We start from the raw sequence: 56,013 nt of genomic DNA on the forward strand, positions 1-56,013 counted from the left end.
TCAGAGACTTATTTTATTTATTTATTTATTTATTCATTAATCCGAACCAAGATATTTCATGCCTTAGATCTCAGCCAACATCTTTATCTTAACTAGGAAACATGTCCCAGTAGATCTCTACTTTAGCTATGTTTCTTACCTAAAGCCTGCCTGAAGTGGAGGAAAAGTGAATGCATATGCTTCGGTTTCTTTTTTTTCCCAGCCATTTTTGTTTTGTTCTTTTTGTTTACACAGGCTAATGATAAATTAATGGGATAAACCAAAGGCCTTGCTGGAACAGCTGTAAACTCAAAGCAGGAAGTCATTCAAAGCCTCCGAAACCTGGCTGTGTAATGCTGGAGGAGTTAATGATGAAGAACCAAACCCTCAGCTGGCACAAACTGGCATAGCTTGCTTGAAACACATGAATTTCACTGATTTACAGTAGTTCAGGATGTGGCCTGAAATGTCTCACTATTCTGCTTTGTTTGCATTTTAAAGTGATCTCTGCTGGTTTCTTAATGGTTTTGTCGCCTATTGATGAATTTGCGGGATGCCAGTAACCGAGCTGGTCTCCAGCAAGCGCAGATGGTAGAGCATGGAAAAGCACTAGCTCAGTTTCCTGGGAAAATCTTTTTCTAAAAATTTAGGAATAGCAGTGAGGCCCCTGCAAAGGTTTCTATGGGCAAACAGCTGGTGCAACCATAAGATCTAGTATCTGAGGTTTATCTCTGCTCTCCTAAACATGAGGCAATTTAATTTTGGAGTGGCTCAAAGATGGTCTTAAATTATAGAGGATATTTAGATTAGCTTTCTAACACTATGGAGAGCGAAATGCAGAGAACGCTGTCTGGGAACAACACCAGCAGGGATGATCCTCCCATGGACAGGTAGGATTGACTCAAAATGTTGACTGTGTTCTTTTGCAGTCATACATTTGCTAACACTAAATTTAACCCTGCTTAAAGGACTGCTAAATTTAACAAGATAAAGAGTGAATAAGAAACGAGCTATACATTCACTCTGGCAGAACCAGAGCTTTATCAGGCAGCCTAACCAAGAACTAGTCTTTTTTTTCTGGTGATGATATCACCTGATGATCCCAGCATCACCTGGATCTCCAGTCTGTGAGCAAAAAAATATTGTGTTTTTTAGCAGTAGCAAAGAATCATTTCATAAGACTTGCTATAAAGTGTTTTTACTGGAAAACACATGAACATTGAGCTCTGTGCTTGCCTGAAAATGAAGGACTTAAAAATTGGAGGAAACAAACCTTGTTGCAATTAAGTGTAGGCAAAATTGCCCGCAGTTATTTGCAGCTACAAAACTGGAGGCCACACTCTGAAAGCTGGGCTATCAGACAGAGCCGCTGCTTCCATTTATATCCTACTGGAGGGGACTCCAGCGCTGCCAAGATTCATAGAGGAAATCCATCCAGAAAAATTGTGACAAACTTCTCCCCATGGAAAAAAAAAGCTGCCTTATTGAGTCTGAACATTTCTTGGAAGTAAGCCAATTGCAAAAATATTTCCATAAGGAAGATTTATGAGATCCAAAGAGGAATTTCAAAAAGCAGGAGAGAAAGAGAGACATACAAACAAATAAATAAACAAACAGAGGACAATTTTAGAAACAGATGGTCAGCAAATAGACCTGGGGCACAGAGATCAAAGCTGAAGATCCAGCCCCAGAGAAGGAGCCTGAAGCTGGGGATCCCTTCTCCAAAACAGCTCTGGGCAATGCTGAAAGGTGTCAGTTTTGCTTCAAATAAGAACTTTTTTTTTTTCCAATTTATTTTCTGTTTTTGGTTTTGTTTAGATGGTAATTCAAAAAAAGGAGGGAACACAAAATTTCCAGAGTTTTAGGTTGTGCGATCTGTGACCAGAAATTGCTGTTTCTAAATTTTTTGGTTCAAAGAGAGTTTTGATCTAAAAAATTGAATTTCTGCATGAATATATTGTAAAAGCTTATACAAGGATGGTAGGAAGCAAGAAGTCAATAAGGGAAAGAAAAGAGAAATCATGGCAACAGATTGCTTTGTACAACGAGTTCTGACTTTTTCCCCAAAATTATTGGTTCACACTGCCCTTAGCATTCAGATATTCATCTAGGAAAACAATGAGAGGAAAACAACATTAGACATCTTATAAATGCTTACATAGAAATGTTTCCCATCTGCTTACAAATGCACCAAGCCTGCTTTCTGCTCTGGACCTTGCACTTCTCAATGCTTAAATGAAACTGAACCCACTCCTTTGGCAGAATGGGCAGGATACAAGGAGGAAAAGTGAATATTTCTCGGTGCTGGTGATTCTGTTACGAAGTGCCAAGCTCTGAAAATATTCTGAAACTTCCACTGCAGGTGACTTTCTTATGGAAAGGTCCCTTCAATCAAGACCAAGAATCAAGTAATCCAAAACCATTGAGATCCCACACACTCATTTGGTTTCTGTGCATAAAAAGAATTATTATTCACATTTTTGTGAACCCATCTAATTCCATTCCTTTACCATACAACGTAAGAATGTCTTTCTTATCCTTCAGTGCCGTGGTGCTTTGCTGTACATTGTTAAGTGTGGGTTGCCTCCATCCCAGGATTGCTGCCTTCTAGCTGTAGGTAGGAAGCACCATGTTTTTTGCATTCTCCCTGACACTGAAGTTTTGCTGGGCATCTTCAGTTGGTGTTTTTGACCCACTTTGAAACACCCAGATGTGTAGGGCTTTGCTCTGCCCTCTTCTCTATAGGTAACCCCAGCCAAAATCCAGCAGTGCTATCCAAGCATTCAAAACTTGCCCAGTTCTCTGCTTGCACAAATCTCATCCGTCTCCTTCCCTTTTGATTCGGCTGCCTTCGAAAGGTTTGTGCATTTTGCAGACAGCATGGAGGCGGAGGGCGGGGGAGGCAGGGAAGATAAAGAACTTGGTGATATACTGAGTATATAGAACAGTGTATAATATACTGAGTGATGCAACAGCGAGAGAGCTAAGTGAATGCCACTGCCTTGTGATTTACTGCTTGCAAATGGCTTCTCTTCTTCTGAAATACTGTTAATTTAATAGACAAACATCCTAGGATAAAGGCTCGCCAGAGACGCAACTGATGGGATAAACATCGAGAGATTAAAGACCTGTAGGGAAAGTGTATAATTCTGTTATTAAAATCCCAAAGTGCTCCCTTAAAATTAGACACTAGCAGAGGAAGAGGAGTGGAAAACCTATGCTTAAAAGGGGGAGTTATTGTGTTGAGCACTTCAGAATCATTTGCTAAGCAAAGTTAAAAGGAATAATAGTGCCAAGCTGGGTCTTCTGCTTGTTTCCTCCTGCTGTCCGTAACTATCAAAGTGGTATAAAAGAAACCTACTTATTAGCTATGTGTTGAGAACATTTTCCAAAGGCAGTCAGAAAGCCATCAGTGACAGCATTTCTGTGACCTCCTAATTGCACCCCACACAATGTGGATGCTGTTAGGCCAGAAGACAGATGCATTTGCAAAGCGTGTCCCATGTCATTACATCCCAGCTCATGGGAGAGCTTGCCATGCCGAATGGTGACTGTTAGGGTTTATTTTTGCAATATCTAGTGATTCAAACTGAGATCAAGCTGTCAGTGGACTGACTGCTGCCCAGGCTGTGTCACAGCCTGCAGCTAAGAAAGCACAGTCTCAACGGGGACCAAAAAAAGGTGTTATCACCAAAAAAAGGACCGGCGGAGGAAGCTGAGGCACTCTGATCCATTGGATAGCCCTGCTCTGAACAAACCGGACTCTTCCTTGTGTTTATATACATCATTGACCCATTTCACTGCACATCGCCTAAACAACAGACCAAGAAGGATGGCTCAGGCTTCCTTGGTACTGAACCCCCCTCTCTGAGTGCTTCCCATGCATCCAGAGGGGTGCTGGGTGACTCTTTGCTGATGTTCAAGTCATGGACAGAGCTGGTTTGATTTCCTTGGACAAGAGAAGATCCTGATCCAAGAGGAAGAAAATGCTGAAATAATTGCAATGACAAGTAGGAGGGATTTGAGGAAGACCACCATAAAGCAAGAGAGATCTGCGCTCCCCTGCCAGCACTCACATGAGCTAGAGGGACATTGCTTCCGCTGGATGCCAACGAGCCCACAGATTGGCACTGGGACGTGAGCATTAGGTTGCCAAAAACACAGGCAAGGAGAGCTGTAGTACTGCTCTGCTTTCGGCCTGAGTGCCAGATGTTCTGATTGCTTGTGGTAGATGAGTACTGCTGGTGATATCCGGGTACCGTGGGTAAATGATCAATGAGGGCTTAGTAGCTCATTGCCCCAGGTAGAGCAGTTGAGTACAGGAGAGTTCTTCTGACAGGGAGTTTTTTTCTGGATATGGCTACTGATTACCTGGTCCTTTTACTCTGAAGAATTTTTTTAATACTCTGGTCAAAACATTGGAATTTCTATTTTAATGCACATTCAGACATTCAGAAGAAAATAATTTTTTACAAATCACCAACGATTCCCTGCCTACCCCTCCTCTCCCCACAAACACACACTTTTTTTTTCTTTCTGTACACAAAAATGATAACATATCTTTAGGGGAAGGATTGTTCTTTAACATTGAAAAAAAAAAATCTGTTACCACAGACATAACAGCTGTCTTCAAATGAAATTTTACTGAAACTAGTGTTTGTTCCTGTAGCATGTTTTGATTTTGACAAATTGATGTTTTCCAGTGGGAGAACATCCCATCAAGATGCCAGCTACTTCTGTGATCGGTGGAAATGAAGCTCGTTTTCCATGAATATGTATCCTGTGGTTGAATTCCTGGGTGTGTAGTTAATTAGGAACTCAGATGGAATTAACTTTTTCATGAAACTTGTGAGAACTTAATGTATTTGAGGTTGCTAGCTCTAAATCACATTTGACTATGACTGGTCAATTAGATCAAATGTTATTAGATGGGATGTTGTAGTGAAATAAGGAGATACAGATGTTCTCATATCTGAACATGGGGCATGATTTTGATGGGAAACCAGTCCAATAGTGCAGGTTTGAAAGTTTAATTTTATCTGTGCTTTGACTGAGGTGTGTCATGTTATCCAGCTGGACACTAGAGATATGAATGGCACTGCTCTTCACTCTAGAAATCCCCCTTAGTCCCCAGATGCTTCCAGTGAGGCTGGTGTCACTCTGGAAACCAGTACCAACCCCATACTGTGGGTCTCTCCATGAGGGGAATGCTCCACTCCTTGCTTTATACAAGGACATTATACAAGGACACCACCATAGCAAGGCTCCCTCCAGACACATCTTATGGAGCTGCATTAGGAGAGAGGGGAACAGAACCCCCAGATTAACAATTGCCAATGACAAATTGCTCTGAAATCAACTGATCGTGACAAGATGCACTTTACTATGTATTAGTCACATATCACTGATAGCAATATTAGAGTCCATAAACATGCTTTTAATGATCAAATATTATTTAATGTATGCCGAATCTCACAGTAAGTGGAAATTAAATGGACAATTTAGTGTATCATCTCTATGCATTGGCTCAGAAGCATTTCTCCAGTGGATAAACATTGACAATAAAGCTGTTGTTCAACAGAATACTACAGCTGCCAGATGTTAAAGGTTTTGGCCTTTGAAAGTGTTGTCCCACAGAAAAAGGTTGACATTTGCTGTCACACTGGCATATATTTTGTACTGAGAAAAAAAGAAATAGCAGTTCTCTTCTGCCTGCAAAAAGGGCTGGTGAGAAAAGGAGGCATCCTAAAAGAACCGAAAGATCCCTGTTTCCAGGGTGGCAGTTGGTCAATTTTGTGGCTATGTCCTGTTCATCTGATCTCCTTTTTTCACCACCCTTGTCTTCTGTGCAACAGCTTGGGCTCCTATCCATCTGATGTAAAAGCCTTGACCCCCAGACCGAGTTGCAGTAAGGAGAAGAACAATTTATTTAACTTCCTTGGCATGATTCCGCCCATCAGCAGTCATATGAAACCCTTTGCCATCTCAGAAAAAAAAAAAAAAAAGTTTCTATCAGTTTGCTGGTTCCAACTTGTATTAGTGATGCAAAGCAACACAGCAATAAAAAGTATTAAATGAATTTGGCATGCAAGATGGAGAGCACCTGTTAACTCCCTGGTACCATACTGTGTTTGCAGAGGTGGCTGTTAAGAAAACAAATTTCTTTTTTGATTTGTAGACTGAACAAATTTAAACTGGAGTCCTTGAACACAGTCACTGAACCTCATTGTGCTTTTTGTTTAAAGACCAAAAAAGAAAGCTCTCTTCTCAAGAAAATATTTTAAATACAGTGAACTCTGCAGTTCTACAGTTCCATCAGACACAAGTATATCTCAAAAATACTGTTAAATTCACATAGTCCCGCTGTATTGCAGATTGAGGAGTCAGGTCTTGGTATACTTGTTCACTTCAAGGTAAGCCAAGGGAAAAGAAAAAAAAGATGGGGAGGGGAATGAAAAGCAGACACAGATGATGGTGCCAGGAATGTCCTGAGACACCCCATATGCACATCAGGGTTCCTTCCCCTTCAGTGGTTTGGATGGGGATTTGCATTTAAAACTAAACCAAACTAAGGACCTTCAGGTCTCCTGTATTAATGGTAATTGCAGTCCCCAATACCTTCCATGTCTGTTCTGTGATCCCAAGGTATTATCATAACTAGAGCTTCCAGTGGAATAAATATTGCAAAAATATATATATATATATTCCTGCAGATGCAGTAAGCAAGGTATTTTCCTTGGGGGTGTGTTTACAACCCCAAATCAAAACAACTGGCTTGCACCATAGAACTCCCCAAGCCCCAGCTTCACCTTCAACCCTGCAAATGTTAGAGGTGGCACACACATGCATTTCCTGCTCTACCAATTTCAGATAATCCATTTAAGATTCTTTGAATAAAAGTCCAAAGAGAGGACATGTGAGCTCCGCTTAACTCCTTGTGGACTGTGATGCCACCTGCATCACAAAACAGCCTTAACCCAGTCATGATCATGAGCATCTGATTATATTCTCCTGATAAACTGCTCTGAAATAAACTCCAAAAAGCCTTCTCCTATTTGCCCAGACTCTCATACACAAATCCCCAGTTTATCCATAAAATCACAATGACGAGCTGCTGAAAAAAAAAAAAAAAAAAAGAGAGAAAGAATTTTTGTGCCTCCCATCTTAATATTTCAGTTTGTCCCTTTGCACAGACTTGTCTTCACGCAGAGGAGCCATAAATCTGGCCTGTCACTTTTATGATTATTAGTGGTTAGACCTGATGAATATTGATATGTGGCAAGCGCTCTTTCGACATTAAATACATTTGCCAATTTTCCTCCTGCAAACTCCACCCGTTAATGCTTCATCCAATATGAATCAATATTGGTTTAATAATTAACATGTTTAAACATTTTTTAATGTATATTTCATGACGAGAAGATCTATGTTTATTTTATGATGATAAAATATTTAGGGCCCAGGAAATTTTACTGTGCTGTCATCACAGCGTTAGTTGGGCCCTTTTCATTCTGCCTGAGGGGCATCTCTCTGTCTCTTCTAGGCAAAGCCAAGGCAGGAGAGGTTTCATCCACTTGCACAGAAGGGCTGTTTATGTGTATCTGAAGTTATCTGAAATATGTGGCGGGGCTGGAACGGGACTGACAGCGCGTTTGTTGCAGAGAGACAGTCCCCACTGTCAGCAGGGCAAGCTCAAAACAAGAGCAAGAAATGGACCAGGATCTGACCTGGAGAGGTACAACAGGTTCAGCTTCAAAAACAATTCAGGCTAGAAGCTCAGAGTCTTGGAAAACACACAAATGTGAGCAAGGGAAGAGAGAGACTGGCTCTGGCACTGGGGAGGTTTTAAAGAGCCCATACTGCTTGATACATAAATGGGGGTTTGTTCTTCCTCTTGAAGCCAGCAGGCTTGACTTTCCACAGCTGTTTCTGTGGATGTAGGTGCTAAGATAAGTTTTGTGGAGCAGAAAGGTTTGGTGGGAGTTGAAAACCCCATACGTAAGTGAATGGTTTTTTTCTTAGTGCCTGTGTAACAAGCAGAGGGTCTTGACAGCCAGAGAGGGGAGAAAAATCCCTGTAGGGTGGAAAAGGGTTAAGAAACACAGATTTGGTGCTCTGTGGCCTTTGCCGATCCTCAGATCCTACACGACCTCACCATCACAACACCTCACAAAGGACAGGAGCTCAATCTGCAGAACCATGTAAAAGGCACTGGCCTCGTGCTGGCTTTTACATGAGGGAGAATTTTGCTCTGTCTGCCCAGGGCCAACTGAGAATCAGAGAACATGAACAAATTGGCTCTGAATTCATTGAAGCCCAGGTGAGGGCTTCCTGTGGGACTGCGATTAACGTGATAAAGATGATTATGTTTATTTCCATGCATTTGTTGAGCATTACTCAACTGGTCACAGTCCAGCAGCTCCTGATGTTCCACTTCTGGGCAGCAGGACAAATACCTCGTAGTACATCTGATCTGTCTCTAATCAGGTACCAGCACTGACAACAGCCCTCTGGGGATGGGCTGGAGGAGCACTGCGAGCTATTTTCAGTGGGGCTGCTGATTGCAGGGAAACACTTTTCTTGCAAAGCTTGTTGTGGAACATGTTTATTCCAGAAATGAAGCAAACAAACGAAACAAACAAACAAAGAAAACAAAAACTGCATATCAATTTCATGAGGTCTCCTGAGAAGAGTATTTCTTGTCAAGGTGTGTTTGTTTGCTAGCACATCCAGAGAGGGAAACGTGGTGCGGTTTCACACTTTGCTTTCAGAACCCACGTAAACTTCTGGCATTCACAGCAAACAGAGTTCTACAGCTCATCTATGCCTTTTGTGAAGCTATTAGATCCTTCACAGAAGTAAAAATCCATCACAGGCATTAAACCCAAAGATAACACCTCTGGCTCAGGGTGTTCCTAATCTTCTGATCGCTGGAGGCTGAGAAAGAGCATGAGGGAAATACGGCTACATACTTACCATGTGCTTACCCTACTAGTGACAATTTTTGCCCACTGTTAAATATAAGATTTTGGGATAGGTGGATTTTTTCTTAGATTTGACAAAATTCTTCATTTATTCTTATGGAATGAACTGTGAAACAGAGCTGGGGAAAGGTCAGTTAGAGCTTTCCAATGAACTTTTATTATTTATTTATTTTTTGACTTGGTCATAAAAAACTGTCTAAAAATTAGGGAGGAGAAGGGGAATGCTTGCACATCCTGTTTGATATCAGAGGACTTCCTGCAACATATGCACAGACTTAAAAAAAAGTGCAAAAAATCCCTGACAGGTTTCAAAGGTTTTATTTAACTTCATTGTGATTATTTTCTGCAGTTGTGGTTAGGAGTAGCAATTATATTAATCCTTCTCCTCCAGGTTGTTAATCCTAGTAAAGCAACCTGTAGCTTGGAAGATTGTATGTTGTTAAGGAGCACCCTGAGAACATTTATTCATGCTTGGGGAGCACGTTCCTAATACATGCACTTTTCATTTAGGCTGAAATTCACCCCTAGGAGGGGGGGGATGTGCTCAAAGCCTAGGTATCACTTAATTCCCACTTAAACCCTTCAAATCAGAGAATAAAATGAAAACCAATGGAAAACTCCACTGATGTGGTTAGGAAACCTCAGCACAGAAATCAGTGGGGCTTGGGGTGAGAAAGGGAAGATTGCTGAAATTGAAATCACTTCCTCGGAATTTGATGCATCTGGACCGGTGCGAGAGATGGGAAACAGAAAAAAAGATGCTTGCATAGTTATATGAGCTTGTATATTTATGCTCCAAACCTGAGCGCATAGTGTAAATCGGATAAGACAAGTAAATTGCACCCAACAAGCAGTGAAAGCAGGCAACCGCATTCATGTGGAATCTCAATTTACACCACAGCTGGGGTCCGGAGGAGCTTCACTGTGAAAGCAGGGGTCTGAATTGCAATCTGATTTTTTTTTTCTCTCTCTCTGTTTTTTCCCCAGTTATACAGCATAGTGGGCTTGCTTCAGTGAGACTGGCAAGACAGCACTACGAGGCTGTGAACCAGTCACCTGATGCCTGCAAAGAAGTGTCCCACATCCGAGGACGCATTCCACATACTGCTAATAGCCTAAGAAAGATTTGCATGGGCACCGTGCTCTGACATGGATTGCTGTCATTTCCATGTTAATATGCTGCTGTTCACCAGCCAGCAACCTTTGTCCTTGTAAAATGCTCCCATGGCTTTGTCACAGCAGAGTGGCTCAGGGGGCGAGCCAAGCAGCCTTGCTGCCTAATGCTAATGGTGAGATTTTCCCTGACTTTTTCTTTTAAATCCATCAGGGCAAATTCTAAATTTTGTTGCAGTGGACTCGTTTAAAATTCCTCATAAGCTGGCTGTTTCCGAGCCCCTTGCAGCCCTTTCTATCACCTGCTTCCCATGAGATGTGTGCCCTACTGCTGCTCCGGGGGCATCACTGCCCCTTGTGCCTTAGCCGAGGGTTGCTGAGGTTGTGGAGCCAGCAATGGTCTCAGGGGGCTGTGGGCAGATGCTGTGGGATGGCCCATCTGCATGCTAGGGCTGGGGTTCACCTCTTCTCACTTTCAGCAGCTCCAGCACAACCATCCTCAGCCAAGTGAGTTGTCTGGACTCCCCTTGTAGTAGGGAAAGAGAAATAAGCAATTCCACAGCACAATTCATCTGACTTGTTTCAGACGCCTGCCTTAGAAGGAGATGAATTGGGCCCTGGAAGTGACAGCTTCTCTGCCTTGATCGTAAAGGGAGGCTCGCCAGCCCGCAGGGATGCAGACCTGTAGGCTCCAGATGTCTGTACTCAGCCAGATAAATCCCAGCATCAACGACTCGCATCGATGTAGCCCAGGGACCCTCCGCTGTGGGGTGCCAAGGATCTCCCCTGGCTGTGCCCTCTCCTGGAAGGAGAGCTCCTCTACCCCCAAAAAAAGTGTGAGGTCCCAGATCAGAGGCTCAGTGCCTCATTTCTCTTGATCACAGTGGTTTGCTATGACAGATATTCTGATCTGTCCCTGTATAAATCTCTTCTGAAAAGCTGTCAGGCCATGTAAGGAAGAAAGATGGAGCTCCTTCTCGCAATGTGCTGACAGGGTGCTGCCATCACACTGGCACATCAGGGCACCGTGCACGAGCAGCCCACGTCTCTCATCCCCTTGCTCAGCTCCTCCAGTCCCCAGCTGAAGCACGAGAAAGGCCTTTTGCTCTTTCGTTTTTCATTCCTACAATAAAATACAATTATTATTTTTTTTTCCCCTGCCAGGTTTCGTACCATATTTAAATCAGTGTTTGATTCAGTTCTGTTCTTGCCAGGTGTTTGTTTACAAAGCTACTGTTGCTCACAAATATTTCCAGGGGAGATTTTATTCGTATGACAACAGACATCTTCCCCTGGTGTGCGCTGATCCAGACACAGAGTGACGACTGTCCTCCTGCATTTGGGAGAGTTTCAGGCCAGTTCTCTACAACCTACTGCTCTGAAGGTTCTCCAGCAAGCTCCACTCCCTGTGTCTGCTGCAGCTCTTCCCAGGATCTTTCCCTTTCTCCCCCGCTGCCCAGCATCACCCACGCTGCCCCCTTTATCCCTTGTCTGACATCTGGCACCATCCCCTGGCAGGAAGAGGCAGGAGAAGCCCAGGAAGAGAGAAGACCTTTTCAAACCTTCTTTGGTAGTGGAGCACTTTCTATGCAGAAAGGTGTGCTCACCAAGGGCACAAAGGTATAAAAGAAAAGGTGAAATTGTGGAATCACAGTGTTTGAATGCTGCTGACCTCAAGGTAATGAAAATGTTCGAGTCACCTTCCTCCCACGGGCTCCTGTGTGCACTCACTGAGAGGGGTGAAGCACATCTTTTCTCGCAGGTGCCTGTTTCTGACAGGAGGAATTGGCCAACACCAGGTATTTTTGTCAGCAGCCATACAGCTCAGCTCCTGACGGCGACCCACAGGTTGTGTGCGGTAAGCGACGGTGTGCATGCACCCAGAGAACCTCCCCTGAGCAGGCGGTCATCTGCTTTTTGCCACTCATGCTCTCTGCAGGCACATTCCCTTCAAAAACTGGCATGGTCTGTGCATGCCAGACACGTCCTGCTGTACCTGCTGCACCAACCACACAGTTCTCCAAGAAGTGTGCACACATCAAACACGCACACATAGCATGGAGGCACACAAAAATGGGGACAGTCCTATATACACACTAGTACAGATGCAAAGAGACTCTCAGAGCAACCATACTGTATTTATTTACTGGAAAATAGTCACCTAAAGGTCTACAGTAATCCTCACCATGCAATGTCACCGTACACAGATGTGCATGCTCAAACTCTTTCCCCTGGATTTTTGTGCCTCGCAGTCTCTGGGGTGGCTGAATGTGCCTGGTCTGTCTCCCAGATCTATCACATTCCAGGACTTTATCCAGACCCTTTCAATGAGGTTTCAAATGTTTCTGTGCATGTTTCAATCAGTTCGGGCATGTCAGACAAGTAAGTGCTGTGGAGGTACCTGCAAATTACACCATCTGGCTGCCTCGGTGAGCCAGATGAGAGGCAGACAGCAGGGAGAGGGAGAATCCAGACCTTCAAGGAGAGAGAGGAGAGTAAAAATAATCATTTGCAGAGGAGGGACATCTAAAAATTACCCCAGATAATCCTGCAGTAAAGGTTTACCTCTTTCATTTTCTTAACCAGATCTGGTAGGTGTGAAAGGATTTCCTTTGGAATGAACTTAGTCCACTGCAAGATCATTTCCAAAATAACCATCCTGTTTTGAGTAATGCCAGGAAATGTCCCATTCAGCAGAATCTGCAGTTCCCAGGTCTGGGCCTGTGGGGTAAGAAGTGATTCATAATGAGATGCCAGTGGGTTCAGTACAACTGTCAGCAACAGATAGCTCCATGGGTAGATAGAGCTGACAGAGCCTTTTGTTTCCAAATGAGTTTTAAAAGGCTATGTGTAAATTTTCGTGCATGAGTCTGCATGAAATCATGTCATTTCCATCTGAAGAATGGGCTGGTCAGGCTTTTTGTCCTGCATAGAGCATCTCAAGTTCTCATTAAAGACAAAACCCCTCACACCACCTTTGCAGGTGGCTTTAAATCAAAACTGTGAGGTTATTATGGGGGAGGGATATTTTCAGGGGAAATCAATTCTGTTCAGACAAAGTAGGCCTCCTCTTTCAGAAAGTTTTAAAGGAGTGTGAAAAATAAAACCTGTTTTTTACCAGAAAAAAAAAAAGAAAGAAAACCAGATAAGCAGGCTTAGACCGGGTTCTCAGACTGGGATGGATGGATTACGCCGATCAGGTGTGAGTGCTCCAAGGCAGGTTTGCTTGCCCAGCTTGAGGGACAGGAACAGGGACCAACACAGCAGCCTGTACCACCAGGACACCGCCTGTACCTATTTCAGAACTAAATCAAATGTTCTCATCTCTTGCAATGTTGATCCGGCAATTTCACTTAGAACAAACCTCCTAGCGCGAAAAACAAGAAGGAGGAATAAAAGCATTTATTTGTTGAGAGGGAAGCATGTTTTTGTTGACTCAACCTTCGTTAAATGGCTCTCATTATTGCTGCAGTGTGAGCTGTTGGCACAAGCCTCTGCTCTGTCTCCAAACCCTAATGCCATCTGGAAAAAAGAGGAGAAGCGAGGCAGGAGCAGGGAAGCCAGAGCCATCCCCGGTCCAATGTCCCATCCCCGCGCCTGCCCCGATCCCATGCAGAGGTGTGGGGCTGGGAGGTGCCGGGAGCCCCGTGGCAGAGCTATAAATCTCACTCAGTCCGAGAGGAAGATTTATATTCCTGACTTGGAAATGACGCCCGTAGCATGCATACACACACATGCACACACGCACATTCCCGCCTGGCAAAAAAAAAAAAGAAAAAAAAAGCACAGCGGCATCGCCAGAAGTGAGCCTCGAGACAAGGTGCAGTCCCAGGCACAGCTAAATTGCTTTCATGACGTTCCAGCAGCGTTTGGAAGACAAATTGGGGGCTCGTGCTTTAAACGTATCCCCAATTTGCATTTTGATTGGCGAACAGGTCATGTAAATTCCCTGCTAAGGTATTGATCTGTCAAAGGCATCTGACAGTTTTCAACAATTACTGAAATGGCTTTAAAACAGACCAGTGAGAGCTGGGGAGGAAAAAAAAAAAAAAAAGTAAGTAAGAAAACTCTGCCTGATGAGTGAGTTCTTTCATCTGCTAAAAGCTCTGTAAGCCCACAAGCCTGGGGCTGACTTTAAATAGAGTCAATGGAGAAATATCTTCTAGACAGGGGAATGACGAAACTCTCCAACAGCCTCTCTCCCCTTCAGTTGCACACTTTCTCTCCCACATGTATTTACCTCTCCTCTCTCCCAAAAACTCCTATCCAGGCTGGTGCTGGGTACCCTCTGGAGGTCAGAGAGGTGTCTGCCATAAAGCATCTCATGGGGTTGAACTTCAGGATGGTCCTGCAGGGACAGGGACAGGCGATGTTCTCCAGATGGGGCTCTGAGGTACTTTTACTCTGAGGCAAAGGGATTCTTCTGTTTATGTGATCCTTAAATGAGTCACAAGAAGTTTTGCTGCTGGGCTGCCAATCAGACACAACCTGTTTCGGGATTCAACCAAGAGACAAAGCATTTCCTGAGGATATGTCATAGGGAGACATTGAAGTAACCTGAAATACAGCGTGGCGGTGTGAAATGAAGCTCTTTGCTTGCTCCTGTGGTGGTGACCACATAAACGCCTTCACCAGAGCAAAAGAGGGTTTGAGAGGCAGCTGGAAAGAGCCCGTAAGGACCTTTCACCAGTTTGTCACAATGCACTGGGGAGATTGCAGACACCAGAGAGAGCCTCACATTGTCAAGGGTTGCACAGCTGTGCTGGGTTACCTGTCTGCAAACATTTTTGTAAGTTTGAAAAATGGTCATATCCTGAAGCAAGCTGCAAAGCCAAAACTTCAGGTCCTCTGCAAAGTCAAAATAAGTAACATAAACATATAAACCCCATCGCCTTTAGTCAAGTGAAACATACTCTTTTAACAGGGTACCAACCTTTCTCTTTCATTTTGTCATGTATTGACAAAACAAAAAGCCTTTCGAGCCCGTAATTTGCTAAGCTACAAAATGAGAAAAGACACTGAAAACTAAGAAACTATCATTTTCTATTTTGCACAGGAGATAGGTTTTGGAGTGTTTCCAACCCCCTCACCCCTTACCCCCCAATTTTTGAGTGAAGAAGATATTGAAACTGGCCATATCTTCATTTTAAAAATGGGTTTTCAATGAATTTTCAGTTATGGTTGAGAGAGTCCTGAGAGAGTCATATCAAACAGATCCTGAGAAGCAGTTAGAAAAATGACGGATGCTGAAAACTGCAGTTTCAGGCTACCAGGACTCCAAACTGCTTCTGACTCTGGCGATTTACAGATCTCACCCACTCCTTTTCGGTGCAGAAAAAAACAGCTGATCTTCAGGCGCCTTTTTGTGGATCAGCTCGCTGGCTTCTGCAGGGCCCTTAGGCCATCCCTATGCACAGTGACATAATAATGATGGATAAGAATCATTTACAGCTTTTGGGGAGAGGCAGAGCAAAAACAACGTTTCCCAGGCCTGCCCCAAACCGTGGAGCCCAGCTCTGCACCGACCTGCCCCCTTTCCCAGAGCAGTGTGCAGCCTCTCAGCACATTCCTCTCCCTACCCTACAGCTCAATGCTGATACCCCCACAGCTCGTATACTTTTGACCTCATGAGCATTGTGCAATCTGCCCATAAGCCTGTTCTTCCTTTTGCTACAGGGATGCAGCATCAGCCCAGAAGTAAACTGTGTAGAAATGACCATGCCCACAGGCTGGAAACCCTCCGAGATACACTTGCAGGTTCCATCACCTCCTCCTTGGTCCTTTTCCCCTTCCCAGTTCCTAAAGTGATGCTTTCCTTCTGCACATAATCTGCTAGAAGCTGCTCTGTGTCAGAAGGTGATCAAAAAATTAATCATAATATGGTGGGATGAGGAATGAAGGTTGGCACTGAACTGGTGTGGGCTGGGAGAGATCAGGAGAGATACCTTTGTATTAGCTATGTGGAGAAAGAAAATAAGTGATGTATTTGGGGTACACACCTGTGTGTGAATTTCAGGTCTGGGGGGGCAACACACTGTAGCATGGTGCAGTCCCCAGGTGCTCAGGCTGTGGGACGTATGAGGCCCTTGGGGACAATCAGTGCTCTCTCCGTGCCTGTTCCAGGTGAGATGATGCCACCAGGATGAGGAGACAACAGAGTCTGGTGGGGGGGTGCAGAGGAGGGGGATCTGCACTGAAGGGGCTCCGTCCCCAAACCGATGTCCCTGAAGCTCCTGACTATGACCCAGCTCTGCACAATGATGTATGACTTTCCCAGCTTGCATTAGCCTTGCATTAGCAATGACTGATGAATCTCTGCATCACTTGTCTTTGCATGCTCTGGATGAGGCCTCAGCAAATTACCTCAGTCATCAGCTTCTCCACACAGCTCTGCCCGGCTGTGTCTCTGTAGTCCACTTTTCCCCTGTTCTCTGCAACATTCACCCCTACTCTTTCCTCTCTGGCTCCCTCCTCTTGTGTTCCCTGCCTATTTAACCCAAACACATCAGTGATTTGGTCATCTATATCCTCCTTAGATAAGGCCAGTGGAGTTGTAGCCTTGAGAGAGGAAAGAGCACGCGAGGTATTTTACTCTATTTTCCCTCCTTCCCCAGGCCATGCCCTAGCCAGATTTCCCTTTGGCCTTAGCTAATCAGAAGATCCAGCTCAGAGAGCAGGGACAGCTGTCTCATGGCAAAGTTCAAGCCTTTTTCTCCTCAGCAGCTTCTTTGTGGCCATTCCCATTGAACCTTTAACAGCAGGTACTTTGTTATTAATTTCCCACCTCCATCAGGTGGATGGGGCCTGTGGGTCATTGGTTTTGCAGCTCATTGAAGTTTTCCACTTGGGAATCTGGAATGTTTTGTGGAACGCTTTTTTTTTTTTTTTTTCTTAAATGAGTTTCCCCTGGCACAGACTGGACATCTTGATGGGTCAAACAAAGACAAGGAGGAGGTTGTAAGAAAAAGATATCATGACTCCCGTGTATAACTCAGCAATTAGAACTGGGCTGCTCTTTTCTTCCCCATTCTCCCCTTGTCCCTTGTAATGGTCATTGGTAGCAATTTGTGTCACGTCATCCTGGGCTCAGAGATTCTGCAAATCCATTCATTACGGCCCCCAGGAGCAAATCCCATCAAATCACCAGTTTATAAACTGCATTTCAGATATGTTACATGAGCACTGATTGCAAATCTGAAGACATTTCCATTTTGCCTGAGGCCAAGATTTTTAATTTAGGAAAAAAAAAAAAAAAAGAACAACCTGTCAGGGTCTGTGCAAGGGCTCTTTAGATATTCCAACCAGCACAGTTTATTTAAAAATTCAATAAGGCAATTTTCATGGCAGTAAGGAAAAAGAAGTGCTGGTGTCTGCACACTCAGTAAGGAGGAAGAAGCAGCCAGGATCACATCTCCCAAACCCTCTCATGCCAGACTTTGCCACTGCCTCTTTTCAGCTCTTACCAGCATATGGCCCAAAAGCTGAGGTACCTTTTTTATTTGTCTGTTTCACTGTCTCCAGCAGTGGAAGGAGAATTTTGGAGTTGGGAGCAGAAGTGGCCTTTTTAGAACAACCTGTTGCCCCAGGAGTCACATTATGTAACACACAGCAAGTGTAATTGCACAAACCTACTTCTGGACTTCCTGAGCCTGATGACAACGGTTAAAGGAAGGGAGTGGTTAGCTTTGCATGATATAGTCATAAAAAATGATGAAAAGGTAAATAGGATGAATATTCAAAGTGGTTATTCTTTGTGTTCTATGAACCATAAGGAGCTCTGGGGGGATCAAAGAGAAAAAATGAGTTATTCTATTTAGACTAGTGGTCAATGAACAGCCATGCCTGCTCTAAACATGGAGCAAAATATTTTCTCCTAGCACATAGCCATTGCTATCCTGCTACCTATTCCTCAGCTAGGCATAAACAGCCTAGACATTCCCTACACTTTGTGTGACATCAGCACACATCTAAGCCCAGTCTTTGGAGGTTTGAGAAGTTCCTATCCCTTGAAGAAAGAAGTAGCCAGAAATTAGCACAGCTTACATAGAACAGCAGTTGAAAAGACCTCTGTCATCCCTCCCCACAAGACTTTAGTCCGCGTATCCACACCACCAGAATGGAGGCACCTGTGTGACACCCCACATGATGAGCATTCAGGGCTCAGCATGCTGGTAGAGGTGCTGAAGGACTTTCTAATCTTGCTGCTAATGAGATCATTAAGATAAACAAAACGATTACGTGAACCTTTCCAGTCAGAAGGATGAGGTGGGGTTTTAATTAAGGTAATGATACTCAGTTGGAAAGGCTATTTACAAAGGCATTTAAAGCCTCTAGGAAGGTGCTATATTGGTAGTCTGGGTTTAAAGGTAGTGCTACAGATAGAGCCTGAGGCAAGGGGGAACCTACATCCCCATGGGCCACTAGACTTAAGCTACTGGCAGTGCTGGTGTTTGCTTGAGAAAACTGATGCTATCTATGCAAGAGGAGTAGACAAAGTCTTGCAAATAGAGTTGCAGAGGATGAGTTTGTGCTGAAGTGTGCTCAGTGCTGGAGAGAGCACTGCTTGCCTAGCTCAGGGGAGTTTTCAGATCATCACCACTTCTTTTCTCCAAAAGGGAAAAGGACTTTGAAGCATTCCCAGGTCAGTAATTTGCAGGGAGGGGGCAATATCTATATTAGGTCACCTGGCATTTTGTGTTTGTAGCTGAATCTTTTTTTTCTCCTTAAAACTTTTTTTTTTCATTTTAGGGTAGTGATCTATAGTTTCTATATGAAAAGCTATTTCAGTTTGAAATTGAGAACATGGCTTTCTGATAATTCAGAACTTCTATGAATTGCACAAGATGGGTCAGAATTGACCCTGGCCTGCAAGAACCTGAGCTTTTGACAAATCAATATTTCCCTGTGTAAGTTTCCATGGAAAACTTCTAATCAGCTCCTGTTGTGTCCACTTTAATCCTCCCTCCCTTCCCTTTTCTGACTAAAAGCTATTCACAAACCCATCACCCCTTGTTAGAGACCTGTCCTTCACTTTCTTTGTAACAGCTCTGCTGAGTGCTGGGGGTCCACGGGAAGGACATCTCATTGTTTTCTTATCTGCAAGAAAGAGCAGATCAACGTGACTTACACTTCACCCTTTCCCATTCAGTGCTGCCTCTTATTTTGTTCTGCTTTTAATATAATCTTTATTGCAAGGCTGTTCTAATGCTGCCTGTTTATTTATGGCTATTACCGAGACGATGCTTTAATTGTCGGATCAGCGCCTCCAGTCCATCAGCAAAGGAGCAAGCAGTTCTTTATAAACATCGTTTTTATTTAGCTATGCCACATGCACATACAGCGTGCACACAATTAGGAACAACAATAGTGTTATTCCCAAAGAACCCTTGTGCAGGTCTTTGTAATTTTACCCCCCTCTTGAAAAGGACAGCTTTTGCGTCTGTTTACTGTTCTTTCTGCACTGAGCATTTTGCCTTGCAGATCTGGAAAAAGGAAATTTAATTAGAGTAGTATTCAGGATGTTTTTTTATATATATTTTCTACCAATTAGCATTTCATTAAGTCAGTTAAATTGCATTTGCTAGAGACAGACACAACCCATTGCAGAGTATTATTTTAAGATCTCATTTCTTTCTCATCTTGCAAGCTGAAAATGAAATCAGGTAGTGATTGATTAATTATTAATTCATTACAGTGATTGGGTTGGGTTGGAGCTGGTCAGGAGCGTGAGAGAAAGTGCTAAGACACAATCGTGTTTTACTTCTTTGGACAGCTCTGCAGGAGCTGCCTGAGATGGGCAGGCTCATCCTAAAGCCGGGCACAGATGCCAGGTGCCTTGAATGCCTGGCTCTGCATGCTTCTGAATGTTTCCTTCGTGTAGGATGGAGATGGGAGACTGTAGTAATGTTTCAGTATTATTTCTAAGGTCTCTGGGGCAAGAACAATCCCACCTCTTGGTCAACCCCTTTCTCATGAGGCAGCCCCATCAGTGGGATGATCACACTGCTGCTCTTTCTGGAGGGCTGCTGAAGCAGGATGTGTGCCCATGTGCAGCATGCTTCCTTGGCTGACACCATGTAACCACGTTGTGTCTCTGCTTTGCTCTAGAAGAGGACCAAGCTTTGCCTTCCCTCTCGCTTCTGCGTGCTCCCAAGGCTCCTCTCATCCCTCCCTCAGTTTGCAGTGCGGCTTTGTCTCTCTTCATTGCTCTCAAGGTCATCATTGATCAGATTGCGAGTGCTTTACAGCTGCAGCCTTGGATGGGCAGAAAGAGAAATTGATTGCAGTCAATTCAGCAGCAGATTGAACTGTATTGACTTGTCCCCTATTCATGCAGACGAGGAGCTTTGCTACCTTTTAATTACCACAGCTATCCCTTCTTGGCATCAGTGGGATGGTTGCACAGGAGTGGAGGAGTTTATAGGGTCTTGAGGAGATGCTTTATGGTGTGCTGGGCTTTTTTGTGATTCATCAGGACCGTATGAGAGAGCCTCTGGCTGGTGAGGGAATCCCAGCGATCCAGTCTTCTTGCCTGTGTACAGTGCCTATCCCTGGAGGAGTCTGCCACTGGGAGTGACTTTTATTTTCCACTGTGGAAGCCAGCCATTTTCAAGAAAGTGGCACTCTGCTGAAGAAACAGCAGCCGCAGGTGGTGTAAGGGTTATTCCTTTGAGCTGGGCACACTTGGCAGGAAAGGCAGGGGATCATTTGGCAGAAGTCACATTGAGAAATGTTGCTCCCACTCTCCCTGCCTTTGTCTCAGCACACAGAGGAGTGATGTGCAGCTGCAAGCTTTCTCTAACAGCTGGATGAACCAATCTCCTGATTAGCAAGTCCTTGGGCCAAATCATGAATTCTTGGCTTGAGGGAGAAGATCTGGTTTTGTGGCTTTTGCTTGCATCTAGGGATCAGGAGAGACTGGAATGCATTCAGCTGACCCCTGCAGAAAACAAGATGTACATGAGTGATTTCCATGGAGCCACTCGGGCTTCTCACCCTGGGTTCTGCTTCTGGCTCTGTCCACGGGCTTGCAGGCTCTGTTGGCTCTAGCACAGTAATTTGTTGCTATCATAGAAAGTGCACTTGGCATTTCTGAAAGGTGCAGGATTGGCAGCTTCAGAAGACTGAAATCCTCTGTTCATCTGCTGAATTGATGCCAATAGCACCAGCATGAAGAATGAGAGAAGAGCAGTGATTCCAGCAGGGCTGGTGAATAACCTTTTTGTTGTTGTAAAATGCAAAAGTTTTTTTTAAAAAAAGCAGAACAACAAAATGATGTTCATCTGGGGCCAGAGAGAGTAACTTTTTTGACTGTTGAAACTAGTCTGAGTAAGACAATGACATAAAAGGAAACATCAAAAGTTATTTCAAAACAGTTAAAAATCAACATTTTAGAGAAGTGGAAAAAGTTCATTTCCACCCACACACACACTTCTGATGCTTTTTCTCCTATTCCCTTTTCCTCCAGAGCAGATCAGAATTTCTGCAAAGTGTTTTGGTGTGACCAAGTACTTTTATCTTCCTGCCCAAAATTCTTGTTTCTTCTCTAGACTCCAGGACTTCCTGGGGCTAGACCTGGCCCTTGTAAGTGTGCTCACCCCAGGCTGGGTCTGTGCACTGCATGTTTGGTCACTGGAAGCTGGGCAAGGCCAGCAACTGAACCTATGAAATGCCATCAGCTGCCTACAGGTACAAGCTACAGATTTCCCTGGAAGCCAGACAGGTGATCTGTAAGACACTTTCCTAGACCTTTCCACTTAATGTGGGATATTTTTCCTAACTGATGAGATAGACAATGGTGTAGGGACCCTGACTTAGCAGGCCCAGGGAACACACCTTTTTCAACTATCTGCCAAAAGTAACAATCTACTTCTCAGTACCTTTATCTGCTGCAAAAGTAGGTGGGATGTTCAATCTATATGTAGAATCCTTCGGTTGGAAGGGACCTTCAGGGATCATCTAGTCCAACCACCTGACTGCTTCAGGGCTAACCAAAAGTTAAAGCATATTAATGGTATTATCACATCCTGTACTCTTACATGCATGGGGCATTAGGTGTTGCTTTCCAAGTGATCTTTGTATGGAAGTTATCCATTGGCTTAATAGCAAATCCTCTGGATTAAATAAAATGAATTCAACCTTGTAATCTTGCTTCCATGCTGGTGAGGTTTGGTTGTCATCCTTAGCAGGCGAAGGATATCCATCAATTATTCTTAATCCCCGCTAAAAGCCTGGCTTTATAGTACAAAGCCCTTCCTCTTGCCCTTGTAGAGAGACCCTTCCTCTCCTCTGTGCAGCATCCCGAAGAGGAAAAGCGAATTCCAGCAGTTTACAGCTCCCAGGGAGAGAACGTACGGTGATAATCTTCCCCAGTTCCTAGCTGTTAAAATAAATTCTTCCCATGTTAGTAAGGCTCCCCGAGGCCTCAGGAGAACAGGTGCTCACTTGACCCAAATGTCACCTCCACCTAATATATCACATCAGCCTCCGGGGGGGAAAATGCAGCCAAAGCTTCCTTCCCTGCACCCACCCGGGGAGGGCTGGCTCAGCAGGAGTGCAGATGGAGACCTGCGTGTGTGATGGGAACTGCACAGAGTGCACACCTCTCCGGAGACAGGATTTGCTTATCATGCCACTTAGCCAGCCTGCTGTCCTGCTTCCAGTGATGAATGGTTCATTGGAAGGATAGAGTTGTGTAAGGCATCGAGTTGTCTGTGGTTTTGGAGGTGAGACATAATACTAAAAATGTCCTTCTGCCAGGTGGTCATCTGCTGACGTCTCGAGGAGGGTCTTTGGATTCTCATGGGTTTGCCTTGCAGAGCTAGTACTGCTGGTCTTCATCATGAACAGCTTTCTTTGTGTTTTGGTAAATGAGCATTTTCTTGTGCCACTCTGAGAAGAGGAAAGAAGTCCTTGGGGAAAAAAAAAATTCTTCATGGAGTATGTTTCTGCCTGTCATACAAAGTTCCAGGCTGTGCCGTGACAACAACTCTTCCTCTGTCCTCTCCCATAGCAAACTTAAGGTTAAAAGTGTTACTTGAAAGAGATTAATGATAAATCCAGAGAAAGACAACTCAGTGATGGGAATCCAGGGCTGCATACGCATTTTCTCTCCCTAGAATCACAAATGCAATGGGGCATGTGCTCTGTGCTTATGGTCCTGGCCACCCACGCTAGGGTTCGGGAGGTGGATTTGAAGAACAATAAATCCTATCTCAAATCCTACCTCCTGTGAAGGTCTTGGGAACAGATGTTATAAAAAGTTAGAGGAGATAGCCCTGTTATTAATCCAGAGAGAAGTCTTTTTATCTAACTAGCATCGAGATCCAGATTACTTCATCAGAAAAGCTATCCCAAAGCCATGCCAGCCAGGTTACGGGCTTAAAACATAGTTTGCATTCTGATCTTTTTCACTAGAACTCAAACTCAAGGAGCACACATACATGGGCGCTAATTTTTGTCCATACCTAATTGTGTGATAATTATTTAGCAGGTTATTAATTATTTTGCTAATTACTTAGACTAGAAACTGCACATGACTGGTCACTCCAAATGATGTACAACATGGGTTAATTTCACACTTCATGCTATGTTTATGCCAAAGTCAAAAGGGCTTTTATTTTCTTCCCAATTGGAGAGCAATGTAGAGGTGACTGTGAAACTGTTGTGCAACACAAGCAAGGTTTCTGGGAACCCTAGCTGGGATTTCTAAGTCTTTGAACTCGCTTCCAGTCTACGTGAACCTGAACAGTTGTGCTTTGCTACTGCAGTGTTGTGCAAGGACTTGCAGGAACTGCGTGAGCCTCTTGTTAGAAGTGTTTGGAAGCCACCTTCTAATATGAAAATAGGTTCACTAGGGCTTTGGGATTTAACTGACCAATAGCTGCATATTAACTATCAGCTTGTGAACATTTCTGAGTGGCTGTGAGAAGAGGAGGAGGAGCCTGGGTTCTGAGTACTAATTTTTCTGCTCAGCAAAGATGCTTCAGAAGATTAAAATCTGTTCATGGAATATTCTGGCAGCAGGAAGGAGTTTGTATGGCTTGTAAATTCTTCAGGCTCTAGGAATAAAAAATTGCTTGCAGGAAAAGCAAAATGAAGATGCACACATGGAGATGCAAGTAAAAAGGAATCACTACGTTTACTTAATGTGAAATGATGAGCAAATGGAAACCAAAAATACATAGATGCTCTTGAAGGACTTCAGTCGTTTTTTCCTGTGTGCCCACTGGTAATTTACTTCTTCCTCGCTTCTCATTTCTGTAATCTTGGACAATACTGATGTTCCTTCAAGGATGGGTGTTGGTCCAGGAGGATGGGATGGGAAAAGAGGAAGGACAAAGCAGGGAACATCCTCACTGTGTCATGTCCTGATGGTGCAGGCTGAGGAACTGGAGAGAAAAAGAGAATCAGCTCTGCAATATGGATTGAAAAGGCATGGGGAATCTTCTCCATGATTCTTATTTCACTGTCATTACTAAAGCACAGGAAAAATGTAGTTGTCTGTAGTGGAGCTAAAAGTCCATGTGCTTTTTCCCTCAGAGCAGACTTAGAAACTTTTCCTGAGGGCTGCTTGCAGAGCAAATCCTTCTCACGGTAGCCAGCTGGGATTCAATAGAGACAGACTGAGTATTGGTATTATTTATTTCCCTGTTTGCTGTAACCAATTAAACAAAAGCTTTGTCCATAAACAGCAATAGCCCAGGGATTGTGGGAAGGAGAGGCATTGCAAAGAGGCTTTTTGTCTTTGGCACATGCTCCTGGGACTGAAGGTCAATGCATATGCACCACACCAGGCTGATTAGTGTTGACAATCATTCACTTAGTTTTATGAAATTATCAATTGATCTGTGATTGCAGAAGCTGATCAATGCTTAGAAAATGGTGTGGGTGGAAAAGCCACTTGGACTAGATTGTCCTTCCACACCTGGCTCAGCGGGGGGGGGTGTCTCACCAGGAATGGCGCAAATTCCTGGGACAGGGACTAATGTCACTTCCCCCTTTGCAGCTTGGTGGGAGCACAGCCTTTGCTGTCAGCCTTCTCTTTTAGCTGTCAGGTCATCCTGTCCTTTTGTGATGTTTTAACTCTGAGGTAAGGAGCACAGATTCGCTTACCTGCTACTAAAATAATATAGAGTTATGGAAATATTAATATTATGAAGATATTTACTTGGATTTGGCCCTGAGTGAAAGGTTCGCATATCAAAAAAAAAAGCTGTATTTGGCAACACTTTCAAGCTATTAAAAATCTTTGGATGTTGGCAATTCCATATTACCAAGAAAGCAACGTAATACTTATCTCATGACAGTAATTCCTAGAGGAACTTCAACAAACTTTTCAGGAAAAGAAGTCGCCACCTCTGAAGTAAAGCAACCCCTGGGACCGAGCTCAGCAGTATTTGCTGGAGCCTGAGAACAGTGTCAGAAAGGAAGAGAACATCCACATGGGAAAACCTAAGAGTTTGTATTACTTGCAACAGGATGCAAGGTACAAGATTTATCAAAAGGCATCCTGACAAAAGATGAAAATAAATAAAAAGGACTTTATCTGTAACATTCACTGGTATGATTTTAATTGGATTATTGTGAATATCATAATTGCAGTTCTTCTCTGAAAGATACAGATCCTGGTGTCATATTATTATTTGGATAGTTCATCTTTTAGCAAATTGATTTAAAAATCAAGTTTCCAATCTTCACAACAGAAAATAAAAGCTAGAAAAATGTGTTTTCTGACCATTCTGAAGGGTCAGAAAATAGAAGCCAAATAAAATATCTTTTTCCATTTCCTGTTTTGTATTTTACAGGAAGTGTCTTACAGATTTAAAAAAAAAAATCACAACATTTTTCTCTAAAATGCTTCAGCTTATCAGTATTGAGTAACGTGGAACTGGTATCAATGCATGGATTTTTTTCCTGGAGCTTTCCAGTCTGAGGGCTAAACAGATCTGCTATATCATCATTCTGTTTCTAGTATTTTCTAGTTATCTACACTGTTTACTTACAGTAGAAATAGTATAGAAAAAATGTTGCCCTTTCAACTCCTTTGTTCTGTCACTGAAAGTGCCATGGTTAGAGAAATTACCTAGAATTTGAAATCTAGCTTTAACCATTAATTACAAGAGTAAAGGCAAAAATGTAGCTTCTACACTTCTGTATGCATTCCTGCACAGATTAGCCTTCCAATACTGGTAAGGTTGACAAGATCAGCACCCCAGGTGGGGTGATATTGATGGGTTTTGCCTGCTCTGGCAAAGCTCCAGGAGGCAGAAATAACAGCCATTAAGGAGCCTTAGCAACATTCTTGTTTCAGATAGTAACTGGTGAAATTTCTCCAATGAAAAATTGGGGAAAAATTACCATCAGCTGCAGTATGGGAACAATTCAGAGTTCTTGCAAAGATCTATGTTGTACCAGGGGATGTTCAGACACATGAGTAGAGACATACCTGGTCTGAGGACATTCATGTTTGGGTAGACAGAATAATTTTTGGAATCTAGAGTATTCCAAAATGTAGAGTCTGTTCTCCAAGGTAACAATATTGACTGAAGAATACACGACTTTAAATCAAAAATAACAGAAGAATTTGGAGAGGTGGAGTGTGCCCTCTTTTGCTGACTAAGTAAGACTTGTATTTATTTTTTCTGCTGGTGTAACGAAATATGAATGGGCTATTTCTTGTGAAATGAAGGAAGCAATTCTCATCTAGTAGAAGCAAATGTATAATAAAACCTTGACATTCTGGAGCTCCAGTAAAAGCACGAGTCATAATGATAACTTGGGCCATAATAAAATTTCTCTGAAACAACTGGAGGAAAAAAGTTTCTCATCCCCTGCTTTGCAAAAGGGAAGGTGACTGCTCAGAGGCACGCTGGGGACTATTCAAGTGGTACAACTGTGATAATTGAAATTTGTATCTGTGATCAAACATCTGCCACTGCTGTTTTCTATCTTCACAGCTGAGCTTCTAAACCTCTCTGGTACCCTACCACCAGTTGGCAGAAAATATCTGTATCAGTTGAGTCCTACTGCTTTATTTCCAGGACCGTGGTTGTTCTCACAAGGTAGAAGAGAAATTGGAGGGGTTATCCCATGCCCTCTCCTGATCTGATTGAGGCGGTTCTGGCAAGCAAATGTATTTCCACTCTCCTTTTAACATGCTTTACAGTTTAATAAAATGGAAAATCAAATTGCAAGAGAACAAAATGATTTTCATAAACACTGTTGTGGGCAAAGGGGTCCTTCAGATAATAGCACTTTTATCTCTGTTTTTGAGTCTTCAGGCTGCCCTAAATGCATGTAATAACAGTAAGTCATTCACAACATGTACATTCTCACAGAATTACTGTATTAAACAACTGTGTTAAACTGGTGGGAAGCCAAGGTATATCTTCTTTTATTATCTCTGCAAACAGAACAGAAGCTGATTGGTAGAAGCTGACCTTGCTGCTGTGGATAGGGAAGATCTAAGCCCATGGAGGTCAGCTCGGACAGTCATCATTTACTGCTCAAAGGTACTATGCTGTGGTCACACCACTGCAGGTGGAGGGATGGGAATCCATGGAGACATTCAGGGAGTTGCACTGGCAGAAGGGGCTTTCTTCTATGGAAGAGGTTTATGCTTACAGGCAGCACCTCAAGCTGGAGAACTGAGGGGATGAGTTTTTCCTTTTATCCCATAGGAAATGCTAAAACAGATCCCCAGCCAACACCCTCTGCACACCCTGTATTGTTGCTAAGGTCAGTCTTTGGCTAAAACTGAATGGATTTTGTCACAGAACTGGTGAGCACTGAGCGAGCTGGTGATGATGGGGTTGTTCTGTCCCAAATTACTTCTGCAATATGCTGTCAGCAAAGGAAGTTGCTATAGATATGTATATACAGATGTATTCCAGAAGCAAAATGCAGTGCTTTCCTCAGCACCTGCCTGGGGTTTACAAAGAGAAGATAGACAGAAGTCACACAAAGTCCCACTATCTGCATTGCACTCTGTGTCAGAGAGCACAAGGACTACTATTTCTGCTTCCCTCTCTGTGCCTCACTTGGTTACCACAACACAGAACAGGAGGTTGAGCCCAGCAGATGGGAAGGAAAACCATCACCCTGATCCACAATGCCCTTTCCTTTCTTGGAGAGGTCACGTAAGAACTAGGTGAAAACCAAGTCAGAGTCCCAGCATCTGACCTCCTGGACCTATCTGCACATCCCACATTGCCAGACTGAAAGTTTCTTTCTGTTTTTACTGGAAATACTAACCAGTGACTGAGAAGTTTTGCTGAAGCAAAAAAACTTTTCTCTGAAAAGTTTAGTGTCCAAAAGCTTGACATTTTTGAATAAAAAAAAAAAAAAAATACATATATCCAGCTCTGTTCTGTAGGTACTGGTCAATTTGTGTGTTTGTAACAAGTGCAGAGAAGGAACATTTCGACCCCTGTGAATACGGCCTGTTTGGAGAAATAATGTGTTTGATGGATTGCTCTCAGAGCCTTCTGTTATTAGAGATGTTTCCCCATTTGGATTCTAAGGGTTGGGAGAGGTTTCTGTTAGTAGCAGGAAGCAGATGTATCAACATGTGGTGTAGATGTGTCCCTCCATACTGAGATCTCTTTAGTGATATTTCTGTGGAAATCAATCTTCAATTTTTCTTTTTTTTTTTTTTTGCTTTTCATTTAAATTACAAACTTTTGCCAGCAGACCCTCAAAAGAAACACTGGCAGAGCTGAGGTGGTGAAAATGAGACCAACCAGTTATCCCCAGATAGTCTTCCTCTAGTCTTCCTTTACCCTCGTGGATTTTAAGGTACTATGGAATGAAAGCTTCCATCCGAAGAAGGTTGGTCCAAGGGTTAGGAAACAGACCTGTTATTTTGGAAGAAATTGTTAAATTTGCTGACTGGGTGTATCTTTTCTGTTACTTTAGGGATAAGACCCCTCAGTCTGTCAGATTCTCATCTATATAAATGATAAGAGTATTTCCACCTTATCCTAAATGCGTTATTAAATAAATCCAGAAGATTGAGGCTTTCTGTCTCCCTGTGTGCACATAGACATACCTACACCCCCTCCTCCCTTTATGCAGAGACATTACTTCATTCTTACAGCAGATTCACAGCCTCTGGAAGGCAAAAGTGTTGGCTTGTCCCTGAACCTTCTTTCTTTGCTGTATAAACTTACATTCTAAAGATGACACACAATTCTGCCACCAAACATCAATTTCACGGTGCTCTCTGTAGCTGAGGCACTTCCTGGCTGAATGTTATTGTGAATAAGCTCATCAGAAGAGGAATTTGTCTACTGAGATCTGAATCAAGTAGTACCTAGCATAACAATGTGGGTCAAAACCCATTAACCGCTTTTCATAGTAATACTAATGTATCACATATAAATAACACTCAAATATTAATCAAATTATGTATTATTAACTATCATTTTTATTAGTCTGAAGAACTATAATACATTTTGGGCTAAGCATAGGGGGCTTTTATTCTTCTTTTCGTTTCAACATCAGCATGCTGATGTTCTTTCTGTGTGTAGAACACAGCCTAGGATTACAGAGCTGGGATGGGAGAGCTCAGTTCTATTCCACTGACCTGCAGGGCATCTCTGATTAATGCTCTGACATACTTGTTTGAATTTCCCTACATGCAGAAGAAATATAAAAACAGTGTCTTTTAGAGTGAAGCTTAAATTCATGTTATTGAAATACCTTCAAAATAAATGTATTTGGAACTATACAAAGCAGCTAGGTGTACATCTGTGCACGTTCTGTTGTACACGTTGCCCTACCTCAGGAAAAGAGGCAGCAATAAAAAATTTTACCCTGTTGGAGGAATTGAATCTACTTCACCTTCAGCATCAGGGGCAGGATAACCTTGCATTGATCTTGTAAAGGTCTTGTGAGCATCTCGCCTTGTCACTGAAGGGAATGTCAGGGTGCTGTGGATACATCAGCAGGATACACTGTGCTTGGGGTTAGCTTGGCCATAGTGCTCCATCCACCTCTTACCAATTTGTTGGTGAGTTTTGTCCGTGGGTCTGATCAGAAATCTACCTGCAATCAATAGGATTCTTAAATTTTGGCAAGCGGGGTTTGAATGTGGTAGTTTGTAAGACTGCTTGGCCCTCACTGGGATGAAAGGCACTGTACTGAAATGTAATACAAAAAAGTTCCCTCTTCCACACATCCCTATTCACATGAATATAGGTACAGCCCCCTACTTCAGTACACTGAAATGAATATCCACTATAAGAATAAAGCTTATCAAAGCCTAAACACAGTACAATCAGCCTTCTATGTAGATGCAAAACCTTACTGAGCAGCAGCCAAAAGAATTAAACCCAACAGAGGAAGACAGACTCATTAAAAAGAGTTATAACAAATCAGTTATCAGACATTTAAAGAATAAACTTGTTAGAATAAACCTGTTAAATAAATCCTCAGCAAAGCTAATTAGGTCAGTGTTACACTGGTACAAGAGCTCCCTTCCTCCATGGAAGACTTAATGATAGCATAAGCCTGTTAAAGGAATACACTAAGTATACAATAAGCCAGCTATTTAAAGGATACCTCAGTCAGTTCATCCTCTAAATCTGACCTACCTACAAATTGTCACTAGTGAGAAATATCTCCTAGGCTCCAAAGGCCTATTGAAAACCCAGGCTTGTGCGCCGTGTCGTTTGTGAAAGAGACATCCATGGATGCACCCCTTTTTCTGAACAAAGGGGCTGATGATGGCTGTGGAAGGACTACATGATTGAGGGATTTTTGTTTTCCTCTCTCTCCATGTTGTACTCAAGGTGCAGATTAACCAACAGAACCTATTTTCAGAGCTTTAATGACAATATTGATCGACTATTGGTGAAGCAGCAAGGAGAGAAAGAGAATAAAAATAATTACTTTGCCCCTATATGGTGGCTTTTGTCACCACGTGTGTAAGGATGGATGATTTGGAGATTAGTGACATTTAACGGAGGCTTAGAATATCTGAGTTTGTTCCTAATTCTGCTTCAGGTTTTGTGCAAAACATGTTCTTTCTCATAAACAGCAGGGGGAACTATAGGGTGACTAATATCTCCTTTTGATTTCACCTGTTGTGAGATGGAAGTCTGTGAGGCAAGCCCTGCATCTCCTCTCAAATGAGGTTTTGGCAGAGTGTGTTAGGATTCCTGTGTTGACTTAGTCTTGCTGGTGTGGGTAACTGCTGGAAAGGATACATAAGTGCAAACCATGATGCTTTCAGCACTGTCATTTCCCACGCTAGCTAGGTAAAGCTACCACAAATATATTAACGTGTGCTGCCACTGTGCCTGCGCTCTGTACATAGACAAAAAGCTGGGTGGGTAACTGCAGTTTGCTCAGTTCTGGCTTCTAGGTGACAGTTGTAGAAACAACAGTAATCCTGACAAGATGAGAGCATTAGATTGATGTATTGCCGCTTGTATTGCATAGATGAAAGCAAAGAAGAGTGAAGTGATCCCCTGGGATTATATGGCCATCAAGCAACAGAGCCAAAAATAGATGCCAGGTGTCCAAGCCAGTCCTGCATTCCTATGCAATAGATCGCTCCCTCCAGAGGTGAATTGGGTGATTTTCCTTAAGAAAGGTGGGAAGAGTTAAATGCTGCAAGGCTCCGAGGGAAGTGATCTAAAACTAGCAGGGAAAGAAATGTTTATTTCTGGAGAAGGTGTCACGAGCAAAAGAAAAGCTTGAAAACAAGAATTGAACACTACATAAAGAAACACTTGACAACCACAACCCTTTAAGTTGCCTTGAGTGTCTATGTGCAAAATTCATTGCCAGCAACTGAAAAGCAGTGTCGGTTCTAAAGACTGAACCGAAGGTGTGAATCTACTGTAATAGCACTGCGATGCTGGGGATGACAGCGGTCTAGGGACGAGGTCTGGGCTGGCTCAGAAGCTGCCATGGGCAAACTGGATACCAAGAGGGCAAAAGATGGGAAATAACCTGCGGAATCACCTAGATTGATCTTAATGGGCAACCTAGTACTGAAGAAATGCAGCAAAGGTGCAGTGCTTGGTGTGGAAAGCTGTACCCTGTTGGTACCTGGGCACGTCTGGATAGCAGGAGGTAGATAATCATGTAGGCAACGTTAATTGTTAGCAATATTACCACTAGCAGAGAAAGATAGCAGCTGAATTCAGGACTGCTCAGGGAGAGGTGTGCACACAGAGTAAGTAGCAGTCTTTGCTTTGGGAAGCTTCCAAATAAAATAAACAAGGTGCAGTTTTTATACACGCTCTTTAACATGCTGCTTGGGAAACTGTGGCATAAAAGCTACATCTAAACAGTCTGGCAGCTGTGTTTCTCACTACACACCAGGATCTTGGTCCTAGACACCTGGATATGGTACACCAGGGCTTGTTCTTGGAGAACTTGGCTGTGTTTCTTGAAACAGACTCCTAAATGTTTTGATTTGTCTTCTCCTGCTCTGACCACCAACCAGAGTAGCCTAAGAGGTTGTGTTTATGCAGAAAATTTTTGTAAAACATGTTAGTATACATCTTTCCACATAGTTCCTGAAAATCGATCACATCAACTTTTTCTTAACGAGTTGAAAAGACACTGTTGTAAGCGAGGAATAACACTGCTCAGGGCATGTGGTTACTGTATAGTAACAACAACCCCATTTCTCAGGGTGCTGGCACACATCAGCTATCAACCTCCTGACTCACCGCATACCTGAGGCAAAGTGCATTTATCTCAGAGCAGCAGCATGCTCTGAAATGTGTCACTTCTTAGTGATTCAAATTCAGATTTTCTCCCAAATAAATAATAAAGGACACTAAGGGTGTGTGTTGGGAGGGAGGCTCTTGTAAGGTGCTGGACAGCCTGCCTGACTGAGTTGGATCCTCAGGCTCCAGAAAACTAAATTTCCTCCCTTTGCTGTGTTCCTTGGTCATTATTTATAATCCACATAAAGGTATAAAGATGAAACAGTCTTGTAACATCCCTTCAACAAGACCAGGAAAAAAAAATGTCCACAGAGTTACAATACATCAGCATCAATGTAAGTCATGCAGTCAGATGCATATGTATGTTATGACTTGGTTTTATCCTGTGGGTGGTACTGTTATTCTATGCTAACATCTGATTGTATGACCTTATCTCAGCCCTGCTAGCTGTGCGCTGGCTTCTTCTCTTGTGTAAGTCAGAAAAGAAGTACTGACCCTCTAACTCTCACTGACCTGCTTCAGAATTAGCTTAGAAAGACTACAGATGCCAGTGGCTGTCCAATGCCTCCAGCAATCCCTGTAAATCAGGCTAAGGATTTCTTTCTCATGCCTCTTTCAAAAACTTCAGGAGATATCAGTGCCTCTTGCTTTGGTATCTCTTTGGAATGAACATTTTTGGGGCTAAGGGAGATACGAAACAGATGCAAGAACATAGATACATTGGAGCGAGGAATAAGAAAAAAAGCTCAATTGAACATTCTAGTCCCTGCATTTGACTGCATGTGGGTTTCATCTACCAACATTTTTTTTTTTGAGTGTTATGAAGTGCTGAGTGATTGCAGATAGAGGCAGAGCGAGGCTTGAAGCCTTCTGTGCAGTGTACAGCTCATGATGGGTTGGGAGTTACAAGTAGTTCCCTTTTAAAAGCCTTAGTCCAAGTTCTGAAGAAACTAAGCTGCAGGTGATGAATACTGATGACTTGCACTTGGTACCACACAATAGTAACAACAGTGAATATGAAAGACTGCTAATAAAGAGGATGGATTTGTGGCTACAATAGGAAAATCAGCAGATATGGGTTCATTTGCTTGCTCTCCCATGCACGTTTGCAAGCTCCACAGGAAAGGACTCAACTTTTCTGACTTCATCCCACTAAAACTTAGGAATTCAGCCTAAGCTGCTGATTTGGTTCCTTTTAGAGAGTTAATTTCAGAAGAAAATCCATCTTATATCTAAGATAGTGTCTATGATAACAAGAGGGTTGCACCTCTGGAGTTAAAACTATCTTTCTGTTGTCTGAAGAGGATATTTAGACAAACATCTGAAACCAAACACCTGTCCTGTTCAAATTACACAAGAATCCAGTGGAAGAAATCATTAATTTTGCATCACTTAGCTCTGACCAACAATTTTTGTATTAATGTGGCTTCTGAGCTGGAAAACAATCAGTTCCTACTCTTCTTTCTGCCCACTGTGTTTTCCTAGAGCTGACCTTATAGTGGTATCTGTCTTATTTTAAGTTTCAATGACAGACAAACCACCATCATATCTTTCTTGACAAGCCATCTGTTTCCTACCCAAGACCAGTAGTAAAAATACCAAGAAAGCTCATCAGAAAGCTGAATCTCAGGAGACTGAAAACCTCATTCTGCAGCCTCCAGAGGCTCACAGTGCTCAGAACAAGTATCCTGAAAGGTGAGTACCTAGGACAACTGAAGTTCGATTTTGAAGCCGTGGTATTTATTCTTTTGCCAATTTAAAGCTGGAAAGGAATTTATCTCAGTAGATAAGTTTGGGTTATGTTAATTTAGGTGCAGTGCAATGATGGAACAACACCTACTTGGAAAATTCAGTGAGTTCAGAGTCTTTCCGGCTTCTAGAGCTGCGATGGGGATGATTCAGTTTAATGCAGAGGAGCCAGCTATCAGAAACTCCTTTCAGAAAAAAAAAACCAGCTCCTAATTGTTTCTTCTCCCTCTAATGGGACCTGTCAACATTTTTGGCTAGATTTGTATGGACTTCCAGCCTTTCTCCCATTTTCTATTCAAGCCTTGACTATAAACCTTCAATTCTGCATTGGACATGGTGGAAACAAATCTCTGCCAGCTCCTTGCCTCCAAACCCTGACCCTTGAGTCTACTCCCAGACTTTTTCCACCATCCATCAAAACAGTCTGGTATTTATCTGGCCACACAACCCTGCACATCACCCATCCTAGTCTGTTAACAGTGAGACATCCACCCACCTGTTAGGGGATACCAACAGCAAATTAATATGGCTGGTGCTCAGGAGGTGGATAGCTACACAACCAACACAAAACACAGCCTAAATAAGATCAGTACTTATTGTGGTATTGTTTGCAGGGGAGAAAGAGGAAATACGTTTCATAAGAGACTGGGAGAGCACCAGAATATCAATACAATGCTCACAAAGCAAGTTTAATCCATTTTTAGCCTGTAATAAACAATGAAGTCTGCAAAACCTTGACAAGAATACATTCTGCTTCCTCAAGGAGGGAAACACAAGAGGATATGAGGAAAGAAAAAGTTTACTGGTAGCACAAGAAGAACTCAGAGTAGGGTCTGATTATTTTCACCAACCCTTGGGACTCTGAAGTGAGTTTCTGCTGTAGAATCACAAATAGAAATGAAGTAGTCACCATGTATAGGTGGCACATAAAGGTTCTTTGCACTAGGAAATGACACTCAGAACACACAGAGGGAACCCACTTGGACATGGACATTTATTTCTACTTTCCAGATCTCTGTTTCATGTGACATTTTGCTAAACTTCTGACAATCCGAATTACTGTTTTTCCATCCTCACCACCATCTTTTTGTTGTTGTTTTTGGCCTAGTACTTGCAAACGGGAGGCTCTCTTTTAACACACTGTGTTATGAATTTCTGTTCTCCTTCATGATTGATTCTTCTTGATTGACTAGTTTCTATTTTCTTCATGGGAGGAATATTATAATTAAAAAAAAATCTAAACATTGTTTTGTTCAAAGAGAAAGAAAGTGAGAACTGGGCACGCTAAAATTGTTAACAACTCAGAAAAACTCTTCAGTGGCAGAAAAAAAAATAGAAAATCTTGTTCAATGGAGCCTTGCTGATCTGGGGTGAAGATCCAGGCTTTGTTCATTGCAGGGGGAAGGTGAGATGAAATATCCAAGACTAAAAAGAGGAGATGACTCAAAAGAGAAAGCTACTGGAGTGAAATAATTTTGTTTTGAAAAATGCCATCCAGAAACCTTATCTTTGACACATAAGAACAGACACATAGCTAAATATGCTGTAACCTGCTTAGGTTTCCAAAGCAGCAAATTAAACCAGTGGACTATGCAGTGAGTGTCCATTCAGATGAGCAAAGCTCATTGAACACAACAATACTGTAAGAGAACATGTTGAATACTCAATGCACCAAATAATCCTCTTTTGATACAGAGACAGTAGAAGCTTTTGGGAAAGAGGCAGCAATAGTGTGTGTATGAACGGGGGGGAAAGAGAGACAACAGTCTGGGATGAGAAAATGATGAGCAAAACTTCTATATTCATTTCATGTTATATTTTTCTTATTATATTTTTATGATATTGACAGTAATTCTTGTTTCTGGGCCGGACACCCATCCCTGGCTCTGACTTTCTGGAAGATTGTGTTACTTTGTAGAGAATATTTGGGTTGTTCTTTAGGTTCAGGAGACCTTTGGGTGACTGAAGAGTATAGGCTCACTTGATTTCTCTTCTGTGCCCCTTCACAGGAATATGAAATATCATTCCAGGTCTTGCTAGACCTAATCATATGCTAGCCTTCCCAGGTGCAGCGAGGAGTGACACCCAGTATTGCTCTGTTCCTTGAGTCAGTAAATCCCACGTGACTGCAGCTGTTGTCCCTGGAGCTTTTGCTTTGATTTCAAACATCCTCATGTAAGACAGAAGGATCCCCCTTTCATTTCTGGTAAATGCCAAGAGCAACAATGAAAGAACACACTAGTGATAACCCCAGACACTATTTATTTGTTTAAACAAGTGCTTTGCAGATATATGGTCTATATAAGAACTGATCCCTCAAACCTCTCTGCCGTGGTGTACGCCATTCCTCTGTGGCCTTGTACCAGGGAGATCTGTGAGAATTGTTTCAGCCTTTTATATGAGCCAATGTGACAGAATCAGGGGTGGTTTACCATGAAGTGTGTTTTACAGCTGAACAGTTGCCTGGAAAAAAGGAAAACTCAAAAGCTTTGGGTACTCTGTAACAGATAAGCTAAGCTTCAGCCGTATCAGAGCAGCCTGGAGTTTAACCAAACAGCTTCTAATTCTGCTCAGGAAAGATTTGCTGAAGATTTAGCTTAAGACAGTGTTCTTGTAGTCACAGTGGATGTGTGAGAGAAGGACAGAACAGACTGTCCTTGCAGGCCAGAGAAGGGGGGGCAGAAAGAGGGCATGCCCCATTGTCCTCCTTGTCCCATATACCTTGCTCAAGGTGGCTGAATATTTTCCCTTCTGACAGCACAGCATAGCCAGTGATTTGTCTGAGGGGTCTAGGAGCCTCGCACAACGGCAGGGAGTGTTGGATGCTCTTCATGCGCTGGGCTGCCTTTGCTGAGCTGCTGAGATCCTTCTGGGTGGGCGATGCCCTTGAGGCACACCCGTCTCCAACTCATTCCTCCCTCGCCTTTCTTATATATTTTTAAAGCACTCGGGTAATCCCAGAGCTCCATCCTGTTCATCTGAACCAGAGAAGAGCAGAGGAGGAGGAGGAGGAGACCCCATTGCCAGCCCTTCCCCGACCCCACGGTGGGATTGCAGCCGGCTGTGCCAGGCGGACCCATGCGGAGCCGAACCAGGAGGCTCCCGGGGTGGCTCGGCACGGCTCAGCACAGCTCAGCATGGCTCAGCACGGCTCGGCTCACCACCCCAGGCCAGCCCGGGGGGTGAGCCGGCCCCTCGGCGTCCCCCCAGCCCCGCCGCTCTCCGCGGTGCTGAACCACAGTGGGGTTTGGGGCGGGGGGATGGGGGGGCGGCCCCTGAGCCCCCTCCCCGAGAGGAGGTGGGCACCCCAGGGCGGGGTCGGGGCTGGGGGCAGCCCCCCCAAACCTCCCCCCAGCCCTCCCTGCCTCCCGCAGCCGCTTGGTCAAAGGATGGGGCCCGGCGCTGCCTGGCTCCGGTAAGGAGAAAATAGGGGAGGGAAGGGAGGGGGAGAAAAAGGGGGAAAAAAATAAAAGATTTAACGGGTGGGGGCCGCTCGGAATCTCAGCCCGCTGCTCTGCATCCCCCTCGCCACATCCGGGGGGCAGACAAGTTTCGGTCCCCCCACAGCCCCTGCCAGCGGCCCTTCCCCGTCTCAGCCTCCCTTCCCACGGCCCAGCCTCCGTCTGGCCGGAGCTGGAGTCCCTCCTTTCTGCCCCCGCCCCTCCCCCGTCCCTAATTATGTACAAAACACTTCTTAGAATAAAATGGCCAGGCTGGGGCTCCTCCCTGCTCTCCTCTTCCCCATTCATCCTCTCCAGACCGCTCCAAGCCCCTCCTCCGGTGACAAGCCCAGCCTCTCGCTTCCCTCCTGGAGCCCTTTTCATTTTTATTTCTAAACCCCTCTCCATTCTCCCTGCTGCCTCTGCTCCTTCCCCCGATGGCTACGAACTGAGCAGCAGAGGAGGGGGGGGCACAGGAATAAGGGAAGGGGACTGAAAAGGCAAGAAAAAAAATAGAATAAAAAAGAGAAAGCGAAAAGAGGGAAGAAAAAAAAAAAAAAGGATTTTTTAATTTTTTTTTTTGCCTCTGCCCTTAATGCCCGCGATCTGGATCAAGGAGGGGGATTTTCTGTCTGAGCATGAAAAGGACTGCTAGACACCCAGGATTTTCACGCCTGCATTGCCAAACCAGCACCCAGTATGCAAGCTGGCCAGAGAAGCTCTCCCCCAAGTTCCTACCGAGCCGAATAAAACCCACGGGCGCCCGGATCTCCTCCAGAGAGGGACATTAGCAGCAGGTAAGGCGAGCGCTGCGCTGCGGCTGCAGGGATGCCCCGGCGCCCAGCGGGCTCCCCCCGTTGTGTAACGCCCGCGGCACCTCTCCCCCAGCCCCGCACCCTTTTGTGTCCCCCCCCTCCCGGCTCGGGGAACACGGAGTTCCCGGGGGGGGGGACACACCGGCTGGGAGAAGTCCTGCAGCCCGGTTAGAGATGGGGTGTGCGTGGGGATGAGCTTGGCCGGCACTGGGAGGACTGGGAGGGCTGGAGAAGGATGAGGCCCCTGGAGGATGCTGGCGGTGGGGGCTCAGCCCCGGCTGGCTGGGCTGGCAGTGAGCTGGGGGTGGGATGCAGCCAGGCTCCATCTGTATTCCGGAGTATCGAGACAGCCCGGAGGGGGGGGGGACCGTCCCCAAGGAGATGGTGTCATCTCCACTTAATCCGCCGCTCCGCTTTAGCAAGTGACAAGCAAATCGCGGAGGAAAAGGAAAGTCTGTCGCCTTGAATCCCACACTGGGCTGATTGCCTCGACTTCTGGTGGGCACGGGGAGACAGCGGCAGAGCCGGGGGAGGGCAGCGATGGCGGGGGGGGGGGGCCGCATCCCACAGCGCAGGAGCCTGGTTTCCCCCAGCCCGGCTCTCAGCGCTGATTGCGAGGCTGCTGCCGAGCGTAACTTTGCCTTTTGCAACCCATGGGGAATAGGGGGACGTAGGGCATCTCCACGCCAATGCATCAACCCCGAGGTCCAGCACAGCCCAGGGCTAAAGACCCAGCAATGACCCAAAGAGAGGTGGGTGTAGGTGTGAGTGCGTGTTTTGGCTTTGGAGAGTGCCTCTGTGCTTCTGCTTGGGAGTGGGGAAAGGAGGAGGGGGTCACTTCTTAGATGCAGTCTTCTTTTCATGGAGAGAAACAAGCGGCGGATGAAACGCTGGCAGTCTCAACGTGTGGCTTTAGCCTTGTGAGTGACATCTGCACTAGGTAGGACAGAAGGATCCTTCGTGCTTTACTCTGGCTGTTCATCTGGGTGCATAATAATCATTTGTTAATGGCAGTTAAGCTGCTTTTCTGAGAGTTGTGGAGAAGTATTTGAGGGTTAGCAAGAGGAGGAGGCAGCAAGTAACGAGGAGACGATGCTTTGGCGAAAGAAATATAAGAGAATATAATTTTTCTGTTCCTTAAAAGGGAAAAAGATTGATCAGATCTGCTTGTGAGTGACAGACAGACAAACCCAGGCTCTCTCCCTCCCACACAGCACATAGAGAAGCAGTCGTGTTTTCCTTGCACGCATGTACACACTAAGCACATAAAGCACATGTTGCCGAACTCGTACAGCCGGCACGCTTAAACACATGCTTAAACCCCGTGCTTAAGCCTAGCAGCTCAGTCTTGCTCCCCCATGGAAGCTACACAGCCCCGCAGCTCCCCTGCGCACAGACACACAGTCCTGATCTCCACGCGAACAGGCACTGTAATGTGCAGGACTGCATTGATATTCTCATTATGTGAATCAAGGATTCAGACATTCACACGAGCGTGCACACGCTGTCTTCTTTGCAAGTCTCTTTGTAGGTGGTTTGCACCTTCGTCGTAGGCTTCTCCCTGACAGTTGGTTCCAGGCATCGATTTGGGGTTTGTCTGGCTCCAAAGCCCTTTGCCACACAGCAGAAAAGGCGTTTTGTGAGTCTGTGTTTGTTTTACTGCTCTTTGCATGTTCCCTTGAACTCTGTAATGATTTTGCTACTGGAGAGGCAGCAGCCAGGGGACCAGGGGATTGCTAGGGGAGCAGTGGCACTCCCATACCCGTCATACCCTCTCTGGTCAAGGAACAGTCTGTAAGAACGTGAAGTGCTGTGCTGGAGTCACATTTGCTTTTTCCATGTCTGAGCGTGAGTGTGAACAAAACCGCATATGCATCCATAGCTAGATATACACAGCGCAGGCTCCACTTCAGCCATACCTAGGTTCAGAGCAAAACCTTCCCATCCTTATTGTACAAATACAAATCTGACTTTGCAAGCTCCTCCGGTCAGAACTGGCGTAGTACACACGGGGGAGATGATGTCACTGGCATTAGAGGTATTTAACCAGCACCCCCCTCTGACCTTCTTCCCCTTCCCCTCTTTCCATCGGGCCTAGGAAGAAGGCTGTGCTATTCTCCGAGAGCAGGAATGGAATGGGGCCGACTAAAGTCCACGTTAAAACTTTGGAGGGGAGGAACATATGGTGAATTGGCTTGCTATGGGTAAAAAGGTATCCCAAAAGAGAGGTGATGGAGAGCATAGCTCTGTTCCCTCCTCACCTTCACTGTTTACTACATTGGAAGTATGCGTAAGGCTGATGCTAACCTCTACAAGGTAGCGGGTCTGCCAGCAGACCATAATTGCTGTTGTCTGTGTAACAGAAATACTTCAAAGCCAAATCCCTCTGTCTTTGCTCAGGCAGAAGTCCCGGTGCCTGCGCTGAGTGCATTGCTCAGGAAAGCGCTGCAGAAAACTGGCTCCGGTTGGGAACCGGTGCGTTCGCGCTGGCTCCCTGCCCACCCCCAGAAATGGATGGATGTGGATTTCTAGAGTCTGCCCAGGGCTTGGTGTCGGCACCGTGTGAGCAGCTGACGCAGGAAGGTTCAGAAAGAAGGGAAAAAAAAATATATCTATCTATATATATTTATCTCCAAAGCTCGAAAAAGAGGATGAAAATCCCCTAAGCTTGGAAACGAGGATCAAAATCACCTAGGCACCGAGCATCATGCCGCTTCGTGCGGAGAACTAAGCGGGGACCCCGTCCCCCCCCGGTCCCCGTCCCCCCGTGATCGGGACCCGCTCCGCAGCCGCGCAGCTCCGCGGAGCCGCCGGGCGGGCGGCGGCGCCGTGTCCCGGGAGGGGGCGCTGTGGCTCCACGCAGTCCACCCGAGCCGAGCCGAGCCGAGCCGGGGGGGAAAGCTCCCACCTCCCCCCTGCCTGCCCCGGCCCCGCGGAGAAGGAGCCAAGCGCTGATAACGCTCCGGGGACCGGGGAGGAGAGGGATAAATAAGAACAGGGCTCTTTTCTCCGAGGAGGCCAGGTGCAGCTGAATGGGTTGGGGCCGGATCCTTCCCGCTGCAAGGCGGCAGAGCCCCGCTGGTGGGTGCGGGAATCCTGCCCAGGATCTGGCCCGATGCGCGCAGGAGGCTTTGGCCCGGTGATGAAATGCAGCTACTTCTGGGACAGAGCCCAGCAGCTTTTCCGTGCCAGCAAATACTACAGGGGAAGTGAAAAATCGCTTCATGCATTGAAAGTGCAGAGATGAACTTAGCAAGGCAGAATATAAATTACCCGGAGTTAGGTAGCTGGTGCCCTGCGCTTTGATTTACACCATCCCTCTCACAAAAAGTATCACGAGATTTTAACAACCGTAAGGACCTTGGCCCATTTCCTTCCAGGCCACACAAGAGCAGCTTCCCAAAAAGGGAGAACGTCCACGCACGGAGAGACCCAGCTTCTAAATAAACCCACGGTCCGATCCTGTGCTTCTTCCTCTTGCCTGGAAGATGGCTGCCGCCCGGGGCAGGATAGGAGGCTGGCTTACCGTTGGTGCTGAGCTGAGTCGGGGCAGAGCATCTCCTCCCGGCTACGGGGGGCAGCCCCAGGGTGTTTTGGGTGCCCTGGGAGGTTTTGCCGCGCTCGCTGTGCCACATCCAGGAGAGGTGCTGGGAGCGGAGCTCGGTCGGACAGGGATGTGGCTTGTAATCGGTGTGGGAAAGGGAAACGTTATCAAGCAGGGAGGCCTGGGGAAGGAAACCGGATGTATCTCCTGGGTTCCTCTGTCCAGAGAGAGCCGAGCATGGGCAGAGTTGGACTAGATGGATCGGGTGATGTTCAGCGGGGTTTGGGAGTAGGCGTAGGACAGCTGTTGCTGACACGAGGGGCTGAACAACACCATTTCATGGAAGAAAAAATGCTGGGACTAGTGGGAGGGACAGGAGAAAGAGCAGAAATCAGAGGAACAGCTGATTTCGACTGAACTGAAAACTAGTGAAAGACTCAAATGTACTTCAGGGATGCTGGATCAGATCCTAAACGAAGGTGGCATGAACTGTCACAAGCATGTCATTTGGAAAAGTGGCTGAGGGTCAGGCCCCGGATCCATTCAGTGCTTGAGCCAGGGAGCCTTACAACACACCTGCACCTTTGCAGCCCTCTGTTCAGCACTGCTTTCTTGCAGCCGGGAGGCAGGAAGGCCTGTAAGCAGCATCACAGGAGAGAGAGAAAGATTCTTATTTATTTTTGCTATTTGTTCTCACGATGTCATGTGCTGTAACCCATGTCATAGAGGCCCACAAGGTGCAGTTGGCAGAGCGTACATACCTACCGCAGCGCTGCTGCTATGTCCCCTGACAGGCCCGCTCAGCGCTGGCTACAAGCGGGGACCGTGGTGGCACCGAGATCCCCGCAGCTCGGCTGATGGCACGTCTTGAGGTGTTGACACAGGAGGTACAACGCTTCGACTCTCACACAAATAATTCCTCTTGCCTACTTCATAAAAACAACCAGTTTCATTGCTGATGGAGCGCCCCTACCCTGGCAGTAGGGCTACGAGTAAGGCAGAGCCGCAGAAGCTGATCAGAGCAGAGAATCTAACCCAGCTCCAGATGGCCTCCAGGGGAGGACGGAGTGAATTGCTTTTGCCAGATGCATGCTGGCGTTGTGTTTGTATTGTTAATGTTGTATGCGTTGTTGTTATTACTGTTTGTGTTGGTGACAGAAAGGCTGGGTAGAGGTAGAAGTTCAGGTGCCAGGAGCACTAGTACAGCTTTCAAGGCCTCGAAAGAATATTCTGTATGCATTAGCAGTGGGCTCTGTTTAACAGAGTAATGCCATCGCAGTGACATCTTTCCTTCCCAACATTAACAAATCGCAATTGCAACAAAACCAGCTCTGCACTGATACATACCAGGCTATGACACAAACCAAGCTATACAAGCTCTCACACACAGGAGTAGCTCCAGAAAATTTGCTCCAGGGCTTTTTGTTGTAAATGAAAAAAACAACAACAAAAAAAAAACACAGGAGCAGAGGGATCTCTCACACTCCCATCCATTCCTCTGTACTAACAGGTTTCCAGCAGAGTAAGGGGGTCTGAGACCACAGAGTAGCTGGGTTCTTGCAGTCCCTTCGTGCTTGGAACCTGGCTCATGGCTCTCCTGGGAGAAAGTGTGCTTTTTCACCCAGTGCTTGTAGAAGTTAAAGCCCGGAGTCTTACGGCAGGACTTCTTACAGCGTAGACTTCTGCATCTATGCATATTAAAGCTGAATGGGTGTCGTACAGCGAGTACCTGTGAAAAGCCAAGAACTACTTGCTGTAAATCATCACAGCCCGCAGAAGCCAGGGGAGTTAAATGGCTTCATGGTGAGTGAGGATCTCTATCTTAGGGTTTGATTTAGAGCATGATTTAGAACCTGGCCTGTGCTCTAGATTCTACTGTGTCCATCATGATTTTGGATGCAGTTTTGGCTAGAAGTCCTGAGTCGGCAAAACTGCTCCCATTTAGCCATCTCTTTACCCCGCTGGAGCAGTGCATGAGGTTGTCAGATACATTGCAAACACTGGAGACCTTTGTGATAATTTATCCTTGCAGTTGTGGATGCTGACTTGCTAAGCAGGGTGGAAGACAGGGAGGATGAGCTTTAAAACCATTGCCTTGTGCAGGCTATACGTTCCAGGTGGGGCTGCCAGAACCAGAAGAATAAATAAAAGACGTTTGTTCAGCAGTTCAGAGCAATCGTTAGAAAAGTGCAAAGAAGCTAAAACTAACCAAGGAAGGACAAAAGGAACTGAACTGTGACCCTGGGGAGGAGGCCAAATTCAGGAGAGGCAGGAGAACCACGATGAGGAGGGGAGAAACTCTAGCTGGGCTTCTGGGACCGGTGGAATAAGCAGCAGTGAGGCTACGAGTGCTGGAACAGCCTGGCTGCTTTTGGCGTGTGACTGCTCTTCAAGCAGGTACAGATGGTGAGCGGGTAGCGAAACCCGGAGGCATATGCTGGGGTACATATGTGGCTATAGGTCCCTCCTGGCTCTGGCCACCTCCTTGCTAGAATATGAGGATGCTAGTGTTATTCCAGGCATTTCTTGTGCTGCTCTGTGCTGCAGGAGATTTTCAGTAAAAATCAAAGGTGTGTTTTGAGGGAGCAGGGAGAGCGTAGGAGAGACAAGGTGAGCCTGAAGAATGCTTGAGAAATACTGAGAAAGTAGAAAGGAGAGAGCTAACAAAGACAGCACAACGTTTGTGCTAAAATTGTGAACGGACCTAAAGCAGCAACGGGGACACGTAACGTAGCCTTAAGACCAGCAGCTATTTCTAGAATTGCTTATGTCATGTCGTCCAAATTCCAAGTTGTTTCTGCAAAACAATTCCAGGCTTCACTCTTTTATGCCTGAGAATGCTGGTAATGTTTTTATCTGCCATGACCATTCTCGTAGAGAGAGCTAGAAAGGATTTGAAAATGAGGGTGGGTTGCTGTACCGTATTTTAAGCTAGCTAGTAGATAAATCTAACCAGGCAGGTTAGATTGCCACCCATTAACATTCTGCAAGAATATTTATGTCATGTTGGCTTAAAGTAGACTATTAGCTGTAATTTGAGTTCTTGTAAATATTTGTATAAAATTATTTTTTGTGTGCATTTATAGATATACATATCAATCCTCGTATTTGCTTCTTAGGAGAGAAAAGTTAATGGCAAAAGGCAGTGATCAGATCTGGGTGTGCTGCTCTAGGTGTTTGATAGTGAAATGGAGGAGGGAGTGGTACGATTTGATGATGGAACTGGGTCAGGCCTTGTTAAAACTGGGAACAACTAAGAAGTGCTCTGACCAAAACACCAGGAAAAAGCAACATTTGTTGAAAGTGGAGGAACAGAATATCTCTGCAGAATGGCAAAAATAAATACAGGATGCTCAAAGAAGTAACAAACCATCACAAGCCGAGAAAAGTCCCTTGATTAAGACACCAAGACAGGATGACAGGGTAAGAGCTATACCAGAACTGCCATCCTGGATGAAATGAAAGGTCCATTTAACCTGACTCTGTGTCCCACCACGGTCAGTGGTGGACACTGAAGGGATCAGAAAAGCCTGGATGAGTGCTGCCACCCCTGGGACAACCTGCTGGCTGGCTGGGGACATGTGGAGCTGACTGATGTCTCACGGCAGCTGTGTGCAGTGTCACCAGGAGGCCTAGCTCATGTGAGCATGGCTAATTCCTTCTGGAGCACTCCTGTTTTTAGTTCTCACAACATCCTGCATCAAAGAAGTTAGGTATGGGTCGTGTGCATAGGTACTTCATTTGTTTTTTTTTAGAGCTACCACATAATTTCCTTGGGTGCCTCCAACTTTTGGTTGGACAAGGAAGAGTAGATAACTGTCTCTTGTTCTCCATTCCTGCCCTATTTGTGACTGGACAGACATCACATCATATCCATGTCTCCATGGCTTGCAGGCCCCATTTCTGCAGAGTAAGTAACTGAGTGCTTAAATATTGCTCAAGGAATACTGAATGTAGGCTTGCTTTTAGACATCAAGTGTCACAGAACCAGCGTAATCATATCTGCAAAGGGCCCAATCCTGTGGTCTGAATTTCATAGATAAATTCCTTATTACAGTCCAATGGATGTAATGAAACCTGACTGCAAGATCAAAGTCTAAGCAACTGCAAATCCATACACACGCTGAATGCAGAGTGAATCATGTTTGTGATCTGCTGGAGTTCAGTTTCTTTGTTCCAAAATGCTGATCAGGAAGGCAGAAGAAACATTTCCTGGGATATTATAAAGACTAACATATCATCAGAAGGAGAATCAATGGAGATTGATGGCAAATTAGATGGATAGTTGAGACATTAAAAGGAAGGACTGAAAATAGAAGTGATATTATAATTGAACTATATTAATATATTTTAAATTGCTTTACAAATATTACCAAGTTAAATAAGGAAAGAATAGTTTATTTAGTATGGGAAAGCTGGAGTAAGAAGGGACATTTGGGTTCCAGCACAAAAGTATATGAAGGTTAGAATGAAAAGTGATCAGAAACGTTTTAATGCTTTGATGATACAAGAACAAGGGGACACATCAAAATTAAAGGGCACAACTTTTAAAGTAAATTAAAAGGAAATACTCCTTTCTTCAGCCTATAGCGAAGCTACACAATTCCCCGCTGCAGAAAGTCGCTGAGATGAAAGTCTGGACGGATTTGAAGTGTAAAAGGCTACGTAACTTTGTAGCAATTAATAGCGTTTGCAGCTCTGCAATCTAGGACAATGGTAATCAGATCTCATGCTTCAAAGCAAAAGCTGACCATCTTCTGGGGTCAGGAAGGACATTTTCTCTCTGCATAGTAAGAACATAATATGGTTGGCCAGGTAATATGACTGGATATGGCCGATCCTGCTAGAAGCTAAGTCAGCAAGAGATTAGCAAATTGCTTCTCTTGGTGCTGGATTAAGGTATTATAAAAGGGTTTTTGCCAATGCCAAACAGCATATCAATCCAACAATCTCTTCTTCTGTGTCAACTCCCACAAAAGTAATTTCACTGATTACAGTAGATATTGAAGCAGGACATAAAATGGGTGGTTATAAGCAGCTGCAGTGACCCTGAGCTGCACATTTCAGCTTCCTCCATCGCTGCCGTTATCTGCAGGATGGTGCGCAGCCCCGATGAGCCTGGAGTCTCCCCGTGCTGGGTGCTGTACAGCTGCAAGCTCCCTGCCCTCAGGGGCCTCCAGTGCAGACAGAGGAGATGGAAAAGAGGCAGGGAATGCCATCACCTCTACTCTCTACGAGGGGAAGTGCAGCACAAGGCTCAGGGATCAATTCAAATCCTATTAGAGTTAGTGGAAGCATTTCAGTTTGCAGGAATAGGAGCTTGCTCTTGGCCTTAGCTGATTTTGAAGTAGTTGATGGCAAGGGAACGGAACATCTGAGAAAACAGGGCCTTAAATATTGCAGTGGGGTATGCTGAACACTTGGATAATCAGCCTTTATGGCGTTTATGAAATGTCATCTTAAAGAGTTTGCCCAAGCTGACAGAGGATGGCTGGGGCAGGGATAAAAGACCCGGTGCACCTGAAAGTTCAACCAAAATGCCCTGGTAGGAACAACACAGGGGAGAGGTAACAGTGAAGGAGCCCTTTTGTGTCCCATCTCCTCTCCCCTGTGCACCAGAGGGTCAAGATGCTCCCCAGATGGAGACCTGTCCTTGTGTCATGTGCCAGGCACAATCCTGCCTCCTGCCCACTGTCTTCTACCCCCAGCAAGCCCACACTGGTGGGACGAAGGAGGAACCTGCCTTTCTCCACACCCTTCCTCTCACATCAGCCATATTTCCCTGTTGCCAAAGTCAGACATTTGTGCAAAGGGTACATGGGCTGTCATATAAAGACGGGTGCTCAGCCTTGGCAGGGGACATTTTCTGAAGTGTCTGGTGGCCACAAGCATCGCAAGGTGTGCAGAGACCTCTCTAACCCAGCCAGCTGCCCTAAGGCTGAGATAGGTAGTAGTAAAAATGTGTTTCCTTCAGGAAGGTGGGGAGGAAGAAACGCTGATGGCTGTGACGAGAGCACGTAATGTAGAAGGAATAAAGCTCCAGGAGATGTGTGGCTGGGGCCCGGAGGGAGGCAGAGCTGGCAGGTAGGAACACAAAGTTCACTGGCAAGGCAAGTGCGAATGCTGATACAAATTGCCACATCGAGAAAAATGATTCCTCTGCTTCCTGGCTTGCAAACAGCAGAGAGATGTGACAGGCAGGTGCAAATCTGCCGACGAGGTGTTCTGTAGGTGTGATGATTACTGTGCTTACGGGCTTGGCTGGAAAGGGGAAGGATGGACAAGGGAGTTCTCATTCTGCAAAATGCATGTGAAAGATGTATGCAGAAAAGTAGCTGTTGGGTAGGATTGCAGTTTACCTGCATTATTGGAAGATTGATTTCTAATGAAGGGAGCCGAGGAGGGAGGGGAAGGAAAATTTATAGACAGCAAGAATGGGAATCAGAGCTTTAAAATGGCAGTTGTGAGTTAGTATTCTTGAAGGGCTGGTTCAAATGTGACTGCAGAGACCAGTGCTAGGTTCTGATTTCCAACCATCTGCATTAAAAATAGAGAAAAGAGAGAGAGAGAGACTAGCAGACTGGCCTTGGTGAAATTCTGCTGGGTTTGCCCCAGGGAATGAGAATTGTCCCTGCATTTCAAGTACCTGGAAGACTTAAAACACTGCCAAGGCTGAGAGGTGAGGTGAGGGTTGAAAAGGGAGAATGGCAGGCAGGAATAAGCAGATTGTAGGCTAGGCTGGGTAACTCAGGGATCTGTAATAAAACGGCACGGTGATGGATAGTGAATAAAAGACTATGGGTATATTATGGTTTACGGAGCACAGGACAGATGTGTCTCTAAGGAGACTGCGATAAGGAGTGGAAGGCAGCAGCGGACAGGGAGCAGCGGCTGTTTTGGGATGCAACAGCACTGTGTGAATAAAGCAGCGCCGTCGCAAGATAGTTCAATCCCGATGCTGTCACCACCGTGTTATATATGACCTTGGGCAGGTCACTTAGGCTGATATCTTCCAGAAGAGATTTTAAATGCATGGGCAGAGGAGCTGAATTTCTTCTGTCAAAGCTGCGGTTCCAAGCCCTCTGGCTTGCACAGGGGATGTAAACCACTCGGGGAACTTGGCTCCAAGTTTGGCACAAGCCAAAATCTGGATTTTTGGAAGAGTTCAGCAACCCATGTCCTCAGGAAATATAGCCCCCAAAGGCTGGTGTTCAGCAGTGCTGAGTCTTTTACATTTCCAGTGCTGGGCAAAAGCAGCCCCCATTTACATTTAATTCCCCACCACCCCAGCAAAATGGCTCTGTGTTTATAAGTCTGACCTAGATTAACTTCTCCTCTCCTTGCCTAAATCCACCACTGAAATTAGCCTTTTGCTGGAACATGTAAGGGAAGAATACATTAATTTTATCTCTTCCCCTCTCCTACACACAGATATGGGGCTTTTGCTTACACAACATGCCCAAGGAAGTGTGTGCACATATGCTTGCATGCACACCCATGCACACTGTGCTTTGAGATAGCTGAATGAAGATTGTTTCAGTGCAGCATATTAGTCTTTTAACCAATTTCAGCATTTGCAGTAAATAGCAATTAATGATAAAGCTGCTTACATTAAAAAGAAGAGCAAAGGAGGCTGATAACTCCTTCCTGCCAGTGGATTCTCCTGCAGTGCTTCTCATTACTTTGTTTGTTTTGAAGTTTGAAGGCAGCCAGTGTGTTTTCCCATAGCATTTTGTTTTCTCACTGCTGCTCCTCCAAGCTGTTCACAGGGGGGAATCACCGTGTTACAAAGGACACAGCTCTGGGTTTCTCTCCCATTAATGCAACAAGCTCCAGGGGAAGGGAGGCAGCTCTTCCATAGAGCCCTGAGACCAGCACAGGGCAGTCCCCAAACCCGTCCTGTCTCAGAGACCAGTGACACTTCTCTGATGCTGGGGGCATGATCCCACCTCAGGTGTCATAATGAACATGAACGGAAGCGCTGGGGACAAACACATGCTCTGCTGAGCTTGCAGAGGATTACAGCGGATCTCTGTAAGCAAGATTTGGAATTAGAGAGTATAATAATAATAATAATAACAACAACAACAATAATAGTAATAATAATAATAATAATAGGAGAGATTAGATATACTCTAGATTTTATTTTTGTCCGTGATTTTAAAATTCCAGGCTCCTGAAAGGATGTAAGGGCTGATTTCTAGCTCAATAATGCAGTATTTTGGGAATACAATGCTGAGGATGCATACTGCATGCATCCTGTGCAGAGTGTTTGCGAGTAAAACGGCTGCTGGGACAGTGCTGAATGGCTGTGTAAGATGACAATAAGTCTTTGAAAGGTTTGTGTTTGTGCTTGCTTATATTGCCCACAACTGCTGTTAATAAAGCAAACTATACCCACAACTGTTTTTTTTTTCTTTGGGGAAGCTTTCTTCCCCCCAGAGAAAACCTAAAAGAAAACTAGTACAAAGACAGTGTGTTTGGTAAAGAAACCTGGGAGCCAAATTCATGGACACTGTAGAAACACCCAGAGATATTTGGATGCCCAGGTCCTATATAAACACCTCATTTTCTTTAAATCTGCTGGATGCAGGAAGCTAAGCAGGGATGCTTCCCTAAATACCTCTGGGACTGAGATTGCCAGCAGGTGGCTGGGAGCAGGGTCCCATGCCTGAGCTCAGACACAGGAACGGGGATGGTAGAGGATGCCTGAGGAGCAGGGTCACAGCACATGCCGCTCCTGTCCCTGTGCATCTATGTCTCATTTAGGGTGCTCTTCTGTGGTTTGGCTCGGGGATGGTTGGTTGCAGGGAGCTATGCTTTTTTTTTTTTTTTTGGGGTAGTGACAGGCGCATCTGCATGGTAAATGTTTTGATTTTCTATAGGGACCTCATGCATGTTTGGTTATGTGTTAGAGAGAGATGTGCTTTTAAAAAAAAAGAGGAGAGCCAAGAGAACAGGAAAACAAGAATTCAGAGAAATAAAAGGTAAAAAGGGATACTGTAACTCTCTTGGCAATTTCTAACGGAAAAAGTAAACCCAGTCTTTCCAAGATTTTTTTTCATGGGAACATTCCTCACATTTTGGAAACAAGGATTTGCTCATTTATTTTTCTTTAAATCTTACTTTAAATTCTGTTAAATGTAAGTTTAGACTAGAAACGAACAAGGTACTATGAAATTCAGCAGCTCAAGAAACTCACAGAAATTCAGTCTTGCTGAGCTGTCTCATATTGTTACAAGGATTTGACAGGCAGTTATCATAATTCCTGATAGAGATGAGAGATTAATATATATATATATTTTCTTAAAGTTTGGTTCTGAATCAAAAAAAATTAAAGGAAAAAATAATTTTAATCATGCCAACATAGCTGGGGTGGAAGAATGAAAGTTTTATGTGTGACATTTAAAGGAAAGGAGAATAAAAACAATAACCTTAAGCTTTAAATTTTACAAAAATATATATTTTTTCAGAACTGGATTGTTACACTTTTTTTTTTAACATTTCCTTCTAGGTCCACTTTATAAATATTTCAATATGAAACATGAGTTTAGAAATAATTCAGTCTTTTAGATTTTTCCCATCCTGTTTTTTTGACAGTAACTATCTAATGAATTCAACCTGAATTAATAAGCATTGTCAGTCGATCCCCAAGCACTTTTTTGTGCCTGATTTTAGTATGTGTTAAAAATAATGTCTCGCTTCTTCAATGCCTATGTTAGCAGTTTCCTTTGTGCTCCACAGTTAAAAACAATTCGTACTTCAAATAACATATACTCAAAGGGTATAGAGCAGGGGGACATAAAAGAGAAAATAAAAATATTAGTCTGGAGCCACAGAGTAAATCAGCAGTAGAAGCCTTTGGAGAAGTGTATGGTCTTGACTTCCACTTCCCTGCTCTCTCACTAGGCTGCAGATTAATTATAAGTCCCTTTCTCACCCATTAGATTTGTCTCATACTTCTTCTTCTTCTGCACTTTCTCATTCACACCTTCAATTCCTTGTTACTTTTCCTCTAATTCAACTTTCCTTCCTCTCCCTTTTTGCACACTTTCCTCTCTTCTCCTCCTCTGCCTCTCCCGCAGAAGACGGCTAACGAAGTGGCAAGTGTTAATGAAGTGTCCTGCCTGTGCCTGCTGCGGGGACTAGAGAAGGAGCGAGGTGGGTGAAGGAGGAGAGCAGTGAAGAGGGGGGGAAGAGGCCGATCTGAGGAGATTTTAGAGCCAGCTGAAGGCATACAAGAATGTGGGCAGGGATATGGAAACCCTGGCTGCAACAGGAGCACAGAGTCCCAGGCAAACATCTAAGGATGAGGATGTAACAGGTCTGAAAGCTGGGAGCTGTCTTCTCAAGGGCCAAAAGGACAGCAAAGACTTACAGGACCAGGAGATGTGCAGGCAAGGAGGAACCAGCAGCTTCCTCCTCCTGCTGTGACAGGACTCAAGCCTGGCCGTCTCACACTCGATTTGTCTGGATGAGCTTGTGCACAGGGACTTCTAGCACTCGAGTAAAATCAGAGACAAGCACGCATATTTGATCAGACAGGGGTTACGGGTGCTCTCTGCGCACTGGGCATTGCACGCTGGCAGGGATTAGGCCACCATCTGCTTGGTACAACGCACATCACAGGGTCGGTACCTGAAGCCGGGATGCTGCTGGAACCCCTGCCGATGTCCTCGAGTCCTGCAGAACAACATTTTTGTCTCTGGAGCCTCTGTTGTGTGGCTAATGGAGCGATGCGGACAGAGGGCGTGGATTTAGGGAGGAGAAGCATTTAAGGGTTAGATAGGAGAGGAGACTGAAGAATCTGCACTCTAGGCCTATAAGTACCTCTAGGTCCCCAAGGAATAGAGGCCAAGCACATAGCAGCTGGTGGGGGGAACTGTGATGATGCTGTGGGAACAAAAGATGTTATCTAACCTGCAATCCAGGCAGGAGGAGGGAGAGAACAGAGATGTAAATTAGGAGGAAGCTTCCTTGGGCTGCTTTGGGCCAAGAATATTATAGCAAGAATAAAATGTCCAAGAAGAGTTGGCTGTCTTTATAAACAGTGGCATTAGATGTGATAGATAACTTCAGGCTATGTCTTCACGAGCACAGTAGAGTTTAAATACCCTTCTTTGGAAACTCCTTCCAAACACCTTTGATTTCACAGGAATAAGCCAGCTAGCCACATTCCTGTTCTGCATTTGATTTACTGCTCATACAAAATTATTTATCTATCTAGCTATTTATTATCTAATTCCACGGCTGCAGTCGAGGAAAAATCTCTTCATTCCTTTTCCACAGCAGTGTCTCTTTCTCCAGCAGCTCTGAGTAGCTGGTAGGTGCCCTGGGGAATGTCGAAGCAGAATTAATTAATCATGACCAGTGATGGAGGTGTTTTTCAGATTTGGATTTGGCCAGCTGACTGCACAAGGATCTTCCTGCGAGTCAAGTTGTTGGAGAAATAAATGTGATGCCTGCTCTGGATCGCTGTCAGACAGTCACTTGGGGAGGCTGCAGAGGCATGTGGGATCTATCAAGCAGTGGGGAACTCAGCTGTGTGCTTGCTGGTGGAGGGGACCAGGCTCTCCTTTTGGCAGGACACTGTGCCAATGAAACTGTAAACTGCACTTTAACATGTCCTGTCCTGTTCCCAGCCCGCAAAGGTGTGAATCTGTCAGCATTCACCAGAAAGCCTTTTGGGCAGACCCTCATTCTGAATGCCCCCTTGGAGCAGGAGGAGTTGTGATGGCACCTGACATGTGCCAAACTGGAAGTCGCTCCTCCAGCATGCTCACGAGTGGTGACAGCACTGGCCAACTGCACAGGTTGTGCTGAAGCTGTAGTGTTTGTTTTACAAATAGCTCCAAACTCTTCCAGACCCTCTTCCCTCCCCTTGCAGAGCCGAGCAGAGCATGTGCTATTCTTCCTGGTCAATGATTTCCCCCTGGCAATGGAGTAAGGTCAAGTGTCCATGCCAATTCTTTTCGATCTGTCAGCAGCCTTCAAATCCTCTGGCAATGAAAGGCTAATGATTTCCAGTGTCTGGCATGGATGGGCAATCTCTCCCTGCAGGAACATTCTTCCTCTCCAAGGAGACTCCACTGTGTGCCTTGGAATCACGAAACGTTTCCCTTGAGGACTTCTCCAGGGGGCAGTTCAGTGCTCAGTTACATGCTGTTTTCAAAGGCATGGGGCTGTGATATTTTGGATGTGTAGGTGACAAGGGACAAGATCAACATTCAAGTTACTAAACTCTGATTTTCAAAATTCTTCATCCTCAGCCATCTTTTTCTGCCTCCAACTTGCTCCATTGCTGCCTAAAAGGGAAGCAAACGGGGGCACTTTTCTCCCCTCCCATCCCAGCTGCGAGGCCGAGCGCACAGAAACACCGGTTGGGATGGAGCCGGTTTTGGGGCAGGGAGGGGAAACATCATCCCTTAATAGACGTCTCAGACTGCAGCCATGCTTGCCATTTGCACAGAAGCTGTAATCTGTAGTGACAGACCAGCTGGAGCAGCCGTAGACACCCGGGTGAATCTGCATGCAAAGGTGCACTCAGAGCAGCTGCGTGAGGGGATTTGGGTTTCAGACTGCGGTGCCTGGCAGGAGAGGCATGGCCCTCCAAGAGGGCACGCAGACAGAAAGGCCTCTGCTACTTTAAATAAACCCCCAAAGGCTGGGGGTGCTTATTCACATTGCACAAAACATCTCGCCCAGGAAGCCCAGGTGGCAGGCTGGGACTAAGTGCTCTGCAAGGGGTGCTGGCTGGGGAGGGAGCAGCCCTTGCTGCCTCTTCAGATTTTCTTTTGGTGGGATGAATGAGAAGGAGAGGGGAACAGAGGCTGCTGATGCATAGCCCTGCTCTGCCCCCTGCTCCATCCACCTCCACGCCCGGCCTTTGTGCTCCATGTGCTGTGCGCCGATGGTTGGGACAGGCTCCCCATCCCCTCGTCTTCAGCCCCACGAGCAGAGACCTCGGCACCGAGACCCGCTGCCCTCCGTCTCTTATCGAACTGCACAGAGTGCACAGGAGCCGCTGGGGACATTTTCATCCATGAAATGAAGAATCGATAGCGCTGCCTCATTACAGGCTCTGCTCTGTGCGGCCGCTCTCACTTTTCTTTTGCTGCTCGATTTGCCCCTCTTGCCAACCTGCTTCTGCCACTGCTCACACCTGGTGGTGGAAATTCATGGGTAGCAAACCCCTCTGCTATGCATGAAGGAGCAAAACTGTGCTCTAAAAGAGAGAAGGGAAAAAAAAACAACAGGTAGACTTCCAAGAAGGAGGTGGAATATATCTTTTAAAAGCATGTAAGTGGCTTGGAAGCCAAAGGCACCAGGAGGTCAGTGGTATTCAGATATTTAAGTTCCTGATGCTCATGAAAACATTACATGCAGATTCTACCCTGGGAAAATTCTTTTTTCTTTTCTTTTCTTTTCTTTTCTTTTCTTTTCTTTTCTTTTCTTTTCTTTTCTTTTCTTTTCTTTTCTTTTCTTTTCTTTTCTTTTCTTTTCTTTTCTTTTCTTTTCTTTTCTTTTCTTTTCTTTTCTTTTCTTTTCTTTTCTTTTCTTTTCTTTTCTTTTCTTTTCTTTTCTTTTCTTTTCTTTTCTTTTCTTTTCTTTTCTTTTCTTTTCTTTTCTTTTCTTTTCTTTTCTTTTCTTTTCTTTTCTTCTTTTCTTTTCTCTGTTCTGTTCTCCTTTCCTTTCCTT

At 44.9% G+C, this 56,013-nt stretch overlaps 1 protein-coding gene and 1 long non-coding RNA gene across 3 annotated transcripts in view; both read left to right on the top strand.

Moving 5' to 3' along the window:
• Nucleotides 1-18,352: 18,352 nt before the first annotated feature.
• On the top strand, nucleotides 18,353-29,541 carry LOC308180207. The gene is made up of 3 exons (XR_013940833.1): nucleotides 18,353-18,717; nucleotides 27,491-27,589; nucleotides 27,758-29,541. It is a non-coding gene; the product is annotated as an uncharacterized lncRNA (long non-coding RNA).
• An 8,731-nt stretch (nucleotides 29,542-38,272) lies between these two features.
• Nucleotides 38,273-56,013, top strand: part of BRINP1 (BMP/retinoic acid inducible neural specific 1) — an 87,966-nt gene continuing 70,225 nt past the window's right edge. The window contains exon 1 of one of the 2 annotated variants that reach the window (XM_080561426.1): nucleotides 38,273-38,753. The gene's annotated coding sequence lies outside the window, so the exon portion shown is untranslated. The remainder of the gene's footprint in view (nucleotides 38,754-56,013) is intronic. The other variant, XM_080561425.1, reaches the window with a different exon arrangement.

The sequence above is a fragment of the Anser brachyrhynchus genome (assembly GCF_964034855.1).
Source record: "Anser brachyrhynchus genome assembly, chromosome: 19".
Taxonomy (NCBI): domain Eukaryota; kingdom Metazoa; phylum Chordata; class Aves; order Anseriformes; family Anatidae; genus Anser; species Anser brachyrhynchus.